General features: G+C 40.7%; 2 protein-coding genes across 2 annotated transcripts; both read right to left on the bottom strand.

Annotated features, from left to right (window-relative positions):
- Nucleotides 1-14,044: 14,044 nt before the first annotated feature.
- On the bottom strand, nt 14,045-21,142 carry LOC113830775 (leukocyte immunoglobulin-like receptor subfamily B member 3). The gene is made up of 9 exons (XM_035449171.1): nt 20,803-21,142; nt 19,884-20,180; nt 17,255-17,557; nt 15,951-16,070; nt 15,588-15,663; nt 15,472-15,509; nt 15,173-15,225; nt 14,231-14,386; nt 14,045-14,155 (listed from the first exon to the last, which is right to left on the bottom strand). Exons 1-9 carry the CDS (start codon nt 21,140-21,142, stop codon nt 14,045-14,047), a joined length of 1,494 nt encoding a protein of 497 aa, XP_035305062.1.
- Nucleotides 21,143-38,232: 17,090 nt separating this feature from the next.
- Nucleotides 38,233-41,075, bottom strand: LOC113830776 (leukocyte immunoglobulin-like receptor subfamily B member 3-like). The gene is made up of 5 exons (XM_035449170.1): nt 41,063-41,075; nt 40,594-40,875; nt 39,129-39,413; nt 38,685-38,987; nt 38,233-38,300 (listed from the first exon to the last, which is right to left on the bottom strand). The coding sequence occupies exons 1-5, from the start codon at nt 41,073-41,075 to the stop codon at nt 38,233-38,235; spliced, it is 951 nt and encodes a 316-aa protein (XP_035305061.1).
- Nucleotides 41,076-72,089: the final 31,014 nt, after the last annotated feature.

The following is a 72,089-nucleotide window of genomic DNA, read 5'->3' as shown; positions in this document are numbered from 1 at the left end:
TAATTCTGGGGCGAGCTCAGAGATTGGTGGGAATTTTTACTCAGGGATCTCATGGGTTGGTGGGATCCTGTGCTCATGGAATGGTGGGATTCTGCAGCCTGACTCTGGGGCAAGCTCTGGGATTAGTGGGATTTCAAGTCCTGGTCCTGGGATCAGGGTCAGGGTGTTTTCAAGATACAGAGAGACCTTGTCTCAAAAAAATTAGGTGAAGACTAAACAAAAGTGATATAAAATATCCTTCTCTGGCTTCCATATGTTCATACACCCCCCCCACACACACACAGAGAGAGAGAGAGAGAGAGAGAGAGAGAGATACACATGTGATAGATAGTTAGAGAGATAGATAGATAGATAGACAGATAGACAGATAGACAGATAGACAGATAGACAGACAGACAGATAGATAGGACATACAGTGTAAGGTAAGAGAATTTGTTTACTTGTTTTGTGTGACAGGGTTTCATTCTTTAGTCTTGACTGGCCTGGAACTCTCTATGTAGTCTAAGATGGCCTTGAAATGATAGAGATCTTCCTGCTTCTGCCTTCCAGGTGCTGGAATTAAATGTTAAGAGATCATGATCTAGGATTCTGTACTGTCTCTGGTCTCCAGACTTGCTGGTACATGTCAGAATGACATAAGTACAATCATGACCTAGGACTCTATCACCTTGACAACCTTCAGGCTCTTGGTAGGAATGAAAACTCTGACTGACCCAATGTGAGGTCAGATACTCACATTCCAGGATGTTTTCCGGTTTTCCATCTCCGAACTCATGCCAGCCTGTGGTGGCTATGGCTGACCACAGGTGAGACTAGAGGTCACGACATTACCTCTTTAGCCATCGCTATCTTTATGCATCATTTTTGAACTTCAAAACTGTGATATTACATTTGACATTAAGACTGTTTAGCCACAAAGATGACTCAGTGAATAAAAGAGCTACTGCCAAGCCTAATGACCCCAGATTGGTTCCAGGAAATCCATATGATAGAAAATTAACTCATACAATTTCCACAAATATACCATAGATATTCACACTCATACACATACTCTCCGCTCTCCAACCAACCCATAATAAACAAATGTTTTTAAAGGGTTGATAAAGGGAACATAGAAAGTAGTCAGGAAATAATCATCAGGATTTGTTTTTTTTTTTTAATGATGATTTCAAAACGGTGTCAAAAATGTCCCTCCAGTAAGTCTTTCTTACACTGGTATACCAATGACAATCTTTTCCATTTTAAGAGAAATTTCCTGATAAATACATGTTGGAAATGAAAATTTGGGACTTCCAGGAAGAGCTTTAGAGCATCATTCAAATTAAGCTACTTATTTTTCATTCTTGATTCTTTTCTTTGTCTTTTTTAAACAATGTCAAATTTTTGAGCACTGGTTGCTTTTCTATAGGACCTGGGTTCAATTTCCAGCATCCAGAAAGCAATTCACAACTGTCTCTAGTTCCAGTTACAGGATATCTGCTATTTACATCTGGCCTCTGTTAATACAGCATATATGCATTACACAAACACACATGCAGTCAAAACACCCACATACATACATAAATTTTAAAAATAATGGATAAAAAGCCTATACTTCATACCAACTTTCCATTTATAACTTATACATAAATATGATCCAGTGTGATTCAAAACAGTAGTAGTTTTACAACAAATTTAGAGTAAATATCCTAATTTCTCAAGAATGAATTTTTTGTAAACTTTTAAAAAAGTAACAACAATATATAAGCTTAAACAAAAAAATGCATAGTGGAAGCAAGGTGACTTACACACACACACACACACACACACACACACACACACACACACACACACACACAAAAACCCCAGACTAGACAGATCCCTGGGACACTGAAATCAACAGGTGCAGAACTCCTACCTTGAGTGTACATTGAGTATGGAGTGCAGGTGAGCCCAGGAGGAGTCATGTGGCTTGGTATCCACAGTGTGGGATGCTTCTCCTAAAGACACATGACTTCTTGGGCAACAGCCTCCCTTGAAAAAGACTCCCACCATGACCTGAGCATCCCTTGACCTGTTCTGAGAGAACTCAGTGACTACCTAGGTTTTGATGAGGGACTGCAACTCAGTCTCACAGAAATGAGAAGTAAATGTAGTCCAGACGAAGCACCTACTTTTTATTTCAAAATTCTCCCAGGCATTTCTCTTCCCATAAGAACTAGGATCTTCACTTGGTTCATGTCATTTCAGGAACTACATCTGTCTGAAGCAGCAAGTACTTCATCTTCTTCCCAAATGTAATCTGGACAGTTTTGGATATGGATGTAGTGTGTGGATAGCTCTCATGGGAAGTCTTGAAAAATTCAGTTGTAACTCGTGTCAGAACAATATTGGAGGGTTAAGTTCCCTCCAGGGGCCAGAACAGAGCCTTTCTGAGTCAGCTCAGAGGGTTTCCTGTACAGATCTGCAAAAGATAAAGAGGAAGTCCCAGTTCTTCCTCTCTTATAATTAATGTTCTCTTTTCAACCAATAAAATCTATAATTAGAAAACTTAAAACCCACCATACTCTGAAAAAAAAAACAAGTAGAAACTGCCTTCAGGCTAGCCAGGAGGGAGGGATTTCTGTCAGACAATGCAGCCTTGATATAATGGATTTTCTCTTTCATCTAACACTGACCAAGCAGAACTTTAAACATTTTGCTAGGTTCTTTATAGAAGGATTAAAGACAGCTGCTAAAAAGATTTCCCTTGTCACCCAGTGAGCCCCAGTTACTAGAAAAATAAGTTATAATAGTTACAGAGATTTATATGTATAAATAGGTCACACTGGAGGTAGCTTCACAGGTGTTTAACAGCTAAAATCCAAGATATTGAGAGTAACAACAATATACAAGCTTAAACAAAAATATTGTATCAACTGAAAACCATTGTCACCTTCTCAGATGATGAGACACAGTTAGACATACAAATACCCAGCAAAACTTCAATTTCTTACCCTCTGCCAGAAGATTATCTTTTATCTGAAAGTCCGGCCACTAATTATAAGATACAGTTGGATTATCTCTTATTGACAGCAAAGATTCCCAGGGGCATGGACATAAAACAACCACCCCCAGGACTAACCCAACACCATGATCAATACTATAATTGTTCAATCAGCCAGTTCATCTACCTCCTTCAAGATTAAACAATCCCCAGTGATGCTGGAAGCAAAAAAGGCAAATTGAAGTCCATAATGCAAGTATTAGAGACACATACATCCTGGTACCCTGACTATCACGATGGATGACACCTCTCCTGCTTGTGACCTTAAATTCTCATGAGACTGATTCTTCCAGAGAAATAGTTGTATACTTTCTTGGACTAGAGAGACACATTCTTCAGCCTCCCATTGGCAGGGCTGATTCAACCCATTTTTACTTTTAAATAGACAGACACAGAGGGAAGTTACAGTGCACAATTTACTAGTCCAGGCAGCCACAAGGTGATGGGGAAAATACTTCTGTGTATGTTCATCTTATTGATTGTTAAATAAAGTTCTGTTTGGCCAATGCGGCAGCAAGTTAGACAGGACTAGGAGTCGAAGAGGATTCTGGGAAATGTAGTAGAGAAGTGGTGATGCAGGCAGGAAGTGACATAGCAGGGAGACTCATATTTAAGGAAGGACAAACAGGAACCAGGCCTTTTCTCCTTGGCTCCTCCAGTGGCGCGATGTGATCCACCAGCAAGAGAGGACACCAATGGAAGATGTCCGATAAGATAAGTCTTATAAAATATATAGATTTATGATAATTAAGACTGAGCTAACAGATGAGAATCCTAGTCATTGGCCAAGCAGCATTTGTACATAATACAAGTTTCTGTGCATTAATTAAGGCCCTAACTTGGGTGGGTGGCTGGCGTAAAGCACACACATGGCGGTGGGGCTCGGCGGCTTTTGGTGGAAAGATTTATTGTAACAACAAGGTTTAAAAGTTCTCCCACCTTATTTGATGAGACACTAATTGTTGACCTGCTAACCTTCCCTAAGTGATTCTCAGGCCCATATTCTTACTCTATGTGAATGGCATCCTCCTTGTCTCTCAAATTACAGTTAACTGTAGAAGGGTCACCAAGGAATTGCTTCAAGTTACAGACTTATGGCTACAGCATGTTCATTAAGAAAGCTCTGCTTTGCACATCAGAAGCAAAAGCTGAGGGAGGCAAAAGAAGCCTGTCTCAGAGGAGGATTGCTGCCCTCATTCTGATTTCAATTCTGAAGGCTAAGAGAATAAGTTCAAGAGTTCCAAGGTGCAGCTGGATATTCCTGCCTCTAGATACTAGGGTATGTGGAAACAGCAAGGTCTCTATACACCAGCACAAAATGGGGCACTGAACCCATAACATAGACTGAGACAAACAAAAGGGATTTTAAGCTTTAAATACAGCTCTGATATTGGGCCCAGCCCTAGAACTTCCAGATGTCACCAAGCCTTTTCATCAGTTTGTTCATAAAACAAAAGGCATTACAAAAAGTATTTTAACCCAAACTTTGGGGTCATGGAAACACCCTATGACATACCTGTCTAAATGATTGTACTCCATAGTCATAGGATGGCCTAAATGTCTAAGAGCTGTGACAGCTACTGATAACCTAATAAAAAATTAAACAACCAAACAAACAAAAAAATTAATTCTGGATCTTATACTCACAGGACCTCAAGCAGGGTACCTCAGCTCAGAGTGAAGAATTGATTGAGCTGACCCAGGCACTCTAATGGGTAAAAGGAAAATATACAATCATATACACAGGCAGTTGCTATGTTTTTATTACCACATATGTCCATGTTATGACCTACAGAGAAAGGGGGCTTCTCACCACTGGGGGAAAGGACATTAAAAACAAAGAAAATCTTTGCACTCTGAGACCCTATTTGGCTTCCCCTATTAGTTGCTATCCTCTGCTGTTGAGTATATTAAAAAGTGATAACTCTGCTGAAGGAAAAGGTAAACAGATCGCTGACCTGGTAGTAACCTGTCTGTAATAGCCCCACATTGAGTTGCCAATCTGTAGGAACCCAACTTTAGGGGGCGGAAGTCAGATCCAGCCAACTTGCCCAGTTGGTACCTGAGAGGGGGAGTGTGGATTGAGAAAATGGCAGGTAAACACACTAAGGAAAAGACAAAGACAGAGAATAGAGTCAGGAGAGCAATCCAGTGAATAGTGAATGCCCCAAGTTTACTCTTCTACATTCTTATATATCTGAACCAAAAAGGGGAAAATGGCAAAAGACTTCTTTATCATGATATAGGGACCAAACACACTTTCTTCCTTAATTGTCCATTTAGTAAGCACACCTTAGACTAAATCTCTCATTATCTGACCCTGAGGGCTAAGAGAACCACACTTCAGAGCAAGACTCTTGTTATTTAGATAAGGCATCCATGATCAAGACCAAACATCTTATGTCTTATACCTTTAGGTCTTATAATTTTAACTTTGGAAGAGTAAGGATAGTTTTGAATTCTGACCTTAAGTCAAGATGAATGACAGCCATTGTTTTATTATTATTATTATTATCATTATTATTTATTAGTTCAAATTAGAAACAAGCTTGCCTCACATGTGAATCCCTTATCCCTCTTGCTCCCCTCACCCCCAACCCCCACTGTCTCCCCGTCTCATCCCCCCTCAGCTTCCCAGGGAGAATAAGGCCCTCCATGGAGGTTTCTCAAAGTCTGTCATATCATCCTGGGCAGGGCCTAGACAATCCCCCATGTATCCAGGCTGAGAGAGCATCCCTTCATGTGGGATGGGCTCTCAAAGTCCCTTCTTACACCAAGGATAAATACTGATCCACTACCTGGGGCCCCATAGAGTGCCGAGGCCTCCTCATTGACATCCACGTTCAGGGGTCTGGATCAGTCCTGTGCTGGACTCCCAGACATCAGTCTAGGGTCCATGCACTCCCCCTTGTTCAGGTCAGCTGTTTCTGTGGGTTTCACCAGCCCTGTCCCAACCCATTTGTTCTTCATTCCTCCCTCTCTGCAACTGGGTTCCAGAGTTCAGTTCAGTGTATATCTGTGGGTGTCTGCCTCTGCTTCCATCAGCCACTGGATGAGGGCTCTAGGATGGCATATAAGGTAGTCATTAGTTTCATTATAGGGGAAGGGCATTTAGGGTAGCCTCTTCACCATTGCCTAGATTGTCAGTTGGTATCATCCTTGTAGATCTCTGGAAATCTCCCTAGTGGAATGGCAGCCATTGTTATAGACTCTGATAACCTGGTTGCCTAACAAATGGCTGTAAGATTAGTAGTATCTACAGAAATTCTAATGGCATACCCTGACCTGGTACTATCAGAGACACCAGGGTACAGTCAGGAGGAAACAGAGATGCAAAAAATAATTAGACAGCTTGAATCCACACAGTGGTTGGAAAAGAGGGAAAGATCACTCTGCCAGAAACAATAAGCATGACTCTGGTAACTTACCTTTGACAGGCTACTCAACTGGAGTCCACAAAACTTTCTGAGTTGCTCAGATCAAGGCATGCTATATGTTGACTGGACAGCTTGTTATGGGGTGTCTCAGCCAGACAACAGGTTTTGGCTCAAGTAAATCCAAAACAGAGAGTCCTTACCTACAAAGGAGTCTGAATGAGAGTCCAATGCCTGAGAAAATTCTGGAAAACTAATTTCACTAATCCAGCCTGTCAAGGAAGGGTACTTGCTAATACTTTTTATAGATTCCCTTTTCATGTGGTTATAAGTGTTCCCCAACCAGAACTGTTCAAAGGGTAACTTAAAAACTCCTCCCGGAACTGTTCCCCTGATTTGGCCTTCCCCCAGCTGTTGATATCCTGTCATTATGCTGACCCTGCCCCCTGACAACTGGCAGGGTAAGCAAGCACACCAGCATTCAGGCAGATACTTAGACAGCTCAAAGGGCCCTGAGTTGGTGGCTACATCATGCATTACATGGCTGTGTAAGGACTCTGTACACATGTGCAAGCTTTCCCTTTTAAACAAGCACCTCCCACCTGTTCTCTCTCTTTCCATTTCTACTCCTGGTTGGCCAACACCAACCCCTTCCTTCACTCCCTTTCCCAATAAAATCTATGTGAGTTTTGTGGTTCATGTTTCATTGCCTGGAGCTGCAGTAAACAACAACACTAGCAATAAGGTCTGCTAATGTCCTAATTTTCCTAGTCAAAATCTCCCAATTAATAGCTAAAGCTTTAGACATAAATTAAAAACTTTATTATACATATAGACCTCATAATTCTGGGCAGGTAAAAAAAAAAACTAAACAGGACATAAAAATCAACCTTAACTTTCATTACAGTGCTGTGAAGGGTGAATAGAATTTTTCCTTCGTTTTATTTCAGGCCTGCTGTACTCCATATACGGAGGTATTTACCCATTATATTTGAAAATCATCCACCACTACTTCCTCAGATCAGAGACCAGCAGTTAGCAGAACTACCATTCCATTCTCAAGTCAGTAAGGTTCTCCAGTTCTCTGTAAAGGCTATCCATCGAACTATCTGAGAGACCCAGCTGATATCTGAGTCTACAATCAGTAGTGCATTGGTTGAGCCAGGTGATACTGTCTGAGTCAAGTGGCTCTCCAAGGGGGCACTGAAACCACCTTCAAAAGACTCATACACAGTGATTCTCTCCACTCCTATTGCCATGAAGGTAGCTGGTATGACATCCTAGATACACAATACCTAGAGTGTGGAAGGGTCAGGAGAGTGGAAGTCTGTTAGTGTAGTTTCTGTCCCACGTGGTCCCACAGCTGCTTTGCCCCAGACTTATTTATATTAAGTATAAAATGTTTGGCCGATGGTTCAGGCTCCTTACTGGCTATCTCTCTCTTAATTGTTAACCCATTTCTGTTGAACTGTGTACTGCTACAAGGCCGTGGCTTACACATAATAAATAAGGCATGTTACTCTTTCAGCAGCCACATGGTTTCTCTCTCACAACCTCTCTCCATCCTCTCCCCAGAATTCTCCTGGTCTTGAAGCCCACCTATACTGCTGCCTGGCTACTGGCCAAGCAGTGTTTTATTTATAAACCAATAAAAGAAACATGTATATATATGTATATGTTTATATCATCTCCCCATCATCTCCTCTTTTCAAAGAAGAAAAGGAAGGCTTTAACTTTAATATAGTAAAATTATGTATAACAAAGCAGTTATCAATCAAGAACTATAGTTAACAATATTTAGTCCATTAACATTTGGCAAAATTTAAAGAAAATATTTTATGATGTATCCTATCTTTGTGAGTCTAAAGCTTTATGGGTAACTTATCTTTTTTCACAACTAAGAAAAACCATAACCATAACTATCTGTCTTCAACTCCATCCAAGACCTCAGAAAGATAATATATAAACTCTAGAATTGACAGATAACATCTTGCTGCCTGGACAGTCACCCAAAGTTCTTCTGTTACACTAGAGCATCCATCTTCAGCCCATGGGCCATAGTGTGTCTAGTAGACTTCTCAGTGATGCAGGAAATTTTAAACTGTCCACCCGCATTGGCAGTTTGTCAGTCATTTTTCTCTGTCATGCAGAATGTCTGGCAGACTCTTTCATGAAGTAGGAACCATGCAGGACTGTCCCATCTTGTTTTAGCAAATTCATCAGTCACTTTCCTATGGATCCTGTATGTTCAGTTTATACAGCATACAGTCAAACTGTCCAGACAAGAACAGTTTCTTGCACAAATGGCTATTTCTTGGCATGTTGAAGGCAAACTCCATAACAAGTTTCTTCAATGCCCATCTTCCTCTCTGACATAATTGGTATTGACAGGAGAAGTTGTGTCTCTTTGCCACAAAAAGCCCTAATAAATCATTTTAAATGATTTAAATCATTTTAAATTCTGTAGGTCTTTGAAAGGTTTGCGAACTATCTATCCATTTGAAATATATCTCTATATATCTAGAAAATCTAACTATGAGTTTTGAATATTAAAGGTGACTACAATCTGTATTTAATTATACATTACATTGCTTAAATGAGTGGTATAAACACAATACCTAAAGAAGAGGAGAAATATACATATGACAAAATTGACCTTAAATTTTTATCAATAAACCAAAACTTATATCAATGTAAAGTATCCGTTTCTATAACAATAGGTGACTATAATCTCTATTTAATTTTACATTACATTTAAAAGAGTTGTTTAAACACAATACCTAAACAAGAGTAGAAATATACACATAACAAAGTTGACCTTTAATTTGTATCAATAAATCAAAATCCATACCAATGCAATGTATTCATTTCTATATCATACTCCGGTTTTTCTTTAGAAAGAGATTGGCTGTGATCATTAAACATTTACAGACATCCCCATTTAAATGAAAACAAACACTTATAAAATATTTGGGAGTGTGGGCATAGTTTTCTCCACACTGCTTCCTGCTGTTTGGCGGTACTGTCAATTACAAGGGGATCCTGAGAAAACCCAGAACCATGGCCAAATCCTGGCTGTAGAGTCTGTGAGACTGCATCATGCCAGCTGTCTTGGATATTGGATCACCTGGGCCACTGCTTCAGGGGGTCTTGTTTGATCAAACTATATTAGTCTGGAAGGAATCCACAGCTTTTCATCTTCTATGGAAACAAAAGCAGAACCTCTTTTCCAAAGTAACATGTCCTTAGACTTAAATTTTGAAGTGAATGTGTTTTCAAAATATATAGGTGGGATTAACCCAGCAACATTTAAAACCAAATATCTGTGATCAGCTGTTGCTTCTTCCTCAGCAATCAGCCAATTCAAAGACAACACAATAGCATACAGTATCCAGAATCTCTGTGTATTTTACATATTTATGTGGCTTTTTAATTACTCTATTTCTTTTATTTTGATTTCTTTGGTTTTTTGAGACAGGGTTCCTCTGTGTATCTTTGGCTGTCCTGTAATTCACTCTGTAAACCAGGCTGGCCTTGAAATCACAGAGACCTGCCTCCTTCAGACTGCTAGAATTAATGGCATGTGCTACCACACCCAGCTACTGTTTCTTTTTTAAGGACTTCATCCTTTTTTTTCTCTCCCAGGCCTACGTATATTTTTAAACACACTATAAACCATTTAGAGGTTTTTCTTTCTCTGAATCAGTCTTTACTGTGTATCTCTATGTTTTTCTGACCAAGAGTCTTTAATTGGCTAAACAGTGTGGCTAAAATTAAAGCAGCAGCTGGCCCCACACTATTCCTTGGCTTCCTTAGAGTAACTTCCTGGTGGAGTACTGGTGGGAGCCACGCTTATTGCCACATCTCTGTAGAGTTTCTAGGTCCATGCTATCATGAAGAAGCAAGCCACTGGTTCATCCTAAAAACATTTAATTGTTTACTGGCAGGGCCTCTTAACAGAGCCTTGCAGTTTTGCCACTAGCACTGTGTCAGGAAGCCTCTCTTTAAAGAGCCATGCCTCTGCTTGCCTCTAGGAAACCAAGCCCATGCTGCTACCAAGAAGCCACGCTTGACTTTGTTCTTATGTTTTTAGAGTCACATTTTCAGCTTTTGTCAGGTTTTACTCTGGAAATTCTTGCCAAGTATTTGGGGTGCCATTTGTCCAGCCTAGTCCCAGAGTCATTTAGTCCCAAACAAACACACAGAGGCTTATATTAATTATAAACTGTTTGGTCAATGGCTCAGGCTTCTTATTGGCTAGCTCTTTCTTAATTATTAAACCATTTCTAGTAAACTGTGTATTACCACGAGGCTATGGCTTACCCATAATGCTCCAGCATGTTACTCCTTTGATAATTACATGGAATCACCTTCTCAACTCCCTCTCTATGTTCCTCTTCCGAGCATTCCTATTCTGGTAGCCCTGCTTATGCTTCCTGCCTGGATACTGGTCAATCAGCACTTACCCACCCACCAAAAGAGAAACATATATTCACAGCATACAGAAAGACATCCCCCATCAGACAACAGAAAAAAAAACAGCAAAAACCTTAGAACAATGCCATCTTGGAAGACCAGATAAACTAAGACAAGTGGTGGCCACCTTCATTCATACCCCAAAACCAAAGGACAGTAAGCCCCTCTGCCCTAGGCACTGTCCCTACTCATCTGATCTCACCTTTGTCTCTCCAAAAGTGCAGACTTCAAAGCAGAACAAACAACTCACCAATTCTTCCGAGCTTCAGAAGTACATTGGCCAGAAATTCTTACTTTTGTTTTGCAGTCAGCACTCCCTGGGCCCTCTTTCTGAGGCCTAACCCCTCCTAACAACATTCAATTCATGTCAGACATGGTCTCAGGCTCCCCAGACTTCCAAGTAAATCAGGGCCCACCCAGGACCCATGTCCCTGAGTCTGCTCTATTCCAAGGACCTTGCTGGGTTATGGAATTCCAAAACCCTGGAATAAGAGCATAGATATAATCCAATTATAATTAAAATTTTATTGATTACTACTCTCAGGGCAATAATCTCTGGTGAAACTTGAGATTGCCTTGTTTAGGGGGTGATGAGAGAAGGTCTTGTAAAGGCAAATGTTGGGCCCTTCCCTTTGCAGGGATCTGCTGACCAGCTCGTGACTGGGAGCTTATCTAGCAAGTACTTCTTGTTTCCCTCCTGATAAGGCCTGAATGCAAGTTCCTGTTATTTTTCCATCCTGGATGTTGAACATTTCTAAGTGTTTCTTAGTCATTTGAGATTCCACTGTTTGTAATTGGATTATTTGGTTGGCTGATATCTAGTTTCTTGAGTTCTTTATATATTTTGAATATTAGCTCTCTGACAGATATGGAGTTGGTAAAAAATCTTTTGCCATTCTGTGGGCTGTCTCTATGTCCTATTGACAGTGTCTTTGCCTTGCAGAAGCTTTTAAGTTGTGGTCTAATTTGTTAATTGTCAGTCTTAGTGCTTGCAAAATTGGTGTTCTGTTCAGGGTGAGGTCTCCTGCGCCAATGTGTCTAAGGATATGCCCCACTTTCTCTTTCATCATGTTCAATGCTTCTGGATTTGTGTTAAGGTCTTTGATTCATTTGCACTTAAATTTCATGCAGGGTAAAGGTATGGATCGATTTGCCTTCTTCCACATGCCAACATCCAATTAGACCAGCAACAATTGTTGACAATGCTGTCTTCTTCAATTGTATATTTCTTGCTTCTTTATTGAAAAATCATTTGTCTCTAAGTGCTTGGATTTACCTCTGGGTCTTCAGTTTGATTCCATTGATCAATGTGCCTGTTTTTATGCCAACACCATGTAAGGTTTTTTTTTTTTTTTTTTTTTTTTTGTAATTCCTGCGTGAGATCATGGATGGTGATCCCTTTTAGAAGTTCTTTTATTTTGAGGGATTATTTTAGCTTTCCTGAGTTTTTTGTTTTTCTATATATAAGTTGAGTATTGTTCTTTCAAGATCTGTAATGAATTGCATTAAAATTTTGGTGAAGATTGTGTTGAATCTGTACATGGCTTTTGGTAGAATGGCTGCCTTTGCTAGGCTAATTCCACAGATCCAAGAGCATGGACGATCTTTCCATCTTATGAACAAACTTTTTTTCCATCGATACTTTGTATTATTCTCTTTGTTTCTATTTTATTTGTTTTGTCCCCGAGTTTGATTATTTTTTTGCCTTCTAATCCTCAGATGTGTTTGCTTTTTTTCTGTTCTAGACCTTTCAGGTACACCTTTCAGTTAGTAGTGTGAGATCGCTGCAATTTCTTTATGAAGGCACATGTTTTTATTGAATTCCAGGAATTCTTTGTTTTCTTCATGCCTTTACATAGTATCCTAGAACTGAATTTATTTTTACAAATAAATTTACAACAGGACTGCAGGAGGATCTATCTATAGCACAAGAATCAATATCAGCATGCATTTTTATCTCTCAGACTGGCATTACATTCACCGTGTAGCCCAGAAAGGTATAAAATATATTTTCCCCTGCCTCAGCCTTGTAATTGCTGGACTTACCAGCCTGTATTTTTTAACTTGTAACTTATTTGTGTATCATTTATATCCTTATTTCTAATTTGAGATATGTTGTTACTCTCTTTGCATCTTCTCAAATCTGATGATGAGGTCATGAGTTTAGAAATAATGTTTCTGTACAGGGAGTTATAAAGACTCAAGACTTTTTAAATGCCCTGATGGAAGGACAATGGTAACTTTACTTCTGTGTTCTTCTCCAAGATCAGACTTGTACGTCAGTCTGACTCTTGGGCCAATGTTTGTCAGGAGTTGAGGTTGCAACTTCTGAGGAATCTACCTCCTAGGCAATAGCTATCATCCTAAGGCATTTGAGATTTCCTAAGTTATCTTTTCAAACATGTCTGACTTGTCTCTCTGCTAATCTTAGGCATTTCCCTACTGAAAATAGAATATAAGATAGTGTGCTTTCTAATAAATTTGCTTAGTGTAAGACATTGACTTTTGCAAGACCTTCTGATTCAACTATTGCTTTCATCATCTTTGTTCCTTATCCATGGTCTTCTTGGGCATTGTTTGGGACCCTTATTCCTACTGATTCAGACTCCCTCTGAATTTTCAAGTTTCATAGTACAATATGCTATGGATATTTTATCATTCAATTTCTAGCTTTATTGAGATATAATTGACAAAAGGTATATATTCAGAAGAAAAATTTTCAAACCTTGTATATACATATTCACATGTACATGCAATAGCAATTAATGAAAAAAGAGGTCATGAATTTGGAAGAGAGTGTGTAGCGGTCTGTGTGAATGTTTGGATGGATGAAGGGAAAGGAAGAAATGCTGTAATTATAATCTCAAAAATAAAAAAATAGGAAACAAAGAAAAGCACAAAAATAGAGACTTCCTTTGTTCCCATTTTTGTTCATTTTATCCATTGTGTACTGACAAGGCATTTGCCTTATTTATAAAATGCAGGAATATTACTTATCTCCGAGTATAGAATTGGGGGGGCTCCCCAAAATTGACAGAATCTCCGTGTTATAACTGCAAAATGGCTGCCCGCATGTGGCATTTCTATTTTCTGATATCCCTGAGTCTTCCATCCCTTATAGAATATAGAGTCTGGCTCTCCGTGAACAGGTAAACACTAGAGTAGTGTCTCAAGTGGGACTTTTCTGCTTGAGAGATGTGAGGTTCAGTTGCCTCTCTCTTGGAGTCATGATGGTCAGCTGGGAATAGATCACTTCATGGGTCCCCTTGGATGCAGCCGCCTGGAGTAGGAAAGGTTAGAATAAGGTCTGTGTTCAGCACCGTGATCCTGGGGAACTGCAGAGATCAGAACCCACCTGATGGCCTCTCTCTTGGTCTTCTTTTGCCTGTCTCTCCTTTGAGTCCGGTAATTCCTTTGGCATGAGGCGAGGAGAGTTGGGCTCTGCCCTTCTGAGTCTGGAGGGCTTCACCTGGGCATACAAGTCTTTGGGGTGATCTTCCTCATGTTGGCTCTGCAGAAAAGAGAAAACAAATCACAGGGAGTGTATCCGGATACCCCAGAGGCTCTATTCCCACTCAGGTTTCCACAGGGTGGGAGAGTAATACTTTAGACATCTAATTCAAACCTTGCTATTGGTGATGGCGTCTTGTGGAGCTTCCTAAGAACTCTGAGTGCCTGGAAGTTCCTTCCTGAACTTCTGATGTATTATCTTTACAAGGTGACCTATCTCTAAGGGCTCCATTTTTTGGAAAGAGAATGTTCATTCTCATGTAACAACCGTACCTGTCATGTGCTGCCTAGATGTGCCAGCTAACCACATATTTACAGAATCCTCTCACACAGACTTCTCTTCAGAAGGCTCTTTTCAGCCCCCCTTTAAATTCACATTGATGGTCTGTGCCCCATACAACCGCAACTAATTTTCTCTAATTCATTTCCCTCAAACACTTTGCAAGGCTCACTGTATGTCTGGTCTTCATCATATTCCACCCCAAGGTTTGTGGCAGTGCATGGGGTAATTCTGTTTTCTGCTGTATCTGCCATCTCCACAGGAAACATGGCCAAGAGTGACATCCAGGAAGTGGGAAAAGGTGACAAGCAGCAGAGGGGTCAGAAAATAGAGCTCATGTGGCCAAAAGTAAACAAAGCAGGGCTGAGCTCATAGCACACAAAAGACAGGTGCATCCACAATTAAGAAGCCAGCTGTGGATGATGCCAAGGGCTGAAAAGGGGGACAGTGATTGATCCCAGGGCAAACTGGGTCATGAGTTCATAGCATTGTGAAAAAGAGTCTCACCATAATGTCCAGTTCCATGCTGTCCTTAATCTGCGTGCTTTTCACAGTAGTGTCTGTTGTAAGAGGACATACAGGTAGGTCTTCTCCTGACCACATCCCTGGGACTTCTCATTTGCCCAGTTGCCTGTCCTCTCTCAGACAGCAACAGAGAAAATGGAGCACAGGAGAAGGGTCCATAATAAAGGCAGAAAATGTGTCCATAGTGACTTGGTGCCTCAGAGAAGTGACCCAGACCCTCCACCTCCCCTCTGATGCTAAGACCTTGGATAACTCCCTCCCAGGGGCCCTCTTTGTCTTACAGAAGATTTCTTCCTGGATAGCAGGAGCTGGGCTAGAGCTGGGGAGAAAAGAGGATGTCAAATGGCAGTGAGAGGAGTCAGGCGTGTGGGGGTCTAAGTTGCTGGCATGGAGTTACCTCTTCTGGATGCTCCTGTCTGTGGTTACTGACTCTGCAGCTCCTGCAGGGTGTTGCAAGTTGGTCTTTGTCTGGTCTGCAAGAAAGAGAGGAGTCATGAGGGTGATACATCCTTACTGAGCAACGTGAAGGAAAGAAGGAACTTTGCAACTCATTTTGATTGTGTATGTATGTGTACAAATGTTCCAGGAGAAAGAATAGGTCATATGATACCCAAGGTTTCAAGATTATATTGATGATTTGTGTATCACAGATGTGTTTCTAAGCTGAGGTATCCAGGTTGGTGCACTGAGTCCCTACTTGGGTAGCCGACAAGGGGCACCCACTACCGGCTAAGACTGAGACCACCCACAGCCTACTCACCTCCATTCCTGCATTTGTTCTGGTGCCTGAGTCTGAGCAGTAGAAAGAGGGCAAGAAGGCAGAGCAGAAAAAGGATGCCCACGAAGACAGCAATCAAAGTCTTCTGGTATCCTGCCAGTCCTGGGATATAGACCACATCATGGATGAGGACTTGGATTACTGAGTGTTTGTATTCACTACCTCGTACCCTCGTGAGACTGACTCCCATCACTCCTGACAGTCTACCTGCTTGCCTGTCACCCAGGCAGAAGGCACATTGCTGAGGACTGAACACAAGAAGTCCAGCATTCAGCCTTATTTCCTACACTGGAGCTACACTGCATGAACTAGAAGGAAGGACCCTGAGTGCCCTGAACTCATTGTGTCACATACCCCTATACAATGTCACCACCACAGTGCCAGATGTGGCAAGGCAATTGCAGAAGTGGTTTCTAGAGAATTTCTCTGTATGAGAAAGACAAGATAAGGTCAGCACTGGAAGGAGCTTAACATCTAGTCCAGGGCTCTCGCATTTATACTTGCAGAAACTGAGAATCACACAGGAGAGGAGCTTGTCCATGTGAATCTCTCAGAAAAGACTGCATCTACCCCATATCTAGATGGAGTCTCTGGACCAGTCAGTGTTCTAGTTTAGATCTCTGTGGTCAGTTTTCATGGGGTGACGGACTAGTTTTCAGGGCAAGAGGGGATGGGATAGGGAGATTGTGAGAAGTTACTTCCTGCTTTCATTCATGTGCTTCTCCTAGGACAGATCTCAAATATCACTCTTTGTCAGGGTGACTCTAGTACATCTTAACATGTGAGCCCCTTTGGTTCTGGGGACCATGTTGAGCTCACTGCTTGAATTTCAGTATCCTGGTGAACATCCAAGCTGATACAGAAACAGAGACTCACAGGAGATGAGATTTTTCACACCCTGGGAGGGAACAAGCTCCCTAGAGAGGAAAATATAGCACATTTATTGGCATGAACCTTGGTGCCACAGGCAATTGTTGGTAATAGGATAATGAGAAGGAGTGTTGGGTAGAAACATGGTCTAATTATCTCAACACTTCTCAGTCTTACATGTACACTGAAGCCTCTCCAGAATCTCCCAGATCCCTACATGAAACATTCTGAATTTCACTGAAGAGGTTGGACTGGGCACTAATTGAGGAATACCACTTTGCATCTGTTTCATTGACTAGCAAACAGTTTCTGGCTACCCCTCCATAGAACAAACTCACCCCCATCACAGTCAAGAGCTTCCAAGGTCAAGTATCTACTGTTCCCCTCAGATCTCACACTTGTCAGTGTCATCTCACCTGAGACAATGATCTCCACAGGGACACTGGAGTGTGACAACAGGTAAGGAGATGAGCTTTGAGTACCAAAGCACCTATAGGTACCCCCAAAGTCCGAGGTCACAGCACTGAAGGAGAATTCTGCCTCATATTGTGGATCTTGGCGCTTTGATATTTGACGCGTGTAGGGAGGAGATGCACCCTCCTTGAACAGAAGGAAACTGTCTACTTGGGTTGAGGATTGACACAGAAGGGTCACTTTCTCTCCTGAGGACACAGTAGGGCCTGGATGTGCTGAGAGGTTGGGTGTGACAGGGGGTCTTCCTAGAGAGAAGAAGGGTGAGTGAGGGGCTGTAGTCATTTTTCTGAGATACTTTTTCATTACCTAGTTGGTGTCAGTGATCGGGATGACCCCATGCACCAAGGTTCCCAGAGAAAGAGGGAAACCTGCCTCCACAGCCCGCCCTGTCGGGCCACTGAGAGGCATCAGAGCAGCTTCCATAAGCTCACGCCGTCCCCCGCGTTTCTGGGGTTTACACTCGGCACCCAGGACAGATCCAGAGAAAGAAAAACCTCTAAAGGTTTACCCTGCGTTTAAAAATATATGTAGGCTTGTGAGAGAAAAATAACAGGAGGAAATAGAGTAGCCAGTTGTGGTGGCCAACGCCCGTAGGATTTGCTGAAGGAAGCAGAGGCAGGCAGATTTCCACAGAGAAACCCTGTCTCGGGAAAAACGAAACAAAAAAAAGTAAAAATAGAGTAAAAAAAAGCCACATAAAGATGGAAAAATACACAGAGAATCTGGATACTATGTGCCATATTGTTGTCTTTAAATTGTTTGATTGCCGAGGAAAGACTTACAGCTGCTAAAATACATTTGATTATAAATGCTGCTAAAGTAATCCAAATTATACATTTTAAAAATGCTTTGACTTCAAAATTTAAGTCTAAGGACAGGGTACTTGGAAAAAAAGTTTTTTCTTATGTTTCCACAGAAAATGAAAAGCTGTGGATTCCTTCCAGACTAATATGGTTTGATCAAGCAAGACCCCCTGAAGCTGAGACGATGCAGCCTTACAGACAACAAAAACAAGGACTTGGTCAGGTTTCTATGTTTTATCATGATATATGAACATCGCCCCCAATCAGCAGGAAGCAGTTTAGAAGGAACAACACCCAAATTCCCAAATATTGTTTATAAATGTTTGTTTTCATTTAAATGGGGTTGGTTATAAATGGTAATGATCACAATCAATCTCTTTTAAAGAAAAAAAGGGAATAGCATATAGGAATGAATACTTTGCATTGGTAAGGATTTTCATTTATTGATACAACTTTAAGGTCAATTTTGTGATATGCATATGTCTCCTCTTGTTTAGGTATTGTGTTTATACAGATCTTTTAAAATGATATGCATAATTAAATACAGGTTATATAATCACCTATGATAGTTAGAACTTATAATTAGGTTAGTTAGGTTTTCTAGATATACAGAGATATATTTAAGATGGATAGGTATCCTTCAAACCTTTCAAAGACCTACAGAAATATGGCATTTAAATGGTTTAGGGTTTTTCTTGGCAGTGAGACACAACTGCTCCTGGCACACTAATTACGTCAGAATGGAGGATGGGCATCGAAGAAACTTGTTATGGAGTTTGCTTTCAACATGGCAAGATTAGCCATTTGAGCAAGAAACTGCTCTTTCCTGGACTGTTTGTTGCTGTATAAACTGGACATGCAGGACCCACAAGAAAGTGACTGCTGAGCTTACAAAACAAGACAGTACTGAAGGGTTCCTGTTAAAATGGAAAGTGTGCCAGACACACTGTGGCCTGTGGGCTGAAGATGGATGCCCCAATGTTACAGAGGAACTTTGGGTGACTGTCCAGGTAGCGAGATGTCTCTGTCAATTCTAGAGTTTATATATTTTCCTTCTGTGGTCTTTGATAGAGTTGAAGACAGATAGTTATGGTTATAGTTTTCTTCAGTTATTATAAAAGATAAGCTATCCTTCATATTTAGACAGAAAAGAGGAGATGATGGGGAATGTACTGTGTATGTTTATCTTATTGATTGTTAAATAAAATACTGTTTGGCCAATGAGACAGCAAGTTAGGCAGGACTAGGAGTCAAAGAGGATTCTGGGAAATGTAGTGGAGAAGTGTTGATCCAGGCAGGAAGTGACATAGCAAGGAGACTCATATTTAGCAAGTAGAAACAGGAAATGGTCCCCTTTCCCCTCTGCTCTTCCTCTAGCGGCACAATGTGATCCACCGGCAAGGAGGGATGCCAATAAGGCACCCAATAAGATAAGTCTTATAAAATATATAGATTTATGATAATAAAGACTGAGCTAGCAGATGAGAATCCTAGTCATTGGCCAAGCAGCTTTGAACCTAATACAAGTTTCTGTGTATTCATTTGGGCCTAACTCGGCTGGGCGGCTGGAGTAAAGCACACACGTGGTGGTGGGGCTCAACGGCCCAACTAGTCTCTATGATTTCCCTGAATGCCATTCCTCTACCCCACCATCCACAGATCTGTTCTTCCTGAGATAAACTTCATCATCTTGACCACCAATCACTGGCCTCCCCAAAATTTAGCTTGTTCAGTGTCTGGGTGCCTGAGAGAATGCTATGTTCCTCACCTGTGATCAGGATGTCCAGAGGGTCACTGGGAGCTGACAATTCAGAAGAAGATCTGTATGAACCATGGCATCTATACCGGCCCCCAGTGGAGAAATTGACAGAAACTAAGGTGAAGTTGGCATGAGACCCTCCAGCCTGGGTATGATTGGCCAAAATAAGTGGGAGGTGACTTCCACCCTCCTTGGACAGAGCAAATCTATCATATCTTTTGTCTGAGCAACACTGCAGGGTCAGGTTATCTCTGGGGGCCAGGACAGGTCCTTGCAGAGTCAGCAGGGTGGGCTCCTTGGATAACCCTGGAAGAAGGACATGTAGAAAGTCATCCAGCTGGCTCCTGGTATACATTCCTATGATGGTTACTTTTATGTCAACTGGAAACAAGCTGGAGTCACTGGAAAAGAGGGAGCATCAACAGAGGACAAGCCTCCATAAGATTAGGCTGCACACAATCCTGTATAGTATATTGTTAGTTGGGAATTGATGGATGAGTGTGCATTCCATTGTGTGTGGTACCCTCATTTTAGATGTAGTCCTGGGTTGAATATGAATGCAGGCTGAGCAAGTCGGTAATCAGCATCCCTCCAGGGCTTCTGCACCAACAACTGACTTCAGGTTCCTGACAAGTCTGAGTTCCTGTCCTGATTTACTCTGAGGATAAATAGTGCTTTGAAAGTGTAAGACAAACATTTTCCTTTACAACTTGCTGTTTGTCATGGAATTTCATTTCAATAGTAGAATCATAAGTAGGACAATACCCCCCTCCCTCTGCTCTGAGAGTGTCATGGTCTCTCATATTCTGGGTCATAGCAGTCAAGAGCTCCCTATAGCTATCATGACTGGAACCATCCTTAGGGAAGTAGAGCTAGTGACAAAGGGATATCATGTCAAAAAACAGTTGAGTGTATGAGAGTCCCTTACCTGAGACATGTATCTCCAGAGAGTTACTGGCCTCTGACCAGATATGTGGGTTTGTTTTGTGGTATCCATAGCATGTAAAGGGCCCACTCTTGCTGGATGTCACAGGGATCTCAGGAAAATGAGCCTGGGATTGTACAGTGTTTGTGCACACTGCCTTGGGGTCGCTGGAGAAATTCGGGTCTTCCCCAGTTATGATGAAACAATCATAGGGCTTTGATGAGACACACTGGAGTGTCACATTCCCACCTGCCATCACCACAGGGCTGGGCAAGGCTGAAAGACTAGGTTTACCATGGTAGACACCTAGGAAATAGAGGATGCAGCCTGTTAAATGATACATTGTCTCCATCAACTGGGCTCTGGGTGAAAACATTTAGGAGTTGTATTTCCTGAGGGAAAATGAAGAGGGCACAATTTACTCATGCTAACAAATAATATGTGGGAAATCAGGAATGTTACTCAAGCAGGGTGTCTGCCCAATGAAGACAATTAATATCTGATTCCCACCAAGAAGTGAATGGTTTTAATAACCAGGTGACCTTTCTATCTGTAGAGCCAATTCTCACCTAAATCCCTCAGAGTATTTATTGCAGACTCTGCCTCCCTAGACTTTCATTGTTTGCTTTCAGTTAAGAAAGCCAATCCTTAGGAGAAATGTCACATGTTTCTTATACACTGCAGACACCTTTACAATCTCTCTCTCAAAGACCACAACAGACCAAAGACCCGTAAGATATGGATCTCATCTTGATGGTCACATGTATTTGAGTTACATTTTTATGTACGTATGCCTAATTTTCTCACAGGATTTTCCATTACACCAGGAATCTTTTCCTCCAAAAGTGTATATAGTGTTTAAATATACTTACTATAAAACACTTCCTGTCAGACTTATAAAATATGAACAAGTAACTGCTATGCCAGCCTGAACTGAGTTTTCCTTATCACTTCCTGTGGGTCATTTCCCTGCCATCAGCAGAGGATTCAGTGCTCTACAAAAGATAAAGGTGAAGGTTGAGACCTTTAGTGTCCACTCACCTATCACTACCAACTGCAGGGAATCACTGTGCTGAGTCCACCCTCCAGAATTATAACAGTAACAGCGATATTGCCCTGCATGATGCTCGTTCACAGAGGGTATGACAAACTTGGCCTTGTGATATGGCACAGGTGCGGTTAATCTGTCCCAGGGTGCTGTAGATCCTTCTTTATATAGGAAGTATATTTGGGTTTGCCTGGTTCCCTCACAGTAGATTGCCACAGACTTCCCTACGTCGATCACAGAGCCTGGCTCGGCCCAGATGTTGGGTTTCTGGAGGGTCCCTGCAAAGAAGTGTGTGAGAGGGATATGGGGTTTTAAATAATTGTACAGCAAATGTAAGAGTTGTAGTTGACTCTGGAATAAGAGAAGGACACATGGAGCCATCTAACGTAGAGGAAATGAGATGCATCTCTTAGGATACTTGCACATGCAAATGACACGTTAGGTGATAGGCAAAGCAGAAGGACACTTAAAGACAATATTTCCATGGACTCTTGAGTCCCACTGTTATTCTCCACCTTTGTTTCTGACCCTCAGATGCTTTTGTGTCCCACACTCTGTGATAGTAGACTCGGGATCCTGAGTTCATTAACTCAACACATATCAGGTCCTTCCCTGCAAGTAAGTCATCATTCAAAGGAAACTCTAGGCTCTCCTTACCTGAGACCAGAAGTTCTAGATGGTTACTGGGTGCTGACCACATCTGGGGGTTGTTCACATAATAGCCGTAGCATGTGAATCTCCATCTCTGGTTGGGGGTCACAGGACCCACTGTGAATAGGGCCTGGAATACACCAGAGTTTGCATTCGTTGGGGCCGAAAGCCAGGGGAATTTTTGTCCTTCCTTCATTAAAATGAACCTGTTATATCTCTCTTGTGAGGAACACTGAAGTGTGACATCACCTCCGGAGGCCACCACAGGGCTGGGCTGGGCTGACAAGGAGACTTTGCTCAGGTAGACTCCTAGATGAGAAGAGGAAGTCTGTTCAGTGTACCCATTCTGGTATGCATTTGTCCCTCTGTTGGAGTTTGAGAAATGGAACCCAAAGTAAACATATTCCTATGTTCAAGGCAGGTCCAGGGATAGGGGATGGGTCCTCTCACCTGTCACCACCAGCTCCAGGGCATCACTGCGTTCTGACCAACCGGCAGAGTTGTAACAGTAACAGCGATATTGGCCTGAATGATTGTTTTCCACTGATGTGATGGAGAACTCGACATTGTTAAGAGTCCCACGAGGAGATTGTTGGTCCAAGGGAGCTGGGGATCCTTCTTTATGCAGGAAGCATATTTGGGTTTGCATAGCACCCTTGCACCAGATAGTCACAGCATTGCCTCTGCTGACCACAGAGCCTGGATCAGCCCTCAGGATGGGCTTCTGAAGATTTCCTGCAAATAATTAAGAGAGAAGGACGTGGAAGTTTTGAATAGTGACAGTGAACATCTACCTGCAGCTAAACTTAAACTTTACTCCTGAAATGCAAAAGAGAAAAGTCAGTAACGCTATGGGAAGACCTACCACTCTCCAGACCCTCCTTACTTTCATTCTTATCATCCTCTGCCCTTGGTTCTTGTTTTGTGACACCCACAGTACACACCCTGTGCCAATGGGTTCTGGACCCCCGACTCCATACCTATCACACCTCAGTGCCTCCCTGATGAATCTGTGTAGGTTTTACATCAATCCAGAAAGAGTCTGTGTCTTATTCACCTGACACTAGGAGCTCCAATGGGTCACTCCCTTCTGACCACATTTGAGCATTGCTCTTGTAATAGCCATAGCATCGGAAGCTCTGTCTTTGACTGGAGCTAATGGGACCCACTTGGAACCTGACTGGTAACTGCCCAGTATACAAATATTGTAAATCCACAGAGAAATTCCACCTTGTAAATTATATGTGATCTGTTCTGCAACACCAGAAGGACACATGAAGACCCCATACATCCGCTGACCTTTTGGCTTTCATTGCTATTGTGCATGGCAGTTTTTGCACCACATTCCAGATGCTTACCACATTTGGTGACATTGGAATCAGGAGCAAAACCAGTTTATTAACCCACCATCTGTCAGGTCCTTCCCTGTGATCCAGTGTCAGGTCAATTTTCATTCATAGGAAATTCTAGAGCTTCCTTACCTGAGATCACCAGTTCTAGGTGGTTACTGGGTACTGACCACAGCTGGGAGCTATTCTGGTAATAGCCATAGCATGTGAATCTCCATCTCTGGTTTGGGGTCACAGGACCCACTTGGAACCAGGCCTGGAACAGACCAGCGTTTGTCTTCTGTGAAGTCATGGGATTTGAGAATTTCTCATCTTCCTTCATTAGAATGAAACTGTTATATTTTTCTTGTGAGGAGCACTGAAGGGTTACAGAACCTCCTGAGGCCATCACAGAGCTAGGCTTTGATAAAAGTGTGAGTTTGCTGGTGTAGACTCCTAGGAGAGAAGAGGAATCCTGTTCAGTTGACTTTTCTGGCTCCTATTGATCCCTCTTTTCTGGGATATGAGAAAGTCAATACACTCCTTCCCACAAAACAGCTCCTGTGGTGGGAGAATGGTCCTCTCACCTGTCACCACCAGCTCCAGGGTTTCACTGTTTTTGGATGTGCCAGCAGGGCTTTTATAGTTACACCAATATTGGCCAGCATTGCGACTTTCAATGGATGAGATAAAGAACTCCTTTTCCTCGGTGTCTTCATAAATTTTTAGAATCTGGGAATGTGGGTTCCCTTCTTTATAGAGATAGAATTTCTGGGCATCTGAGGGGCCTTCACAAATTATAGTTACCTCCTCCCCAATGGCTACCACATTGTTTGGCTGTGCTCTGATCATGGGTTTATAGAAGTCTCCTGGAAGCAAAGAAAACAAACAAAAACAGATGTTGGTGCCTGAGTACCTCTCACAGAGATCCAAGGCCTCAACCACAGGACCTTCCAGGGAACACCAGCAAGAGCCCACACCAGCTGTTCTCCATCTCTTCCCTTCAGAGGTGACCCACTGAAGATTTATAAAGGAAGACAGTTGGAAAGGCACTCACCTGCCAGCACCATGTTCCTGGGGAGCAGACTCAGTCCTGCAAGAGAGTTACACGTGAGTGCAAGCACTTCAAGCCTGAGCAGGACCTCTACTTCTAGATCCCTTCTGAGCTGCTGAGATACCCTGATGGCCCAATGCACAGCTGTGAGGTGACCTCATTCTTAAAGTAGAATTCTCTCTCCCAAACTCAATTTCTCACCAAGACCAAGCAGTACTGTGAAGGTGTGGATCATGGCATCTTCCAGTTGCCGAAACTTTGTAGATGGTTGGTTCCCTTGCCAAATGAGCAGACACAAAGTATATGGCCTTGCAGTCTGGCATCTCCTTCTTGTCATGTGTATGATAAAGGCAGGTCTTGCCAAAAGGAACTGTTCTTTCTATGCAAGTGGCTTTTGTTTGCCAGTGCTGTGAAGGGTGGGGTTGTAAAACATGTGATATCTATTTCCCTGAGGTTCTTTGGTTTTGGTTTCTGACACAAAGCCCCCTAAAACTCAGGCAGGTCTGAGTCTCCTCCCCTTTCTCAGTCAGCTGGTTGTGTGCATGGATTACAAGCCCATATCTGATTGTGGTCTCTTCTTGCAGAACATTTCCCTAATCCTCATCTACATGTCAATAGATGGCCCTCTACAACACAGATTAAGAAGAGAGAATAATCCTGCTGCCCTCATGAGCCAATGCCTACAGCTGAGGGGACCTCAGGGATAATTTTTTCTCTCAGAGCTTCTCCTTGGTTCATGACGACTATTTCTGGCAGACCACACCCATATTGCTATAGGTAACTTATGTTGCCAAGCATAACACCCTGACCTGTGTATGCTTTGAATGTTTTGTGTGAAATTTTCTTGGGGACAGATGAGCAATGAATGGCTGATTTCCCCAGAAGGCACATAAATGACAGAGACAAAGACAAGATTCTTCCCAAATCAAGCTGTCGAACCAATGATTTCTATAGATGTTACATAGAGAGGTATGAGCAGCCTTTTCAAATTTGGAAATTTTTTTGATACAGTGTGTCAGTGTTTATCACTCAGTGTTTTTGAACTCACTCTGTGGCAAAGGCTGACTGTGAACTCACGGAGATCTGAAGGAAGAATTGTCACGAGCTATAGCCTTTTTGACACTGCAGTGATAAAATTTAGCCCTGATCTGCCTTTTTTGATTGTTACCTCATCATCTCTGTACATCTGTTTTAAGTCTTATCTGAGAGGTTTCCTAGGGGATCAAATCCTATGCAAACTTAGTAACAACAATCCAAAAAAACCTCTGGTATTGGAACTAAGAATTTGCATTTGTCATTATCCCTCTAGGAGGCTTCAGTCATAGACTTTGGTATATGGAATTGACTTGTTAAGGTTTGATTTGTAAAGTAATTAAGGGATCCTTTGCTCAGCAAGGGTGGTTCAATCTGTAGTGGCCAATGTGCCCTGCATCTGGTTAAAGCTAAAATTTCATCCTTGGGGTGCCTCTGTACTTCTTTCCATGGACACATGTGAACCTCCAGGTACTTCTGACAACAAAAATAATCTATAGCTGTATTTTTCTTTCTATAAGTATCAGTTAACTTTGTTTGTATAATGTATTAGCTGACCCACTGTCATCATAAAGAAATGTGGCTAATTTAGCTGAATATTTTGGAAGATATAAGTACAACATCAGGTAATTCCCCCTACTCAGTCTCTCATGAGCATGTTGTATGCTGTGCCACAGAATGCTAGAGGAACTGAAAAGAAATGCCTAGTGACAGAAAGAAAAGGCAAAGCCCTTTGTGGCTGATGTAGCCATGAATTTATGGGGAAGAGATTTGTTACAACAGGGAGCTAAATTAACATTCTTACAATTTCAAAAACAGTAGTAAATTAATGTATAAAATGGGATATAGTCATAGAGCATTGGGAAGATTTTAATGGAAGGCCACGGTCTATGCAGGTTGTACAAAAGCAAGATAGAATTACAATTGGCTCTCCAAATTTTGAGTAGAGGCCACTGCCAGTAGTAGCCTTACTGCTCTCACTTTAAAATGACTAAATAGGAAGCCTATATGGTTAGAGCAGAGGCCCTTAACTGATGAAAAAAACAGGCACTTGAAAAACTAGTAAAAGAACAGTTAAGTGCTAACCATATAGAGAAAACTGCTAGTCCTTGTCATTCTCTTGTGTTTGTAATAGAAAAATGTCAGGATAATGGAGAATGTTGACTGACATAAGAGTGATAAATAACAGAATCCAACCTATGGGATCTTTGCAATCTTTAATTCCATTGCATTCTTTATTGCCTAAAGACTGACCTATTATAGTTGCTGATGTACAAGTCTGCTTCTTTACTATTCCTTTGCAAGAATAGTAGAGAGAAAAATTTACCTTTACACTTCCTATTATGTAATGCTCAACCAGTAAGGAGATTTCATTGGAATGTATAGCATTGTTAAATAGCCCAATGTTATGTCAGTATTTTCTAAAAAAAACTGAAAATGGTACAAAAATGATTTCCTCAATCTATTATTTATCATTATATGGATGGTACGTTATTGGCCAATTCTGAAACAGATACCTTAGGGGAAAAATGTTAAATGTGGTAGAGTAAATTTTACCCTCATGGGGTTTACAAGTTTCTGAAATAAACTTTTGTTCTGAAATAAAATCACAAAATGGGATTCTATTAGGTATTTAGGTTATAAACAGTATAAACAGGGAATCAGCTGCAAAAGGTACACAATAGGACAGAACATTTTCACACTCCTAATTATTGTAAAAAATTATTGGGTGATTTATTTGGCTGAGTCCTACTATTGGTTTGTCTTCTCAAAAATTAAGTAGTTTGTTTCAAATTTTGGAAGGTGACTCAGATTTATACAGTGCAAGACTATCAACCTCTGAGGCTTAAAGTAAATAAACTGAAGTAGAACAGAAGGTACAAAATACCTATGTGGATTGATTAGATCTCACAGACAGGTACATTTTGGCGATTTTACTTTCTACACATTCCCCTACCGAACTAATTATGAAAAGGAAAGATAATATTGTCGAATGGATATCTGTGGCTCATAGTCAGATTAAAAATTAAATACCTGTAGAGAATAAAATCTCTGAATTATTCAAAAAGGGGAGGATGAGACTCCATCTATTTCAGGAAGGGACCCAGGTGAGACTATAACACCCTGTACTAATGCTGAAATTGGGCAGGTGTGGACAATTAATGATGATTGGCAGAGGGTTTGTAGGAATTTATCAGGGAACGTTGACAATTATCCAAAAAGTAGTGACAACAAGTTATAAAAACAACTTAATGGATTGTTCCCTGCAGAGTGAAGAGTGCACCAATTCCTGGGACTCTTACATTCTACACTGATGCAAATAAATTAGTAGTGGCAGCTTATAAAGCAGTGTCTGTCAGTAAGACTGCTCAAAGCCCATGGGATTCAGTACAAAACTCAAGAGTTTTATGATATTCTGATGGTTTTATTAGATTTCAATGGATCTCTTAACAAAAGTTGTATTGCATATAGAAACTGCTGAACATATTTCTGATAATTCAGAATTAACTTTATCATTTGTACGACTACAACAAGTAGTCCAAGAAAGGTATTGCCCTCTTTGCATTACCCTCATCTTATCTAATATTGGGTTGATCAAACTGCTAGCAAACGGAAATGAGGAAATGGAAAATTACTAACAGGAAATATGTTAGCATCTTCCTAATTTCTTAAGAAACTCCATGTAAATAGCATAAGCTTGAAGAAGAAATTCCTCATTACTTGGCAATAGGCTAAGGAAAATTTAAAAAGAAAAAACAATCCTACTTGTTCTTTATATAATCAGATTCCTTCACTTGCAGGAACTAATCCTAAAGGAACACAAATGAATGAAATTTTGGAAATGGGTGTCCTTCATTTAACATTAAAATATGTTCATCACACCATGGATACATATTCCGGGTTTCAATGGTCACCTGCCTTGTGTGGTGATATATTATTATTATTTTATTAAAGCTTGTCGGTATATCCAGAAAGCAAATTCAGCTGTAGAGATAAGGAAGCATTGGTACACACCTTTAATCCCTCCACTTGAGAGGTAGAGACAGACAGATGTCTGTTAGTTTATGGGCACACTGAGCTACTGGAAATTGATCCAGACATAAAGAGAAACAGCTCACACAAAGATGACCTCAGCACCTGGGATCACACGCCTTTAATCCAAGCCCTAAAGAGGTACATACAAGACAGGAGCCCAGTGCCTCAATCTGTATTCTGAGGTGCTCTGTAGATTCTCTCCAGCCATGTTGAGGAGATGCAGGATGTGAGGCTTGATGAAGAGCTTCTGGGGGAGCCCTTTCAGGCTGAGCTATAGGTAAGAGCTAGTGGCCAGCTGCTTTGCTTTTGTGATCTTAAGCCTGAAGCTTGAACCCCAATATCAAAATCTGTGTCTATTATTTTTCGTGCTAAGCCTTAAGTTTTGAAAATGCTGATTCTATAATTACACATTTATTAGAAACATTGGCTGCAATGGGCCTACTGATACATATTAAAACTGGTAATGTTCCTGCTTAAGTTTCCAGTAAATGAAATATTTTTTGCACTTTACAACATAAAACATGTAACTGAGATACCATATATTTCTACAGGACAAGAAACTGTTGAAAGATCCAATAACACTCTAAAGGAGAAGCTTGCTAAACAAAAGAAGGATATAAGGATTCCCAAATAGAGACTGCATAATGCCTTATTGATCTTAAAGTTTCTCAATGTTAATGAAAAAGAGACAACAGCTGCTGAAAGACATTGGACCATGGAAAAGCTGCCTAATTTAATCAACCTGTGTACAATCATGATGCCAAGACTTCTTCAAGGAGAATCAGGGAGGTGTTATAATGGGGTCAGGGTTAGGCTAATGTTTCCATAGGAGAAAAAAAAATTGTCAAAATAGATAATGCCTGTGTGAAAGACCAGACACAAGTGGACTTTAAAGCAAACAAGAAATCCTCCCATCTGGGGACAACTTAAGATTTTGTGTGATGATGGGGAGATAGTGATTTTCCTTTGCTCTATGTCTAATATCCATGTATGAGTCAGTACCTACCATGTTTGTCTCTTGTCTGTGTCTTGGTCATGTCACACAGGATGGCTTCTTCTAGTTCTACCCATTTCCTGAAATTTCAACATGTGGTTGTTTTACTGCTGAGTAGAACTCTATTGTGTAAATGACCACATTTTCTTTATCTGTTTTTGGTTGAGGGGCATCTAGGTTGCTTCCAGGCTCTGGCTCTTACAAATAATGCTGATATGACCATAGTTGCACAGACGTCCTTGTGGTATGATGTGCAGCCTTTGAGTGCATGCCTCAGAGTAGAATTTCTGGGTCTTTAGCTTGATTGATTGCCATTTTCCTAAGAAACCACCATACTGATTTCCAAAGAGGCTGTACAAATTTGCATTCCCACCAGCAATGGATGAATGCTCCCCTTTCTCTATATCCTCTCCAGCATAAACTGTCATTGGTGTTTTTGATTTCAGGCATTCTACTATATATGATGGGTCTCAGAGTTGGAATTAAAATGAGTCCGTTTAGAAGCCAGATACATGGGGCAGCAGTTGTCAGCATTGGCTAGTCTTGCACAGGACCACAGTTGAATTCCCAACACCCTCATGGTGGCTCCCAGCTGTCTGTGATTCCAACTACAGGGTACCTGACACCCGCTGTTGGCTACCTTGCATAGTTTATCCACAGAGTACACAAATGCAGGCAAAACACTCATAAAAGAGAAATTAAAGTTGAAATTAACCTTAAAATATTTGAAATCTAGACACATCTATTTTTCAAAACAACATCCAGCTTTTTCACTTTGGAGAGGGAAGAAAGACTAACAGTCTCATTCAGACAAGACAAAGGAAAACAAAGGTTTATTTCATTCCCCTTTGAGGCAGAGCCTTGCTGGGAAAATCAGTCTTTGAGACTGGGTTTCACAGCACAGCCTCATTTCCTCTTCTGTCTGTGCTTCCTGACTGTGGATGATATTTGACCAGCAGCCTGCTTTTCCAGCTGTGGTGGACTCTAGTATCTCCTTCAGATGTAAACACAAATAACCTCTGCCTTAATTTTACCCATGTCACTGTGTCACAGCAGTTTCAAAAGGAATAATACAGTACTTTCATAACAAATGGAAAGACGAGAGAAACGCCTAACCCCACCTTCATGGTAGGAAAGAATTAAATATGCCCCTCTCCACTCATTCTCGTGGATGAAACACTCACATTTTTCTCTCAAAATTTCACATCTTACAAAAAGGTGTTGCATATGTTTTGAATTTGTTTAGTACCAGGTGCGATGCAGAAATCATGCCTCAGTCTTCAACATACAGAAAGCTGTTTCCCCAGCATCACCAGTTGTGTATGTAGGGATTTGTTGTGTTTCTCTTGTCCAAAGTACCTTTTAAAATCTTAGTCACAATTTTATCTGGGTATAATGGTATCAGCTCATTTCTCTGCCATTTATTCTATGCCTTGAACTCCATGTGTGTACAATGTAGGCTCTAGATTATTATTTATTTAAATTTAAAACTATCTTATTTTATATACCAATCACAGTTTTCTCTCCCTCCTCTCCCCCCGTTCTCTCCACCATCTCCCCATCTCATCTCCATTCACTCCTCAGAGAGGGTGAGACCTCCCATCGGGGATCATCAAAACCTGTCACTTTATTTAGGACCAGACCTAGGTCCTGCCCCAGTATCTAGGCTGTGAGAGTATCCCTCCATAGGGAATGGGCTCCCAAATCCAGTCCATTCTCTAGTGATAAATACTTCTTCCAATGTCATTGGCCCCATAGACTGCCCAAGGTGTCCCAATTGCTACAATCCAACAAAAGTACAAAAATTTGGCAAAGATTTGAGGGAAATAACCACTATGTGTTGTGGTGGAGATGTAAACTCATGCAGTCATTATGAAACCTCTAGGAAGGTTCCTTAGTCAATAAAAATACTATGATCCCATGACCTTGCTAAGCCAATCTAAGTTTGAATACAGTTGAGATATTTCTGCATCCATGTTTACTGTGGTACTAGTCATTATAGTCAATATACAGAATCAGCATAGATATTCAACAGTGCACAGAGAAAGGCAATTCGTTATGTGTAGTTTTATACAATAAGTAATGAAATTATGTCCTTTTAAATAGCTGTATCTAATTGGATAACAATACTTCTCTGTATTGTCTTAGTCATTACACATTAGGTCGTACTGGTGCTGTCTTGGTGACTGGAAATTAATTGTATTCAGTCACCAGAAAAATCACACACATCAACACTTTATAAAAATCATTTTATTTAAAATATTTTTAGAGAATTTTTCATACAACATATTTTGATTATGTACTCTTCAATTCTGCAGTGCTTACAGCTCATCCTCACCTCCATATCCATACAATTTCATGTCTGTTTTCTCTCTTAAAAAAGCAAGAAAAAATAAACCACAAATCACAAATTACAAAATAGGGATATATATATATATATATATATATATATGTGTGTGTGTGTGTGTGTGTGTGTGTGTGTGTGTGTGTGTGTGTGTGTAAGAAAATATACCTCTCTAAAACAAAACAAACCCCAAAGTACACAAACACACACACAAATACATATACACTTTCAGTTGGCTAAATGCTCTTGGACAGAGATAGATAGTGCTAGAGTGTTCAAGCAACTGAGCCTAGAGATATTATTGTCCCAAGGGAATAAACTCTAGCCTTAATCTGATTAAGACACAATTTTTCCCTCTGTGGGTCATGAACTAACCACTCCTTGAACAAATGATCCAAAAATTTGATCTCACAATTCATGATGTTAGGAGATTTACGGTTAAGAAGTAGCAACAAAAGTAGTCTTGTGCTTTGGAGTCACCACAACAGAGTAACAACGAATCACAACAGTAGGAAGGCTGGGAGCCAATGAGATCCAGGGATTAAAGAACAATATAAATACAATGACACTGTCAGCCCACATATCAGTGCTTAACCAAGAAAAGCTTCCTCTTGCAGGAGATGGGAAGTAACAAAGACAACGACTACTGGACCTGACACAGAATGTGAGGGATGCTTGAGGACTCAGTCTTAAGTAATTTTTGTGTAATTAATGAGAACATGGAGTTGTTTGATTGTGGAACAGGATTAGTATGGAGGAGGCCATGATGGAGAAGGATGAACATGGACGAAATAAATACATGATACAACATTCTCAAAGAACTAATGGAAATGTGAAAAATGAATCATTATTCTTATTAGTACATATGTTCCACACCACAACGCCAACATGTATGATTTTTTTTAATTTTGTTTAACAAGAAAAATATTTAATGTAAAGTAAAACACTGAAAAATTATCACTAAATTAAGGTTTCTCTTTTGGAGGCTTTTAGCTATGCGTGCTGCATTTTTACCATTTCTATTCCTCTCCTGTAATTCCTCCTATGCCCCTCTTCTCCCTTCCAGATTCATGACAATTTCTATAACTATTATTATCACAACACAACACCTACTTTCCTGAAAATGTCACAATGGAACCCATCATTTTATATTTCACCTGTATGTTCAATTCTGAGTTGATCTTTGAGAACAAAGCCTACGAAGATGAGGCATACTGACCTTCTTGGGAATTGTTCTGGGCAATGATATTGGGTGACATTGTGGAACTCCGGTTGGATGGTGGAGGTTAAAGCTTCTGTGGCTTGAGTGTACTTGGGATAATGTCTTGAAAGAGATAAGTCCATCTTCTCTCTCTCTCTCTCTCTCTCTCTCTCTCTCTCTCTATATATATATATATATATATATATATATATGATGCTTTTATCAAGCCCCATATGCTAGTGATATCTATGTGATGATTTTGGATAGACAGTGCTTTGAGGACATAAATCTATAGGTGGAATGTATTTTTTCTCAATAGGGAAGTCTAAGTTCCATATCTATATGCATGGCAGTCCGGTGGGGGTCTGAATTACCTTGTGTGAGCACAGAGATCCAGGGAAGTAACGCTACATCTATTACCAGCTTTATGTATCATTTCTGAACATCTCACGTGTTCTATTACATTGGCATTAAGAATGTGAAGCCAAAAGACATCTTTGTGGATAAAAGATGTTACTGCCAAGTCTGGTGACCTAGAATTCATTCAGGGATTTCACATGGTAGAAGGAGACATTTTACCACTCTGCCTTCCACAGGCATATCATGTCATTTGCACACACAACATCTACCATTGACTAAAGAGAACCTATAATAAATGTTTTTAAAATGAGGATAAAATAAATGTAGACAATAAGTAGAAAATACTTCATATCTTTACTTGGTTTTTAAAAGTAAAGATTCTAATTCTGTTTCAAAAGTGTCCTACCAGTGAATTTCTCCTAATATTGGTTTTTCAGAGGCAAACGTCTCCTTATTAAGAGAAATCACACAGTTGTCATAAGGTGAAAACTGCAGTGCCTTGGCTTCTGAGAAGAGGTTCAGGGCATCATTTGAATTAAGTTGCTTGTTTAAATTCTGGAGTCTTATTTCATCGGATGTTTATTGTAATTGAGCCAAGAGTTTGTTCTCAGTAAGAGAGAAATGGAAACATATAATGTAGGTGGGAACAGAGTGATTTTAAATAATAGAAAAGGTTACATGAATATAAGATAAAGCAAAATATGTACAAAGATGAGGGCCCTGCCCTGGTTGATGATACAGCAGGTTCCAGCACATAATTAGTTGAGGAGAAAGAAAAACTCCTTAGTAATTGTCCCCAGAAAGTCCTATAGGAATAACTGCAATTGCTGTAGAAAGTGTTCTCCACCCCAACAGCCTGACTTTTCCCTTGCACACAGTTCGAATGGATCCCTAGTATGTTATCTACAGCAGTTCTCCAAGATGAGCACTGTATTTTCCTATGAAACCACGCAGAATCCTCCGATTTATTGTCCAGTCCATGACACTACATAGGATGCATTGCTGTGTCTCCCTCTCCCATTCCATTTGCGTGTTGAACCTGTCTACAGCCACGGCAAGAGTCAAACACCAGTATTCCAAGGACTACAAGTACCAAGCCGGCCATCCCCATCCTGAGGAGATTCTCCACTGTGTGATCACTCTGGGTCTCTGGGCCTGGGGCTGTGGACAAAGAAGGCAGGGAAGAACAAAATCCCATGAGCCACCGTATTAATGATAGTGCTACTTACTCACCTGCCTTCGGTTGGGACATGTTTTGTGATGCAATGATCTCAGCAGATCCTAAGAACAGTTGCACATTTAATGCAATCTATAGAAGAGTACAGTGTCTACACTGAGGTCAATGTTCATGTTTCCTGAAAATTTCTTTTCCTATATATCTATATCTATATCTATATCTATATCTATAGTCTAATATATATATATATATTAGACTAATCACTTAACTTGATAGGGAACCATATAAGCCCTTTTCTTGTTGTACCATGATTCCTTTGGTCTTCTTATTGGATTTTTCAAACATATCAAACTGTTTGAGTTCATAATTGGGCTAGGATACTTGAGCATGAAATTCTCATCAGCATGGAGAAATAAGGATTGATGAAGAAAATCACCTCCCATTTCTAATTATTATCTAAGGAAACCAAAGTATGCTTTCTGCTTGGGCATAGTTGTATTCACTACCTATTTCCTACAAAGCCATGCAATGTGAGACTGACTCTCATCACTAATAGGCATTTTATCTGCTGGCAGTGCACCGGCAACCTACACTGCAGAATGTGAAACCCAGGAAATCCAACCTCCAGTTTTGATGGTTTATGCTGGAGCTTAACTGCATGAACTCCAAGGAAGAAGCCTGAATATCTTGCCCTGGCCCTGTTCAATACCCCCACACAAAGTTACCATCACAATGTCAGAAAGAGCAGGGCAATTGCAGAAGTGGTTTCTGGAAACATTCTCTGTATGAGAAAAACACAGATAAGATCAGAACTAAAGGGAACTTAACATCTGGGCCAAGGCTCTCTGATTAATACCTGTAGAAATTGAGAATCATAAATGAGAGGGGCTTTTATATGTGTTACATTCAGAAGAGACTCCATATGTTCCCTATATAGATTGAATTTCTGATCCAATCCTGCAACAGAATTCTAGTTTAGATCTTAGTCATCAGACTCCATGGGATCAAGGGAGAGTGTAGCCCATTGTGGGTAGTACCATCCCTGGGATGTTGTTTCTGTGTTCTACATGAGAGAAGGCTGAGAAAGCATGATAAGAATCCAGTTAGTGTACACCCACAAATAATCACCAAACTGAACTGAAACCCAGATTCAGAGAAGGACGAGTGAAGACCACAGGCATCAAGACCAGACTGGTGAAACCCATTGAAACAGCTGACCTGAACATCGGGGAACTCTTGCTCCCCAGACTGATAGCTGGGATACCAGCATGGGACTGATCCAGACACCAGGAACACTGGTTTTTGTGAGGAAACCTCAGAAATCTATGGGACCTCCTGTAGAAGTTCAGTTCTTATCCCTAGCATAGGTGTGGACTTTGGAAGCCCATTCCATATAGAGGAATACTCCCTGAGCCAACACACACATGGGGTTGGGCCTAGGCCCTATCCCAAAGGATAATATAGACTCTGATGACACCTTATGGTGCTACACACAATCCTGTATAGTATATTGTTAATTAGGAATTGATGGATGAGTGTGCATTCCATTGTGTGTGGTACCCTCATTTTAGATGTATTCCTGGGTTGAATATGAATGCAGGCTGAGCAAGTCGGGAATCAGCACCCCTCCAGGGCTTCTGCACCAACACCGGCCTCTAGGTCCTTGACATCTTTGAGTTCCTGTCCTGATTTACTCTGAGGATAAATAGTGCTTTGAAAGTGTAAGACAAACATTTTCCTTTACAACTTGCTGTTTTCATGGAATTTCATTTCAATAGTAGAATCATAACTAGGACAATATCTCCTCCCTCTGCTCTGAGAGTGTCATGGTCTCTCATATTCTGGGTCATAGCACTCAAGAGCTCCCTATAGCTATCGTGACTGTAACCATCCTCAGGGAAGTAGAGCTAGTGACAAAGGGATATCATGCCAAAAAAAAGTTGAGTGTATGAGAGTTCCTTACCTGAGGAATGTATCTCCAGAGAGTTACTGGCCTCTGACCAGATATGTGGGTTTGTTTTGTGGTATCCATAGCATGTAAAGGGCCCACTCTTGCTGGATGTCACAAGGATCTCAGGAAACTGAGCCTGGGATTGTACAGAGTTTGTGCACACTGCCTTGGGGTCGCTGGAGAAATTCGGGTCTTCCCCAGTTACGATGAAACAATCATAGGGCTTTGATGAGTCACACTGGAGTGTCACATTCCCACCTGCCATCAACACAGGGCTGGGCAAGACTGACAGACTAAGTTTACCATGGTAGACACCTAGGAAATAGAGGATTTAGCCTGTTAAATGATACTTTGTCTCCATCAACTGGGCTCTGGGTGAAAACATTTAGGAGTTGTATTTCCTGAGGGAAAATGAAGAGTGCACTATTTACTCATGCTAACAAATAAATATGTGAGAAATCAGGATTGTTACTCAAGCAGGGTGTCTGCCCAATGAAGACAATTAATATCTGTTTCCCACCAAGAAGTGAATGGTTTTAATAACCAGGTGACCTTTCTATCTGTAGAGCCAGTTCTCACCTAAATCCCTCAGGGTATTTATTGCAGACTCTGCCTGCCTAGACTTTCATTGTTTGCTTTCAGTTAAGAAAGCCAATCCTGAGGAGAAATGTCACCTGTTTTTTATATACTGCAGACACCTTTACAATCTCTCTCTCAAAGACCACAACAGACCAAAGACCCGAAAGATATGGATCTCATCTTGATGGTCACATGTATTTGAGTTACATTTTTATGTACGTATGCCTAATTTTCTCACAGGATTTTCCATTCCTCCAGGAATCTTTTCCCCCAAAAGTGTATATAGTGTTTAAATATACTTACTATAAAACACTTCCTGTCAGACTTATAAAATATGAACAAGTGACTGCTATGCCAGCCTGAACTGAGTTTTCCTTATCACTTCCTGTGGGTCATTTCCCTGCCATCAGCAGAGTGTTAAGTGCTCTACAAAAGATAAAGGTGAAGGTTGAGACCTTTAGTGTCCACTCACCTATCACTACCAACTGCAGGGAATCACTGCGCTGAGTCCACCCTCCAGAATTATAACAGTAACAGCGATATTGCCCTGCACGATCCTCGTTCACGGAGGGTATGACAAACTTGGCCTTGTGATATGGCACAGGTACAGTTAATCCGTCCCAGGGTCCTGTAGATCCTTCTTTATATAGGAAGTATATTTGGGTTTGCCTGGTTCCCTCACAGTAGATTGTCACAGGCGATCACAGAGCCTGGCTCGGCCCAGATGTTGGGTTTCTGGAGGGTCCCTGCAAAGAAGTGTGTGAGAGGGATATGGGGTTTTAAATAATTGTACAGCAAATGTAAGAGTTGTAGTTGACTCTGGAATAAGAGAAGGACACATGGAGCCATCTAAACTAGAGGAAATGAGATGCATCTCTTAGGATACTTGCACATGCAAATGACACTTTAGGTGATAGGCAAAGACAGAAGGACACTTAAAGACAATATTTCCATGGACTCTTGAGTTCCACTGTTGTTCTGCACCCTTGTTTCTGAACCTCAGATGCTGTTGTGCCCCACACTCTGTGATAGTGGACTCGGGGATTGTGAGTTCATTAACTCACCACATATCAGGTCCTTCCCTGCAAGTAAGTCATCATCATTCAAAGGAAACTCTAGGCTCTCCTTACCTGAGACCAGAAGTTCTAGATGGTCGCTGGGTGCTGACCACATCTGGGGGTTGTACACATAATAGCCATAGCATGTGAATCTCCATCTCTGGTTGGGGGTCACAGGACCCACTCTGAATAGGGCCTGGAATACACCAGTGTTTGCATTCCATGAGGCCCAAAGCCAGGGGGACTTTTGTCCTTCCTTCATTAAAATGAACTTGTTATATCTCTCTTGTGAGGAACACTGAAGTGTGACATCACCTCCTGAGGCCACCACAGGGCTGGGCTGGGCTGACAAGGAGACTTTGCTCTGGTAGACTCCTAGATGAGAAGAGAAAGTATGTTGAGTGTACCCATTCTGGTATGCATTTGTCCCTCTGTTGGAGTTTGAGAAATGGAACCCAAAGTAAACATATTCCTATGTTCAAGGCAGGTCCAGGGTTAGGGGATGAGTCCTCTCACCTGTCACCACCAGCTCCAGGGCATCACTGCCTTCTGACCAACCGGCAGAGTTGTAACAGTAACAGCGATATTGGCCTGCATGATTCTTCTCCACTGATGTGATGGAGAACTGGGCATTGTTAAGAGTCCCACGAGGAGATTGTTGGTCCAAGGGAGCTGGGGATCCTTCTTTATGCAGGAAGCATATTTGGGTTTGCATAGCACCCTTGCACCAGATAATCACAGCATTGCCTCTGCTGACCACAGAGCCTGGATCAGCCCTCAGGATGGGCTTCGGAAGTTTTCCTGCAAATAATTAAGAGAGAAGGACGTGGAAGTTTTGAATAGTGACAGTGAACGTCTACCTGCAGCTAAACTTAAACTTTACTCCTGAAATGCAAAACAGAAAAGTCAGTAACGCTATGGGAAGACCTACCACTCTCCAGACCCTCCTTACTTTCATTCTTATCATCCCCTGCCCTTGGTTCTTGTTTTGTGGCACCCACAGTACACACCCTGTGCCAATGGGTTCTGGACCCCCGACTCCTATACCTATCACACCTCAGTGCCTCCCTGATGAATCTGTCAGGTATTACATCAATCCAGAAAGAGTCTGTGTCTTATTCACCTGATACTAGGAGCTCCAATGGGTCACTCCCTTCTGACCACATGTGAGCATTGCTCTTGTAATAGCCATAGCATCGGAAGCTCTGTCTTTGACTGGACCTAATGGGACCCACTTGGAACCTGACTGGTAACTGCCCAGTATACAAATATTGTAAGTCCACAGAGAAATTCCACCTTGTAAATTATATGTGATCTGTTCTGCAACACCAGAAGGACACATGAAGACCCCATACTTCCCCTGACCTTTTGGCTTTCATTGCCATTGTGCATGGCAGTTTTTGCACCACATTCCAAATGCTTACCACATTTGGTGACATTGGAATCAGGAGCAAAATGAGTTTATTAACCCACCATCTGTCAGGTCCTTCCCTGTGATCCAGTGTCAGGTCAATTATCATTCATAGGAAAGTCTAGAGCTTCCTTACCTGAGATCACCAATTCTTGGTGGTTACTGGGTACTGACCACAGCTGGGAGCTATTCTGGTAATAGCCATAGCATGTGAATCTCCATCTCTGGTTTGGGGTCACAGGACCCACTTGGAACCAGGCCTGGAACAGACCAGCGTTTGTCTTCTGTGAAGTCATGGGATTTGAGAATTTCTCAACTTCCTTCATTAGAATGAAACTGTTATATTTTTCTTGTGAGGAGCACTGAAGAGTTACAGAACCTCCTGAGGCCACCACAGAGCTGGGCTTTGATGAAAGTGTGAGTTTGCTGGTGTAGACTCCTAGGAGAGAAGAGGAATCCTGTTCAGTTGACTTTTCTGGCTCCTATTGATCCCTCTTTTCAGGGATATGAGAAAGTCAATACATTCCTTCCCACAAAACAGCTCCTGTGGTGGGAGAATGGTCCTCTCACCTGTCACCACCAGCTCCAGGGTGTCACTGTTTTTGGATATGCCAGCAGGGCTTTTATAGTTACACCAATATTGGCCAGCATTGTGACTTTCAATGGATGAGATAAAGAACTCCTTTTCCTCGGTGTCTTCATAAATTTTTAGAATCTTGGAACGTGGGTTCCCTTCTTTAAAGAGATAGAATTTCTGGGCATCTGAGGGGCCTTCACAAATTATAGTTACCTCCTCCCCAATGGCTACCACATTGTTTGGCTGTGCTCTGATCATGGGTTTATAGAAGTCTCCTGGAAGCAAAGAAAATAAACAAAACAGCTGTTGGTCCATGAGTACCTCTCACAGAGATCCAAGGCCTCAACCACAGGACCTTCCAGGGATCACCAGCAGGAGCCCACACCAGCTGTTCTCCATCTCTTCCCTTCAGAGGTGACCCACTGAAGATTTATAAAGGAAGACAGTTGGAAAGGCACTCACCTGCCAGCACCATGTTCCTGGGGAGCAGACTCAGTCCTGCAAGAGAGTTACATGTGAGTGCATGCACTTCAAGCCTGAGCAGGACCTCTACTTCTAGATCCCTTCTGAGCTGCTGAGATACCCTGATGGCCAATGCACAGCTGTGAGGTGACCTCATTCTTAAAGTAGAATTCTCTCTCCCAAACTCAGTTTCTCACCAAGACCAAGCAGTACTGTGAAGGTGTGGATCATGGCATCTTCCACTTGCCAAAACTTTGTAGATGGTTGGTTCCCTTGCCAAATGAGCCGACACAACGTATATGGCCTTGCAGTCTGGCGTCTCCTTCTTGTGATGTGTATGATAAAGTCAGGTCTTGCCAAAAGGACCTGTTCTTTCTATGCAAGTGGCTTTTGTTTGCCAGTGCTGTGAAGGGTGGGGTTGTAAAACATGTGATATCTATTTCCGTGAGGTTCTTTGGTTTTGGTTTCTGACACAAAGCCCTTAAAACACAGGCAGTTCTGAGTCTCCTCCCCTTTCTCAGTCAGCTGGTTGTGTGCATGGATTACAAGCCCATATCTGATTGTGGTCTCTTCTTGCAGAACATTTCCCTAATCCTCATCTACATGTCAACAGATGGCCCTCTACAACACAGACTAAGAAGTGAGAATAATCCTGCTGCCCGCGTGAGCCAATGCCTACAGCTTAGGCGACCTCAGGGATAATTTTTTCTCTCAGAGCTTCTCCTTGGTTCATGACGACTATTTCTGTCAGACCACACCCATATTGCTATAGGTAACTTATGTTGGCAAGCATAACACCCTGACCTGTGTATGCTTTGAGTTTTGTGTGAAATTTTCTTGGGGACAGATGAGCAATGAATGGCTGGTTTCCCCAGAAGGCACAAAAATGACAGAGACAAAGACAAGATTCTTCCCAAATCAACCTGTCCAACCAATGATTTCTATAGGTGTTACAGAGAGAGGTATGAGCAACCTTTTTATATTTGGTTTTTTTTTATACAGTGTCTCAGTGTTTATCACTTAGTGTTTTTGAACTCACTCTGTGGAAAAGGCTGACTGTGAACTCACGGAGATCTGAAGGAAGAATTGCCACGAGCTACAGCCTGTTGGACACTGGAGTGATAACGTTTAGCCTTTATGTGCCTTTTTTGATTGGTTCCTCATCCTCTCTGTACATCTGTTTTAAGTCTTATCTGAGAGGTTTCCTAGGGGATCAAATCCTATGCAAACTTAGTAACAACAATCCAAAAAACCCTCAGGCATTGGTACTAAGAATTTGCATTGTCATTATCCCTCTAGGAGGCTTCAGTCATAGACTTTGGTATATGGAATTGACTTGTTAAGGTTTGATTTGTAAAGTAATTAAGGGATCCTTTGCTCAGCAATGGTGGTTCAGTCTATAGTGGCCAATTCGCCCTGCATCTGGCTAAAGCTAAAATTTCATCCATTGGGTGCAGCTGTACTTCTTTCCAGGGACCCATGTGAACCTACAGGTATTTCTGACAACAAAAATATCAATCCATAGCTGTATTTTTCTTTCTATAAGTATCAGTAAACTTTGTTTGTAAGACTTATTAGCTGACCCATTGTCATCATAAAGAAATGTGGCTAATTTAGCTGACAATTTTGGAAGATATAAGCACAACATCAGGTAATTCCCCCTACTCAGTCTCTCATGAGGATGTTGTATGCTGTGCCACAGAATGCTAGAGGAACTGAAAAAAAATGCCTAGTGACAGAAAGAAAAGGCAAAGCCCTTTGTGGCTGATGTAGCCATGAATTTATGGGGAAGAGATTTGTTACAACAGGGAGCTAAATTAACATTCCTACAATTTCAAAAACAGTAGTAAATTAATGTATAAAATGGGATATATTCATAGAAAGAGCATTGGGAAGATTTTAATGGAAGACCACGGGCTATGCAGGTTGTACAAAAGCAAGATAGAACTACAATTGGCTTTCCAAATTTTGAGTAGTCGCCACTGCTAGTAGCCTAACTGCTCTCACTTAAAAAGGCTAAGTAAGAAGCCTATATGGTTAGAGCAGAGGCCCTTAACTGAAGAAAAAGAGGCACTTGAAAATCTAGTAAGAGTACAGTTAAGTGCTAAGCATATAGAGAAAACTACTAGTCCTTTTCATTTTCTTGAGTTTGGAATAGAAAAGAAATCAGGAAAATGGAGAATGTTGACTGACATAAGTGTGATAAATAACATAGTCCAACCTATGGGATCTTTGCAATTCCATTATTTTCTTTATTGCTTAAAGACTGACCTATTATAGTTATTGACGTACAAGTTTGCTTCTTTACTATTCCTTTGCAAGAATAGTAGAGAGAAAAATTTACCTTCACACTTCCTATTATGCAATGCTCAACCAGTAAAGGGATTTCATTGGAATGTATAGCATTGTTAAATAGCCCAATGTTATGTCAATATTTTCTAAAAAAATACTGAAAGTGGTACAAAAATGATTTCTTCAATCTATTATTTATCCATTATATGGATGGTACTTTATTGTCAGATTCTGAAAGAGATACCTTAGGGGAAAAATGTTAAATGTGGTAAAGTAAATTTTACCCTCATCGGGATGACAAATTTATTCTGAAATAAAATCACAAAGAAGGGCTTCTCTTAGCTATTTAGGTTATAAACAGAATAAACAGGGAATCAGCTGCAAAAGGTACACAATAGGACAGAACAGTTTCACACTCCTAATGATTGTAAAAAAATTATTGGGTAATTTTAGTTGGCTGAGTCATACTATTGATTTGTGTTCTCAAGAATTAAGTACTTTTTTCAAATTTTGAAAAATGTCTCAGATTTGTACAGTCCAAGACTATAACATCTTATAGGAAATAAAGTGAAGTATAACAAAAGGTACAAAATACCTATGTGGATTGACTAGCTCTCACAAACAGGTATATTTTGGCAATTTTAGTTTCCACACATTGCCCGACTGAACTAATTATGTAATGGGAAGATAATATTTTAGGATGGATAACTGTAGCTCATAATATTCAAAAATTAAATACCTGTATAGAATAAAATCTCTGAATTATTCAAAAAGGGGAGAATAAGACTTCATCTATTTCAGGAATGGATCCAGGTGAGACTGTAACACCTGTAATGCTAAAATTGGGCAGGTGTCAGCACTTAATAATGATTGGCAGAGATTTTGTAGTAATCTATTAGGGAACATTAACAATTATCCAAAAAGTAGTTACTACAAGTTATAAAACCAACTTAATGGATTGTTCCCTGCAGAGAAAAGAGAGCACCAATTCTTGGGACTCTTATATTCTACACTGATGCAAATAAATTAGCAATGGCTAATGGAGGGACCATCAGTAAGATGTCTCAAAGCCCATGTGATTCAGTTCAAAACTCAGAGTTTTATGATATTCTGATTTTTTTAGACTTTAATGAATCTCTTAATATAATTACTGGTTCTCAAAGGTTGTATTGCATGTAGAAACTGGTAAACTTATTTCTGGTAATTCAGAATTAACTTTATCATTTGTGAAACTACAGCTGGCAATCCAAGAAAGGTATTGACCTGTTTGCATTACCCTTATCTTATCTCATAGTCAGTTGACCAGACTGTTAGCAAAAGGAAATGAGGAAACCATTGACAGGAAATGGGGTGGTATCTTCCAAATTTCATAAGAAACTCCGTGTAAATCATATATGCTTGAAGAAGAAATTTCTCATTACTTGTTAATAGGCTAAGGGAAATGTAAAAAAACTGTCCTACTTGATTTTTATAATCATGTTACTTCACCTGCAAGAACTAATCCTAAAGGTACACAAAGGAATGAAATTTTGGAATTGAGGATACTTCATTTAGTAGAAATTGGAAAATTTAAATATGTTCAATATATATATTGGGTTTCAATGGGCATCTGCCATATGTGGTAATATATTATAAATGATTTATTAAGGCTTGTCTGAATTTTCAGAAAACAAATTCAGCTATCGAGATAAGGAGGTGGTGGTACACACCTTTAAGCCCACCAAATGAAAGGTAGAGGTAGACAGACATCTGTTAGTTTATGGACACACGGAACTACTCAAAATTGATGCAGATTTAAAGAGAAACCGCTCGCACAAAGATGACCTCAGCAACTGGGATCACATGCCTTTAATCCAAGCCATAGAGAGGAGCCCAGTGTCTCAATCTGCATTCTGAGGTACTCTGTAGATTCTCTCCAGCCAGGTTGCAGAATTGCAGGATCTGAGGCTTAGTGAAGAGCTTGTGGACCAGCCCTTTCAGCCTAAGCTACAGGTAAGAGCTATTGGCCAGCTGCTTTGCATTTTTGATCTTCAGCCGGAATCTTGAACCCCAATATCAGAATCTGCGTCTCTTATTTTTCATGCTACAGCCTTAAGTTTTGAAAATGCTGATTCTATAATTATACATTTATTAGAAACATTGGCTACAATGGACCTACTGATACATATTAAAACTGGTAACACCCCAGCTTAAGTTTCCATTGAGATGAAATACTTTTTGTGCATTATAGCATAAAACACATAACAGAGATGCCATATATTTCTACAGGACAAGAAACTGTTGAAAGATCCAATGGCATTCTCAAGGAGATGCTCACTTAACAAAAGGAAAGATAGACTGCATAATGCCTTATTGATCTTAAAGTTTCTCAATGTTAATGAAACAGAGACAAAAGCTGCTGAAAGACATTGGACCAGGGGAAAACTGCACATTTAATCGACCTGTGTACTACAAGGATGCCATAACTTCTTCAGGGAGAATGGGGGAGGTGTTACATTGGAGTTGCGGTTATGCTTATGTTTCCACAGGAGAAAAAATTGTGGTTGCTATCAAAATAGATAAAAATCCAGCGTGACCAAGAGACATCTCCCAGATGCTACAGCTGCGGAAATGTCTCTGTGAAAGACCAGACAAAGAGACCTTTGAAACAAACAACAAATCCTCCCATCTGGTGACAACTTACAAACTTTTGTGACAAAGGGGAAATAATAAATAACCTTTGCTCTATGTTAATATCCACTTATGAGTGAGTACCTGCCATGTTTGTCTTTCTGGGTCTTGGCTACCTCACTCAGGAAGGCATATTCTAGTTCTACCCACTTCTTGAAAATTTCAAGATGTTATTGTTTTAACTGCTGAGTAGCACTCCATTGTGTAAATGTACCACATTTTCTTTATCTGTTCTTTGGTTGAGGTGAATCTAGGTTGCTTCCAGATTATTCTGGCTATTACAAATAATGCTGCTTTAGACACAAATGAACAGATGTCCTTGTGGCATGAGTGTGCAGCCTTTGGTTATATGCCTAAGAGTAGAATTTCTGGGTCTTGAGGTCGATTGATTCCCATTTTCCTGAGAAGCCACCATGCTGATTGCCAAAGCAGCTGTACAGCTATACAAATTTTGCATATCCACCAACAATGAAGAAGTGTTTACCTTTCTCCATATCCTCTCCAGCACAAACTGTCATTGGTGTTTTTGATTTTAGCCATTTTAACCTGTAGGATGGGATCTCAGAGTTGTCTTGATTTGCATTTCCCTGATCGTAAGGATATTGAGCAGTTCCTTAAGTGATTTAGGCCATTTGAGATTTCTTTGTTGAGAATTCTCTATTTAGATCTATAGCCCATTTTTAATTGAATTATTTGCTGTTGAAGTGATTAGCTTCTTGATTTATTTCTATATTTTGGAGATCTGCCATCTGACACATGTAGGGTTGTTGAATATCTTTTCCCAATCTGTAAGCTGTCATTTTATCTTGTTGACTGTGTCCTTAGCCTTACAGAATCGGCTTAGTTTCAGGAAGTCCAATTTACTAATCACCAATCTCAGTGTCTGTGATACTTGTCATATGTTTAGGAAATAGTCTCTTGTGCCAATGTTTTCAAGGGTACTTCCCATTTTGCATTCCAATAGGGTCAGAGTGGATGGATTTATGTTGATGTCTTTGATCCATAAATGGATATTAGACATAGAGCAAAGGATTACCACCCTACAATCCACAACCCCAGAGAAACTAGCAAACAAGGAGGTCCCTAAGAGAGACATTTGTGGACACCCCGAGAAGGGGAAAGAAAAAGATCTCCTAAGCAAATTGGGAGCATGGGGTGGAGGGAGAGGGATGTAGGAGAAAGAGTAGAGGAGAATGGGAGTCAGGAAGAGAGGGATCAGGAAGGTCAAGTTGAGGCAAGAATAGAGGAGAGCGAGAGAAGAGACACCTTAATAGAGGGAGCCATTATGGGCATAACATGTAACTTGGCACTAGGGAAATCTCCAGGGTTGCACAAGGATGACCCAAACTAAGAAACTACGCAAAATTGGAGAGTCTACTTGGAATGCCCTTCCCCCACAATGAGATTAATGAGTACCTTAAATGCTATCATAGAGCCTTCATCCTGTAGCTGATGAAAACAGAAGCAGAGATTCACAGCTGAGCATGAATGGAACTCTGGAATCCAGCTGTAGAGAGTGAGGGGTGATGAGCAAAGGGGTCAAGACCAGACAGGGGAAACTCAAAGAAACACTTGATCTCAGCCATTAGGAGATCATTGATGGCAGAGTGACACCTGGGGATCCTGAGTAAGACCAAATCAGGCACCCTCATGTTGGGGTCTATTGATGGATTTGGGCAATATATGGGGCTGCTGGCAGTAGAACCAAAATTTATCTGTAGTGTATGATTGGTCTTTGGTAGCCCATTTCCTATGAAGTGATACTTCCTCAGCCTATATGCATGGGGGAGGGCCTTGGTTCTTCCCCAAATGATGTGACAGAATTTCAGTGATCACCCATGGGTGGCCGCAATCTCCCTTAGGAGTGGATGCGGCGTGGGATAGGCAGATGTTGGGGGGATGGCAGGATGGGAGGGAGAGGGAACTGGGATTGGTATGTAAAATGAGACTGTTTTAATTTAAATAAAAATGAATACAAACATAAAAGGGGAGATAATGATAATTCACATGTCTCACAAATCTCTAAGTGCTACAAATTTATTTTTTGCCATGCTTTCAGGTGTGACTGTGGGAGTAAAGGGGCTGGACCAAAATTATTGGGCCTTCATCCTTAACTATCCAATTAAATTAGAAATAAGGTGGGGAGATATAAATATAAAATTAATCTTCTTGGTCACCAGATCAATAGACAACAGAGGTCTTTCCCAGCCAGTAGAAAAGGGTAGAGTGATTAACACTTACATTGTGGGAGTCCAAGGAATTCCTATTTGTATGGGAAATGGAGTTCTGTGTCTAGAAATAACCTTTCAAGTATGGCTATCCATGATCAATACTACCCAAAATTATCTTATTAAGTTTTATATGCTTCATGCACCTGGATTAAAAGGACGGGGGATTAGAGATACCAGTGCCATAAATCTAATGTTCTGTTAGATCAAAGTTACCAGGAAGGGATCTGATTTCATGCAATGGCAACAATGTAAGAGTGAGAATCCTCAGATGCAAATTTATATCTTCAAGGAGACATCACAGATTTGAGTGCTTATGGCTTCCCTCAAGGGAAATATTCTCACTGAGAATTAAGATAGAAGCGTTGTAATTTGAATGGAACTTAGACATTAGTGCTACTATTAATGAACTTATCCAATTGAATGGAGTTGGCATGTCAAGTAACCCCCTGAAATTTGGCAATTCAACTCCAATAACTTGTAGAAATCAGCAGGTACCTTCCACCCTCTTAAAATGTTGGACGGGAAGTTAAGCATTAATGATGATTAATATAATTGTCTGTTAGACTAAATCAAAGCCGTCCTTTTATGGCATGTGTACCATTAACCCACTTGTTACTAAAGGGACCTGTGCAATGCCACCTTAATAATTATTGGATGACTTGAGATCACTTTACCCTTCATACCTGTGTTAATTCTAATACATCTTTAAACATAACATCTGAAAGTTTTATATTCTTACATCAAGGCCAGCAATCTGGATACTAGCAAGATTGTCACAGCCATGGCAAGACTCTTCTGTGATGATACTGGAACAGAATCTCACTGCAAGAATATTAAAAAGAACATGTTAGATAGTAGGACTGAGTATTGCGTTTATTATGGGAATGATTGTATTGATAACTATGGCAGCAACAGCTGGATGGCACTTATTAAATTAATATCAATTGCTGTACTAGTTGGAGACTGCCATAAACATGCTAACAAAAGTTTGGACTAAGCAAAATAGCATAAATAGTGAACTAGTGAATTTGCTGATTGAAGGCAAACTTTTATGCTATAAGGAGATCGGTCAGTAATACTGAAGGAGCAGATAAAACAAAAATGTGATTGGAATACTTAACTTTACTGTTTCATACATTTAAAGTTTAATGAAAATATGTATGATTGGGGAAATGTTAGGGGCATTTGATGGCTCACCCTAGTTCTCAAATTATTTATGATTGACAACAAGAAATTAAGGAAACTTTTACAAAAACAGTTGTTTAATATGTGACAGGCACGGATGATATGGAAAGCCTTGCAGATACTTGTAGCCTCAGTAACACCTGTGAAACCCTTTAATAGATTTTTTTGGCATGTGCTACTATTTCAGTAGACAAAGTAACCTTATCAGCTTTAAAATAATGTGTTTCAACATACTTAAATAATTTACTAAACAGAAAGATAGAGAAAAGGCTGTATTTGCAGTAAAGCTACATAATCTACAAAATAACTAATTGTTGTACATAGAAAGAGGGAAATGAAGAAGACTCCCCACAAGCTTTAGCTGGTTTGACAATGGAGTGTTTGTACCTAGTCTTGATCTGCCTTTTGTGATTGTTAAATCGATGTACCTTCTGTTTGAAGACTTATCTAAGAGATTTCCCAGGGGATCAAAGCCTATGTAAACCTAGTAGGAACAAACCAGAAAACTGTGATAATTTACATTTGGCATTATCACTCTGGGGAGCTTAGGTCAAAGAAATTGGTATATGGAATTGACTTGCTGAAGTGTGATTTGTTAAACAATAAAAGGATCATTTGATCAGTGAGGGGGTCAGTTCATAGAGGCGAATGCACCCTGCATCTGGAAAAGTCTCAAAGTTCATCCGTGAGGTGACTCTGGTCTTCTTTCCAAGGACCTGCATGAACCTACTCCCACACCAAATATACAGCAGAGAACAAGCAACATAAATATTCTTCTCAATTGGTGGGATGTTAGAGTGCCTCATTATGCCTTCTAAGGGGGCAACATGCCAATGTTTATATCACTGCAAAAGGGGTTTTCTCTGCGACTTTTAACTGTATACAGTTACACTGGGTGCTGAGTGGTCAAGGGCCTCCAAACCTTGATGGCAGCATTCTTATACAATCCACCTGCGTGCAATCACTGCTATTGAGACTTCAAAAGGAACACGTCATGCTCTGCCTGGAAAGCAGTGATCTAAAGGTAGATGCAGATTGTTGATGCTGGACAGACTTAGATCAGAGTAGACACACTGATGACAAGATCCTTCAGCTGACCTGGATGGACACAGAGGATTTCTCTCAGTGTTTTCACAAAATCAAAAGGTTTTATAGATCGATACTGAATTTGTTAAGAAAGAAGAAAAGAAAAATTGTATGCAAACTTTAAAACAATCAAAATTGTCTCAGAAGAAGGAATATCTCTTGATCGTAATTCCCAGATTACATAGATAGGGAAATTGAGTTTTCAATTTTGATGTGAATGTAGGTGTAAATAAAATGTCTGGAGATTCTGGCCTATACAGAAAACCAACAGAGACATTCAGCCACATTGAATGCAGAAATGCTATAGTGTTAGAATGGCAATTTCTTGAGTAAATGAAATTTACTCAAGATTTACTATAACAACTACCTTCTCTAGTGTTCAACTGCGTAATATAGTTCCCTTAGGTAGGTTTGTAACGTGTGTGTGTGTGTGTGTGTGTGTGTGTGTGTGTGTGTGTGTGTCTGTGTGTGTGTACATATATTTTCATTCTATCTGTTCTGTTCCTCTGTGTTGTGTGTTCTGTTCCTCTAGAGAATCAGGTTAAATGCAACATGAAATTGGAAACCCACCCCCTGAAGGAATGGTGGAATAGTAGGAGAGTGTGGAGAAAAAAGAGTGAATGTAAATCTGGTGAACACAAGATTTCCACCTGGCCATATAACTATACACCTTTTGGGCTGACTCTGGGTCTGTGTCATGCCTTTGAAGTACTTTCCTCCCATGAGGTTGTATAGCTCAGCCTTAGGGTGAGGAGGTGTGTTGTTCTGCTGCTGTTTGCTGGACCATGACTGGCTGTTGTACATGGAAAGACTGTACTTTCCTGGGGAAATAACAAATGTAGTGGAAGGGGGTGTGAGTCTGAGGAAGGTCTCGGGGGATTCAGGGCGCCTGTGATTGGGCTGTAAGGAAATTAAATATTTATTGGTTAAAAAAAATAAAAGAAAACTCTTAAACCAATATTTTTGCTTTATAAGGAATCATATCAATATGAACTTTGAAAAAATAACATATAGAAAACAAAAGCATTCTTGTCTTTCTTTAATTAACAGCATGTACAACACATATTAATAAAGGAGGGTACAGTATTCATAAAAGTTCCCAAACTATGCATGCTTACATGAAAAATTCACATAAAATGAGCCCATCAGTGATCAAGTTGTATAATTTTATTGACACAAGACTTTAGGGCTGGTCTCTAAGTACCCAGGTCCCTGTTGTCTCTGACTCAGCCCTTCCCAACCCATGACTGTTTCAAACTCTCTCCCTTCCCAAAATTGCCACCCTTTCCTCCCGGGTCCCCTTTTAATGGAATTCCTGGGTGGGGTCTATGCTGAGTGTTTAGAAAGCTGACATGTAGTGGTATCTCCTAACATGTGATCAAGATGTCTACCTGATGACGGAGCACAGAGAACTCAGAGAAGTACCTCCATGTGCCTTGACATCTGTACCAGCTACCAAGGAGAACTTCTTGGATGGCCACTGGAAAGGTTGGATCAAGAGATCCCAGCATGGAGCTTTTTGTCTCAAGGGTGGTTCAGTGTTTTCTTCTAGGTTGTGCAGAGTGAATATCCCATGGCTGACATCAAGGAAACAATGGGGACATGAAAGAGCCATTGTGAGTCACTGGTGATGGCTTCTTGGAAAGTCCTATTAGGAAGATGGCCTCAAAACCTGGAATCATTCTCCAGTTCTCTTAATCAGGTCCTTATACTTCACACCACATGATTTGCCTCATGAGACCCTAGCTCCATGGAATCACCTTCTGTCTGTGGCCCTCTTATGTCAAGGCTCACAGCAAGACACCCAGATCTCAGAATAATCGAGTCCAGGCTGGGTCTCCCTCATCGGAAACTAGTGGATGAGATGGGCATTGCACACACCTGTGGATTGGCCTTATTATGAGTATAACATCTGCATGTTGCAGGGCAGGTCAGAATTGTTGGGCACAGGAAGAATATAGCTTATGTCAAGTGGAGCTCATGTGAGAATTTCCATTCCTCTCTGTTGGCCAGAAATAAGATTTGGAGTCAACATTCTGTGTGTGCTCTTCTGTGTGTGCTGAAACAAAACCGGGGCTCTACTGCCAGGGAAAGAATAAATATGTCAGCAAGAATGAGAGCAATTAAGCAAAAGAGATGCCATTTGTATCTGTGTTATGAAAAACGTACAGAAGGTGGCAGTAGAATGTCAGTCTCTATGAAAATCAGTTAATTATGCTGAAAGTTAGACAAGTGAAAATAAAATGTCTCAAGGAAAGAAAGCAATCACTGAGTCACTGACCAACTCTGTTCTAGGCAAAGGCCAAAGTACATGGTGAATGGGTCTCCAGAGGCACAGTCACTGGCAATTCAGGGAGGGTGATCTTGGTGAGAGGCAAGATGTGTCTGTATTCTGACTGACTGCATTCGCAGGCTCACTAACTGCACAGATGCCCCCCTGATAGCAAAGAGAGAGTAGGAGAGAGAAGTGGCATATGATCCTTGTCATCTCATTCTGTGGGACTCAGAGGAGGGGTAGGAAGGATGGTGATGAAAACTAAAGAGTCAGGGTCTGCAGGATTCCCATCAGTCATCAAAGCCAGTGTGGGAGAATATGAGGAAATTCAGGGAAGGATGGATGTGACATTTATAGTAGAAACATGGTGTATTTGGACTTAAATTGCTGCACCCACTGGAAGAAGAGATGGGAAGAAGAAAGAATAAGAACACAGTCAACATCAGAAAGACCAATATGACACCACCAGAATCTAGGGACTCCACACTAGCAAGATCTGAAAAGCCCAACACAGAGGAAGAAGAAGAGATGGACTTCAAAACTTATCTTAGGAAGATTATAGAGACCTTTAAAGAGGAAACAAGAAAATCCCTTAAAGAAATACAAGAAAAAACAAGCAAAAATTACATGAATTGGAGGAAAATACAAACCAAAAAACTCAAGAAAAAACAAATCTCTTAAAGAATCTAAAGAAAGCCCTGCCCCCAATTTAATGGAGATTGAGGAGGTATAGAAGGCAGGGATAGATTGGCAGGGGGCAACCAGAGGAGGAAAGGGTAACTGAATTCTTATATAAAATAACAGATAAAATATTATTTAAAGGAAATCAAATAATCAAAGAAACATTTAAAAGACTCAGTAGAAATGAAAGCAAACTGATTCTTTGGGGGTGCAGGTTTAAAAAGCAAAAAGGAAGCTTTGAAGCCTAGCACAGGGACAGACTTACGTGGGGTTATTTACACAGCAGGGTAGAGTATTAGATGTTCTGAGAAGTGAAACTCCACCTGGGGCCCCATTTCTCAGTGTTTATGTTGCAATGAATATATTCTGGGATGCCATCTTGATATTGGTTGGAAGTCCTTAAGATAAGTGATGGATGAGCTAGCTGCTCTTGTGAGAAGACCAGTAATAAATAGGAAACAAACATTAAGGATCATATTCAACCATCCATCTTGTCCCTGTTATAATGGCTACCATAAAAAAGCCCACAGTACAAAATACAGGCAAGGATTTGTGGGGAATGAACCCTATGTACTGTAGTGGGAATGAAAATGGATGCACCCATTACAAAAACCCTATGAAGCTTCCTCCGTAGATCCAAAAGTCTGTGACCACATAATCTAGCTATACCATTCTAAGTTGGCATACAGTTGAGATATTCACATAAGTGTATTTCCTTTGGTACTTTTTACAATAGTGAATATATGAAATCAGCCTAAATGATCATCAGAGACAGTCAGTTTGTTATAAAGGATTTTATGCAGCTCTAAGGAATGAAATTATGTTCTTGGGAATAACTGCATTTAACTGGAGATAATCACTTTCCTGTGTTATCACATTGATACTGTCATGTTGGCTGTGAAGGAATTGTAGTCAGTAGCCAGAAAATGGAACAGTTCAACCTTTTAAGAAATTGTTTTCTTCCCACAGAAACAGCTGACCTGAACAGGGGGACCTCACAGACCCCAGACTAATAGCTGGGAAACCAGCATAGGACCAACCCAGAAACCCTGAACGTGGATGTCAATTTGGAAGTCTGGCAATCTATGGGCCCTCTAGCAGTGTATCAGTATTTATCCCTAGTACATGAATGGATTTTGGGAGCCCATTCCACATAGAAGGATACTCTCTCAGTCCAGACACACGGGGGAGGGTTTAGGCCCTGCTCCAAATGATGTGACAGACTTTGAAGATTCCCCCATGGAAGGTCTCACCGTCTCTGAGGAGCAGGAAGGGGATGGGATAGGGTGTCAGTGGGGGCATGGGAAGAGGGGAGGGAGAAGGAACTGGGATTGACATGTAAAACAGGTTTGATTCTAATTTAAATAAAAAAATACATACACAAAAAATTGGTTTTCTTTAAATATTTTAATTAACTTTTCCTACAATAAATATATTTTGAAGGTGTACCTTTCCATCCACCAATGCTTCTACCTCTTGCTCACCTCCTTCTTACCCATACAATTTCCTGTGTATTCTCTTTCTTAAAAAGAGAAAAACAACTAAAAACAAATAATAAGATAAATGAACTTAAACTATGGAAAAATACATGAGAAGGAATGAAAATATATCCTCACAAAAGTGCACACACACACACATACACACACACACACACACACACACACACACACACACACACACACACACACACATAGAAGAGAGCAAGATTAGAGAAAATATACTAGAGGGAAACATTATAGGTTTAAAGAAAAATCAGGCACTTAGGGAAATGTCTGGAGAGCTACAAAGATGACACCAGATAACAATCTAAGCAACAGAAGAGAGGCTACCTTAAATGGCCTCCCCTGATAATGAGATTGATGACTAATTCATATGCCATAGTATAGCCTTCATCCAGCAGCTGGTGGAAGCAGACACCCACAGCTAAACCTTGAACTTAACTGAAATCCAGTTGCAGAAGAAGAGGACTGATGAGCAAAAGGGTCCAGACCAGGCTGGTGAAACCCACAGCAACAGCTGACCTGAACAAGGGAGAGCTCTTGGTCCCCGGACTGATAGCTGGGAAACCAGCATGGGACTGATCCAGACCCCACGAATGTGGGTGTCAGTGAGGAAACCTTGAAAATCTATGGGACCTCCTGTAGTAGATCACTACTTATCCCTAGCATAGGAATGGACTTTGGGAGCCCATCCCACATGGAGGGATACTCAATGAGCCTAGACAAAAGGGGGTTGGCCTAGGCCCTATCCCAAAGAATATGACAGACTTTGAAGACCCCTATGGAAGGCCTCACCCCCCTGGGGAGTAGAAAGGGTGTGGGATAGGTAGGGTCTTAGTTGAGAGGGGCAGGGAAAAAGGGGAGGGAGAGGGACCTGGGATTGACATGTAAAATAATTTTCTTTCTAATAAAAAGAAAAACAAAAGCCTGAACACCACATTGTTCTGGCCAGCTACTCCTAGGCAGTAGACAACTCTGCACTGTACTGCTAAAGCCTCAAGAATCTGAGACTAGAGATATCATTGGCCCATGGGTATAGTTACTACTGTTATTCAGATAAAGCAGATTTTCTCCTTGTGTGGGTCTTGAGACCTTTAACAAACCCCTCTTTTAGCAAATATTTCAAAAATATTTACATCATGATTCATAACAGATGTTGGTGGAGTTTTTCTTTCCCCTCTGGTCCCACAGCCATGTCAGCCCCACATAAACACACAGATGCTATATTAGTTATAAAAGTGTTGGCCAATGACTAGGGCTTCTTATTGGCCAGCTCTCTCTTAATTATTAACCAATTACTACTAATCTATCTATCTATCTACTAATCTATGTATTCATACATGGTATTAACTTGTCAAAGAATGCCTGGCTCATCTTGTCTCTACATGGCATCTCCTTGTGGCTCTGTCTGTCTACCTTTACCAGAATTCTCATCTCATAGTCCCGTCTATCTTCCTGCCTCTATTGGCCATACAGTGCTTTATTCATCAACCAATAAAAGAAATATACATATTTCTCCACTGTCTTTCCCCATAATCTCCTCTTTTCTGTCTAAATAAAAAGAAGGGTTTTAACTTTAACATAGTAAAATTATATATAACAAAACAACTATCAAGCAAGAACTCCTCTTAACAATATTTAGTCCTTAATACAGGGAGCCATTATGCCCTTAATGAGAAATCTGGTGAAATCTAGGGAAATCTCCAGGAATCCACAAAAATGACCCCAACTAAGAATCTAAGCAATAGTGGAGAGACTGCCTTAAATGCCCTTCCCCTATAATGAGATTGATGACTACCTTAAATGCCATCATAGAGCCTTCACCCAGTAGCTGATGGAAGCAGAAATAGAGATCCACAGCTAAACACTGAGCTGATATCCTGGAATCCAGTTGTAGAGAGGGAGGAGTGATGAGCAAAGGGGTCAAGTCCATGCTGGGGAAACCCTCACAAAAAGCTGAGCTGAGCAAGTGTGAGCTCATGGAATCCTCGCCAGTCAGCTAGGGAACCAGTATTGGTCCAAACCAGGCCCCCTGAATGAGGGTGTTAGTAGGGAGACTAGGGCAGTCGATGGGGCCTCTGGCAGTGGAACCAATATTTATCCCTAGTACACAGACTTCAGAAGCCCATTTCCTATGGAGGAATACTCTCCTAGCCTAGATACACAGAGGAGGGCCTAGGCTCTGCCCCAAAATATATGATAGGCTTCGATGATTCACCCATGGGAGGCCTCACATAGCCTGGGGAGTGGATCTACCGTGGCATGGGAGGTTGCTGTGGGGCAGGGTAGGATGAGAGGGAGAGGTAACTAGGACCAATATGGAAAATAAGATTGTTTTTTATTTAAATTGAAAAATTTGAAAATAAAGCAATATGCAGACCTTTAACATTTGGCAAAATTTATAGAAAATATTCTACCATCTATCTTTGTGAGTCTACAGTTTTATAAGTAACTTCTCTTTTTTATTTAAATTCTTTAATTACTACTCATATTTACATATCCATCCCCCCATTCCCTCACCCTCCCATCCTCCCATGTTCCCCACCAACGCCCTGTAACCCATTCCACAACTCCTCCCCAGGGATAGTGAGGCCCTCCATGGGGGACCTTTACAATCTCTCCTATCGTTTGAGGGAGGGCCTAGACCCTCCTTGCTGTATCTGGGATTCTGATTTCCAAAGTGGTTGTACAAGTTTGCACTCCTACCAGCAATGGAAGAGTGTTCCTTTTTCTCCACATCCTCCCCAGCATAGACTGTCATTGGTGTTATTGATTTTAGTCATTCTGAAAGGAATAAGCTGGTATCTCAGAGTTGTTTTGAGCTGCCTTTACCTGATGGCTAAGGATGCTAAGCACTTTCTCAAGTGTCTTTCTGACATTTTAGATTCTTTTGCTGAGGAGAATTTAGTTCTGCACTCCACTTTTTAATTGCATTGTTTGGTGTTTTGGAGGCTAGCTACTTGTGTTCATTGCATATTTTGGTGATCAGCCATCTGTCAGATGTGGGGTTGGTGAATTTATTTTTCCATTCTGCGGTCTGGCATTTTGTCTTGCTAACTGTGTCCTTTTCCTTACAGAAGCTTCTCAGTTTCAGGAGGTCCCATTTATTAATTGCAGATCTCAATGTTTGTGCTACTGGTTTTATGTTCAGAAAGCTGTCTCCAGTACTAATTTGCTTGAGGGTACCACTTACCTTCTGTTGTAGGAGGTTCAGTGTGGCTGAATTTATGTTGAGGTCTTTGATTCATTGGGATTTAAGTTTTGTTCATTGCAATAGATATGGATCTAAAAGCAATGCTTCTACATGTCCAAATCCAGTTATGCCAATACCATTTGTTGAAGATGCTTTCTTTTTTCCATTGTGTAATTTTAGCTTCTTTGTCAAAAATCAGGTGTGATTAGGTGTGTGGGTTAATATCAGGGGTTTCAATTCACTTGCATTGGTCAACATGTCTACTTTTGTGCCAATACCAGGCTGTTTTAAAGACTATGGCTCTATAATAGAGCTTGAAGTCATGGATGGCGATGCCTCTGCAAGTTCCTTTATTGTAAGGTTGTTTTGGCTATCCTGAGTTTTTTGTTTTTTCACATGAAGTTGAGTACTGTTCTTTCAAGGTCTGTGAAGAATTGTGTTGGGATTTTGGTGGGGATTACATTGAAACTGTAGATTGCTTTTCGAAAGATTGCCATTTTTACTATGTTGATCCTACATATCCAAGAGCATGGGAAATCTTTCCATTTTCTGCTATATTCTTTAATTTCTTTCTTTAAAGACTCAAAGTTCTTACTATACAGGTCTTTCACCTGTTTGGTTAGAGTTACCCAAGATATTTTATGTTGTTTGTGGCTATTGTAAAGGGTGATGTTTCTCTGAATTCTTTCTCAGTGCATTTATCATCTGTATATACTAGGACTACTGAATTTTTCGAGTTAATCTTGTATCCTGCCACTTTGCTGAAAGTGTTTATCAGCTGCAGGAGTTCCCTGGTAGAGTTTTTCGGGTCATTTATGTAAACTATCATATCATCTGCAAATAGTGAAAGTTTGACTTCTTCCTTTCCAATTTGTATCCCCTTGATTTCCTTTGGTTGTCTTATTGCTCTAGCTAGAATTTCAAGTACAATATTAAAGAGATATGGAGAGAGTGGACAGCCTTTTCTTGTTCCTGATTTTAGAGGAGTCACTTTGAGTTTCTCTCCATTTAGTTTAATGTTGTCTGTTGGTTTGCTGTATATTGCTTTTATCATGTTTAGGTATGTTCCTGTTATTCCTGATCTCTCCAAGACCTTTATTATGAAGGGATGTTGGATTTTGTCAAAGACTTTTTCAACATCTAGCAAGATGATCATGTGGTTTTTCTTTTTTAGTTTTTGATATGGTGGATTACATTGATGGATTTTCATATGTTAAACCATCCCTGCATTCCTGAGATAAAGCCAACTTGATCATGGTGGATGATTTCTCTGATGTCTTTTTGGATTCAATTTTCCAGTATGTTGTTGGATATTTTTGCATCAATGTTCATGAGAAATATTGGTCTATAATTTGCTTTTTCCATTGTGTCTTTGTGTGGCTTGGGTATCAAGGTAATTGTAGCCTCAAAGAAAGAGATTGTCAATGTCTCTTCTGCTGCTATTGTGTGGAATAAATTGAGGAGTACTGGTATTAGCACTTCTTTGAATTTCTGGTAGAATTCTGCACTTAAACCATCTGGCCCTGGGCTTTTTTTGGTTGGTAGGCTTTTGATGACTGCTTCTATTTCATTAGGGGTTATAGGTCTGTTTAAATTGCTTATCTGTTCTTGATTCAATTTTGGTAAGTGATAACTGTCCAGAAAGTTGTTGATTTCCTTTAGCTTTTCAAATTTTGTGGAGTACAGGTTTTCAAAGTATGATCTGATGATTTTCTGGATTTCCTCAGTGTCCATTGTTATGCCACCTTTTCATTTCTTATTTGGTTAATTAGCATGCTCTCTCTCTGCCTTTTGGTTAGTTTGGGAAAAGGTTTGTCTATCTTGTTGACTTTCTCGAAGAACCAACTCATTCTTTCATTGAGTCTTAGTAATGTTTTCCCAGTTTCTACTTTATTGATTTCAGCCCTCAGTTTGATTATTTCCTGGCATCTGCTCCTCCAAGGATAGTTTGCTTCCTTTTGTTCTAGAGCTTTCAGTTGTGCTGTTAATTCTCTAGTGTGACTATTCTCCAGTTTCTTCATGTGGGCACTTAGTGCTATGAACTTTCCTCTTAGCACTGCTTTCAAAGTGTCCCATAGGTTTGGGTATGTTGTGTCTTCATTCTCATTAAATTCTAAGAAGTCATTAATTTGTTGTTTTTTATTTCTTCCTTGACCCAGGAATGGTACAATTGTAACTTATCTATTTATCACAACTAAGGAAAACCATAAACAAAGTTATCTGTCTTCAACTCTATCAAAGAACTCAGAAAAATAATATATTGACAGATATTTCACTGCCTGGACAGTCACCCAACATTTTTCCGTAAGGTTGGGGCATCCATCTTCAGCCTACAGGCCTAGAGCATCTGGCAGACTTCTCAGTGAAGCAGGAAATTTGAAACTGTCCCACCTGTGTGGGCAGTTTGTCGGTCATTTTTCTCTGTATTCTCAGAATATCTGGCAGATTCTTCCATGAAGTAGAAACCCTGCAGGACTGTCCCATCTTGTTTAGACAAATTCAGCAGTCACTATTCTTTGAGTCCTCCATGTCCAGTTTATACAGCATACAATCAAACAGTCCAGGCAAAAGCAGTTTCTTGCAGAAATGGCTAGCCTTGCCATGCTGAAGGTAAACTCCATAATGGGTATTTTGATGCCGTCTTCCTCTTTGAAGTAATTGGTGTTGCCAAGAGTAGTTGTGTCTCATTGCCATGAAAAACCCCAAACCATTTTAAATGTCATATTGTGTAGGTCTTTTAAAAGTTTGAAGAATATCTACCCATTTGAAATATATCTCTATTTATCTAGAAATCCTAACTAACATAACTATGTTTTTACTATTATAGGTGACTATATATAATCTGTATTTAATTATACAATTCATTTTTAAATGATCTGTATAAACACAATACCTAAGCAAGAGAAATATACATATAATAAAATTGACCTTAAATTTGTATCAATAAGCCAAAATCCATACCAATACAAATAATTCATTTCTATATCGTATTTACTCTTTTTTTTCTTTAGAAAGAGATTGGCTGTGTTAATTAACCATTGTAACCAACCCCATTTAAATGAAAACTAAAATTTATAAGCAATATTTTTCTCTGTATTCTCAGAATATCTGGCAGATTCCAAATTTGGGAATTTGGGTGTCGTTCTCTCCAAACTGCTTCCTGCTGTTTGTGGGTGCTGTTAACACCATGGGAATCCTTAGAAAACCCAGAAACCTAGCCAAATCCTAGCTGAAGTAATCTGAGGCTGCATAGTCTCAGCTGTTTTGGATGTTGGGTCACCTGGGCCACTGCTTCAGGGCATCTTGCTTTATCAAACCTTGTTAGTCTGGAAGGAATCCACAACTTTTCATCTTTGGAAACAAAAAAGTACCTCATTTTCAAAGTAACCTGTCCTTAGACTTCAATTTTGAAGTCAAAACATTTTCAAAATATATAAATTGGCTTAAACCAGTAGAATTTATAATGAAATGTCTTTTAGCAGCTGTTGCTTTCCTCAGCAACCGAACAATTCAAAGACAACACAGTAATATATAGTACCCAGACACTCTGTGTATTTTCCACCATTACTTGGCTTTCTTATTGCTCTATTTCTTTTACTTTTATTTTTTGCTACTTTGAGACATGGTTTCTCTGTGTACTTTTGCCTGTCCTGGAATTCACTCTGTAGACCAGGCTGGCCTTGAAATCACAGAGATCTGATTGTCTCTGCCTCCAGAGTGCTGGGATTAAAGGTGAGTGCCACCATACCCAGCTACTCTATTTCTTCTTAAACCACTTTATCATTTTTCTTTTCTCTTCCAAGTCTACTGTATTTTTAAACACCCTGTAAATCCTTTAGAGGCTTCTCTTCATATGAATCTGCCTTTCCTGTCTTTCTATCTTTTTCTGGCCACAAGTCTTTTATCTGCTAAATAGCATCGCTAAAATTAAAGCAGATGTTTTAGCTGCTGGCTTTCCAACTTGGTAGGGGTACATTTGCTGTCAGCACTGGGAGCTGTGCTAACTTCCTCAACTCTTAAACCTTTTTGGTCTGTATGAATAAAAGCTAAATCTGTCATGTAGCATGCTGTGTGGCTTGGAGATGTGGTCACTGCTGTCACCAGCTGCTCATGTACACCATTTCCCCATTTGGTAGCAGGGCCTTTTAAAAGACTCCTGAAGGTTTTTGTCACCAACCCTGAAGCAGGAAACCTCTCTTAAAGGAACTGCAAGCCTCTGCTTGTCTCTAGAAAACAGAACCTACCTGAGAAAATGCTGTACCAAGAAGCCACGCTTGACTTTGTCCTTTTGTTTTTAGAATCCCTCTTTAGGCTTTTGTCAGGGTTCACATGGAAATTTGTGCTTTAGGTACCATTTTTCTTGTGGGAAAATCATAGTTATGAAGTATCACTAAAAATTAAACTTATGGTTGGGGGTCACAACATGAGCAACAAAGGTTCACAGTGTTAGGAAGGTTGAGAACCACTGCAGTAGAGGAATTAAAGAATAATTAAATATAATGAAATAAATGTAATGATATTGAAATACCCATAGGCCAGTGCATCACTCAGCCATCACCAGAGAAGCTTCGTTTTGCAGTAGATAGGAGGTAACCAAAAGACCCACTACTGGAGAAAACACAGAATGTGAGAGGTTTTGTAGCACGAGGTGTTAAATGCTTTTCCTGCATAATTAGAACACGTAGTTGGATGATTATGGCATGGGAATTGGATCTGGGAAGGCATGAGGGAGAAAGGTAAACATGATAAAGTAAATTTACATAATTCTCAAAGAACTAATAGAAAAGTGAAAAAAATTATTATATAATAATATATATGTACATTACACACCAAAAGGATAACTGGTATAAATCTGTAAGTTTGGTTTAACAAAAAAAATACATAATGTAAAGTAAAGGTCTGAACACAATAATACTTTTTATTGTTTGTACAATTTCATAGATGAGTACTGTATTTACCTAATTTCTACTCCTCCCTCTCCCCTCCAACTCCTCCTGTGCTTCTCCCAGTCCCTTCCAAATGCATGACGTGTTCAATAAATATTATTGTCACATACACACAACCTATTTTCTTGAAAATGTCATAATAAAATTTTTCATTTCATATTTCACATTTATGTTCACTTCTGGGGTGAAGTGTAGGAATAAAGACCATGAAGGTCAGGTATACTGACCTTCATGGCAATTGTCAGTGGGCAGTAATATTGGGTGGCATTGCTGGTGTGTGGTTAATGGATGTTAAAGCTTCTGTGGCTTGAGTGTACTTAGGATTGTGTCTTGAAAGCAGTTCTTGAGTAGATCCATCTTCTCAGCATAAGGACATAAATTTGGTATTTTTACCAACCCTCTGTGCCGCTGAGATCTAAGTGATGATTCCTAGTAGGCAGAGTTTTGACGACATAAATCTAGGGTTAGAATGATTTTTTTTTATCGATGGGGAAGTCTAAGGTCCATCTCCAATGGTGTGTTAGTCCAGCGGAAGCTCTCAATAATTCAGTGTGTGATCAGAGATCCATGATACTACCTCTACTTCTGAAAGTCATTCATTGGCATTAGAAACATTTAGTCAAAAAGACATCTTTGTGTATAAAAAAGCTTATTGCCAAGCCTAATGACCTAGGATTGATTCAGAGCTCTTTCATGATGGAAGAAGAGATTTGATGCCTCTGACTTCCAAAGACATATGATGGCATGTTTATACACATATGCAGACACTCCACTCCCCCTACCCAAAATAATTAAATGTATTTAAAATGATAATAAAGGGAATATATAAAATAATCATAAAACACTTCACATCAGGACTTTGCTTTTAAAAGTAATGATTTCACAGCCATGTTAATTGTGTCCTACCAGTGAGTTTCTTCTAACAGTTGTATATAAGTGGTAATCTTTTCCCTGTTAAGAGAAATCATAAATGAGCATATGGTGAAAACTGAATGTCCAAAGCCTACAAGTTGAATTTCAGAGCATCATTTGAGTTATGCTACATATTTTTCATTCTGGGGGATGTTTATTTCTGCTGACATTTATTGTAATTGTGCCCAGTATTTTGGTCTCAATAGAAAGGAATTGGAAATTCATAATGTATGTAGGAACATAGCAATATAAAAGTAATAGCAAACGTTACAAGAAAGCAAAACAAGGCAGAATATGTACAAAAATGAGGGACCAACCCTGCCTTATCCACAACGTTACCCCATGTCATTAGATGAGGATAAAGAAGGCACTGGCCAGCAAAATTCCATGGAAAAAATGTAAGAGAATAAATTTAATTGGTGGGGAAAGAACCCTCCAACCCAACAGCCAGACCTTTTTCTTGCATTCAGTTCACACTCGTGCATGATATGCTTTGTGACAGCAGTTCTTCAATTTGATCACTGTATTTTCTTACTAAACCAACCTGAATCCTCTTATTTATTGTCCAGTCCTTCACACTGCAAACGATGCAATTCTGTATCCCCGGTTGACATTCCATTTGTGTGCTGAATCTGTCTACAGCTGTGACAGGCTTTGAACACCAGTACTCCAAGGAATACAAGGACAAAGCTGGAGATCCCCATCCTGATGGCATTCTCCACTGTGTGATATGCCTGTGACTCTGAAGCTTGGTTTTGGACAAAGACAGCAGGGAAGAACAAATTTACCTTTGGATGATCAGATATCAAAACCCATGGACTGATTCTATGAGTAAGAATTCTTACCTGTCTTTGGTTTGGACATGTTTTGCGATGCAGTGATGTTCTCAGAAGTTGCTAGGAAGACGAGAACGTATACAGTTGATAACATACTTAAGAGAGTTGAGTGTTTTTGTCTGAGTTAAACATTCACATTCCCTGTGTTTTTCATGTCCTGTAATTGCATATCAGGCTAATCACATAATGTCAAATGATTCAGTATAAGTCATTTCCCTGATTTCCAGGATTCCATCTAGAATTCTTATTGGATTCAACACACAGATCGAACTGTTTTACTTCATACTTTGGCCTAAGAAACTTGAATATGAAGTTTACAATGCCTTCATCCAGCAGCTGGTGGAAATAAAAGCAGACACCCATAACTAATCACCAAGCTGAACTGGAACCCAGATGCAGAGAAGGACCAGTGAAGAGCACAGAGCTCCAGACCAGGTTGGTTAAATACACAGAAACAGCTGACCTGAACATCCGGGAACTCTTGCTCCCCAGTCTGATAGCTGGAATACCAGCATGGGACTGATCCAGACCCCAGGAACATGGGTTTCTCTGAGGAAACCTCAGAAATCTATGGTACCTCCTGTAGAAGCCCAGTATTTATCCCTAGCATAGGTGTGGACTTTGGGAGCCCATTCCATATAGAGGATTACTCCCTGAGCCAAGACACACGGGGGTGGGCCTAGGCCCCATCCCAAAGGATATGAAAGACTCTGATGACACCCTATGGAAAGCCTCACCATCCAGGGGGAGCAGAAAAGATATGTGACAGATAAGGTTTTAGTTGGGGGGTAGGGGAGGACGGGTGGGAGAAGGGAACTGGGATTGTCATGTAAAACAATCCTGTTTCTAATTCAAATAAAAAAGTTGAAAAAAAAAGAACTAAGGATTGGTGAAGAAAATCCCATATCCAGTTCAGAAGCCCTCCTATGCTATTTGCATGGGTAATTCATGAATAAGGAATTGTGTGTGAGGCCCATACTGAGTATCTTTTTTTAGTACCTCTTATGCTCATAGCCAGGCAATGTAAACATGACTCTCACCACTGCCAGGTATTTTACCTGCTGCTCACACAGCAGGGAGGCATATTGATGAGAATTAAACCCAAGTAACCAGATTTTAGCCTTATTCCATATAGTCAACTAAACTACATGAACTTGAAGGAAGGAACCTGTTCCTGCCACATCCCCCTTCTCAATATCATCATCTCAGTTTCAGATGGGGAAAGACAATTGCAGAAGTGGTTTCTAGAAAACTTCTCTGTATGAGAAAGACAGAGAAAGGTCAGAACTAAAGTCAACTTCATAGCTAGTCCTCGGCTCTCCCATCTACGCTTGTAGAAACTGGAAATCACACAGAAGAGGGCCTTGTCCTCTAAGAAAGGACTGCATCCACTTCATATGTTGATTGAGTCCATGGGCCAATCATGCAGCAGAGTTCTAGTTTAGATCTCTATGGTCAGCCTCCATGGGGTGAGAAATGGTTTTCAGAGCATGATTGATGGGAAGATTCCATCTCTCATTTATATGCTTCTCCTCAGATAGATCTCAAATATTACTTTGTCATGATGACTCTATTGCATCTGAGGCTGTGAGACTCATTTGTTCTGTGGGACATGTTGGCATTACTGCATGAATTCCAGATCGTGGTCAACATCCAAGGTGATACGGAAATGAAGACTTACAGGGGGTAAGAGTTTTCATGCCCTGTGATGGAACTAACGCCCTAGAGAGAAAACCCTAACAATAATATTGCATGAGTCTTGGGACTCCAAGAAATTGTTGGTATTAGGACAAGGAGAAGTGATTAATAGAAGCATGATCTAATTATCTCATCTCTTCTCAGTCTTAAATCCACACTGGAGCCTCTCCACAACCTTCCAGGTGCCTACCCGGAACATTCAGAATAATGTGGAAAAAGGTGGACTGGCATTAATCCAGGAATCCAAATTTGCCTCTGTATCATTGAATAGCGAACCCTTTCTGATTACCATTCCTTAGGATAAACTTGCTCCCATCCCAGTCAGTAGCTTCCAAGGTTAATTAACCATTGTTACCCTCTGAACTCATATGTATCAATATCATCTCACCTGAGAGTGTGCTCTCCATGGGGACACTGGAGGGTGACAACATGTACGGGGATAAGCTTTGAGAAACAAAGCACCTATAGGTATTCCCAAGGGCAGAGTTCATAGCATTCATGGATAATTCTACCTGTTATCTTAAATCTTGGGGCTTTGATGTTTGATGAATATAGGAATGGGATATGCCTTCTTTAAAAGAAGGAAACTGTGCACTGGATTGATAATTGATACAGCAGGGTCACTTTCTCTACTGAGGACACAGTAGTGCCTGGATGCACTGAGAGGTTGGGTGTAACAAGGAGTTGTCACAGATTGAAAAATGCTGAGTGAGGGGCTGTAGTCATTGTTCTGAGATCCTTTTTCATTATCTAGTCTCTATATTTTCCCTGAATGCCATTCATCTACTCCACTACCCACAGATATGTTCATCCTGAGATAGAATTCTTCATCTTGACCATCAATCACTGGCCTCTCCAAAGATTAGCTTGTTCAGAGTCTGGGTGCCTAAGACAATGCACTATGTTCCTCACCTGTGATCAGGATGTCCAGAGGATCACTGGGTGCTGACCACCCAGCAGAGAAGTTGTGTGAACCAAAGCATCTATACCTGCCACCGGTGGAGAAATTCACAGAAACTAAAGTGAAGTTGGCATGAGACTCTCCAATCGTGGTATGATGGGCATACATCTGTGAGAGGTAACTTTCACCCTCCTTAGACAGAGCGAATCTGTCATAACTCATGTCTGAGCAACACTGTAGGGTCAGGTTCTCTCCAGGGGCCAGGACAGGTCCTTGCTGGGTCAGCAGGGAGGGCTTCTTAGATAACCCTGGAAGAAGGACATGTAGAAAGTCATCCAGCTGGCCTTTGGTAAACAGTCTAATGCATGGTAGTTTTAAGTCAACTAAACAAAAACCAGAGTCACTATGTAAGAATGAGCATCAACTGAGGAGAAGCCTTCATAAGATTAGGCTGCACACAATCCTGTATGGTATTTTATTAGGGATTGATAGGGGAGGGCCAATCCTATTGTGGGTGATACCATCCCTGAGGGTGTGGTCCTATGTTCTATATGAAAGCAGCCTGATTATGCCAGGAAGAGCGAATACTACTCCAAGACTTCGGCACTAACTCCTGTCTTCAGGTTCGTGCTCTGTTTGAATTCCTCTCCTAATTTTCTTTAAGGATAAACAGTTTTGTGAAAGTTTAAGCCAAATAACATTTTCTGCCACAACTTCCTTTTTGGTCATGCTATATAATTTCAACACTAGAAAACCTAACTAAGACAAATCTCCCTCCTGTCCTGCTCTGACAGTGTCATGGTCTTTCATAATATGGGTCAAGAGCTCCCTTCAGGCATCATGACTAGAACCATTCTCCGGGCAGCCGAGCTAACGATAAAGGGTTCTCAGGTCAAAACACAGTTGAGTGAATGAGACTTCCTCACCTGAGGCATATATCTCCAGAGGCTCACTGGCCTCTGACCATATATATGGTCTTCTTTTGTAGTATCCATAACATCTAAAAGGCCCATGCTTTCTGGATGTCACAGAGATCTCAGGAAACAGAGCCTGGGACTGTCCACTATGTATGTATTGTGCCTCGAGGGATCTGGAGAAGTTCTTGTCTTCGGTAATCACAATAAAGCAATCATATTCTTTTGATGAGACACACTGGAGTGTCACATTCACACCTGATGATACCATAGGACTTGGCAAAGCTGACAGAATAGGTTTACCATGGTGGACACCTAGAAGAAGAGGATGCAGCCTGTTAAATGACACATTATCTCTAGCAGCTGGGTTGTGGGTGAAAACATTTGGGAAATGTATTTACTGAGAGAAAATGTAAAAGACATGATGCACTCATGCTCACAGATAACAAGGGGGGAACCAGGAATGTTATTTATGCAGGGTGTCTGCTCAAAGAAGGAAATAAATACCTATTTTTCACCAAGAAAGCTAGGAGTGGATGTTGTTAATAACCAGGTGACCTTTCTATCTGTAGGTCCAAATCTCACCTAAATCCCCCAGAATATTTATCCCAGACTCTCCCTCCCAGACCTTCATCATAAGCTTTTAGATAATAAAGCCAATACTTATGTAAGATGTCATATATACTTCATACCCTGCTGACATATTTACTGTTAGAGACCACACCAGATAAAAGGACCTTAAGATATAGAATCCATCTTCATGGTAACATGCATTTGAGTTGAGTTTTAATGTAATTATGCCTAGCTGTTCCCTGGAGTGCCTATTACACCATGAATCTTTTTTTCCCAAAATTTTACTGTATTTAAGTATGCTTACAATGAACCACACGGTGTCAGAGTTTCCAGAAGTTTGAAGCAGCAACTACTATGTCAGCCTGAACTGAGTTTTCCCTCTTACTTCATGTGGGTCTTTTTGCTATCAGGAGGAGAGCTTCAGTTGCCCCACAGAGGAAAATATAAAGATTATGTCCGTTTGATGGGGCAAGTCTTTCTGTGTATATGTTTGTCTTATTGGTTGATAAATAAAACACTGTTGGCCAATAGGGAAGCAAGACAGGTGTGACCAGGAGAGAAGGAGGATTCTGGGAAATATAGTAGGAGAGTCACCATGTAATCATGTAAAGAGAGGATGCGTACCGCTGGTGTCCTCCATAAGATAATTCTTTATAAAATATATAGATTAATGGGTATGGTTGATACTTAGGACAGAGCTAGAAAATGAGAAATCCTAGTCATTTGGTCAGCAGCATTGTAAAGAATATTAATCTCTGTGTGTTATTTGGGGGCCCCAAAGTCGCAGAGGAACTCAGAAGGCTGGCAGAAAGAGTTATTGTTACATCCCTTAGTGTTCACTCACCTGTCACCACCAATTCCAGGGAGTCACTGTGATGAGTCCACCCATCCAAGGTATAGCAGTAACAGCAATATCGCCCTGCATGATACTGTGTTATGGATGAGATGAAAAAATTGGCCTTGTAATATTGCCCTGGTTCAACCAATTTGTGCCGGATTATTGGGCTTCCTTCTTTATGCAGGAAATATATTTGACTTTTTGTGGTTCCCTCACACCAGATAGTCACAGTACTATTTGTTGTGATGACAGATCCTGGCTCAGCCTTGATGGTGGGTTTCTGAAGGGTCCCTACAAAGAAGTATACAAGGGGGATGTGAGACATAAATGGTTTTACAGTCAATGTGAAACTCAGACTTGAATAACAGACGGATACATGGGGGCATATGACAATCCATCACTCTCCTGACCCATCGAGGTTCTATTCTCATGATACCGTCACTGTTTTCTGTATCTTGACTCCCACAGTCTGCATCTGTATCAGTGGGATAATGGTCCTGTCCTTTCTAGTACTCATCACATGTTAGGATCTCCTAACTGAAAACTTTTTCAGTCTCAGTATAATTCTCTACAGAGGCTGCAGCTTCCTCACCTGAAACTAGAAGCTCCAGGATGTCACTCCCTTCTGACAATACATGAGGCCTCTTTGAGTAATAGCCATAGCAAATGAACCTCCATCTTTCACTGATGGTGAGGGGACCCACTTGGAATACGGCTGGAGACATCCCAGTATATACATATTCTAAGTCCATGGAGCTGGAGAATTGCTTGTCCTTAATTAAAATGAAACTGTTATATCTCTGATTTGAGATACACGAGAGGTTCACAGATCCTCCTAAGGTTACAGTAGGCTTCTGCAGTGCAGACAGGGTGGGTTTGTTGTAGATACCTAGGAGAGATACATGTAAAATATTAAATGAGTTCACACAGTCTGGATTTTCTGCCAGACCTGAGTAATGAGTGGGAACACATTCAGAGCAGAATTCTCTAAAGAGTCTCTCTTCTGGGGATCCATATGATTCCTAAATATCCACTCAGCTGTTGCCACCAGCTCTAGGTTGTCACTGCCTTCTGACTACCAAGAAGAGTTGTGGTCGTTACAGTGATATTTCCCTGTATGCAATGTTGTCACAGATGGGGTAGTAAATTTTGCCTCATTGTTGAGATACTTTATGGTCTTTCTGTGCCAGGGTTCTGGGCTTCCCTCTTTATTTAGCACATACATTTTGGTTTCTTGGGTCCCCTCATGCTTGATGGGGACAGGACTCTCTGACATGATCAGAGTGGCTGACTCAGCCCAGATGGTGGCTTTGTGTAAGGTCACTGTGAATTAGAAGAAAATGAGATGCACCTCTTTGGACACACGTGCAAAGGTTACACTTGCAAATGACACTTAAGCTGCTGGCTAAGGCGAAAGGACAAATAATGACTCAAAGGATTTCCAAGGATTCTTGAGTTCTGCTGTTATTGTCTACCCTTGTTTCTGCACCTCGAATCCTGCTGTCTCCCACATTCTGTAAAATTGGACTCAGGAGCATGAGTTCATTAACCCACCACATATCAGGTCCTTCCCTGTGTCTCTGTGTCAGGCCAATGATCATTCAAAGGAAAATCTACTGTTTGCTTACCTGAGACCAGGAGTTCTAGGTGGTTACTGGGTACTGACCACAGCTGGGAGCTGTTCTGGTAATAGCCATAGCATGTGAAAACCCATCTCTGAATGTGGGTCACAGGACCCACTGGGAACTGGGCGTAGAATAGACCAGTGTTTGTGTTCTGTGAGGCCATGGCACTGGAGAATTTCTCATCTTCCTTCATTAGAATGAAACTGTTATATTTCTCTTGTGAGGAGCACTGAAGGATCCTATAACTTCTGGAAGGCACCACAGGACTGGGCAGAGATGACAGAATGACTTTGATGGAGTATACTCCTAGAAGAGATGATGCGTCCATCGAAGTGGATTTGTATGGCTAATATTGTCCCCCCTCTTCCAGAATTTGAGAAAGTGACCCCACAATGAATGGATTTGTTTCCTCAAGTCAGATCCCAGTGCTGGAGAAGGGTCCTCTCACCTGTCACAACCAGTTCCAGGATGTCACTCTGTTCTGATGTGCCAGCAGGGTTTTTGTAGTAACATGAATATTGGCCTGCGTTGTGACTTTCAATCGATGAGATAAAAAACTTGCCTTTTTCCTCAGTGACTTGATGAGTTGGTGGTATCTGGGAATCTGGCTTCCCGTCTTTATGGAGATGGTATTCCTTGGCATCTAAGGGGCCTTCACAAATTATAGTTACC

Source organism: Cricetulus griseus, chromosome 9, assembly GCF_003668045.3.
Source record: "Cricetulus griseus strain 17A/GY chromosome 9, alternate assembly CriGri-PICRH-1.0, whole genome shotgun sequence".
NCBI classification, from domain to species: Eukaryota; Metazoa; Chordata; class Mammalia; order Rodentia; family Cricetidae; genus Cricetulus; species Cricetulus griseus.
This window is presented reverse-complemented; position numbering and strand designations above follow the sequence as displayed.

Excerpts from the sequence above, each read along its gene's own strand:
- LOC113830775 (XM_035449171.1), bottom strand. The coding sequence starts at position 21,142 with ATGTATCATTTAACAGGCTGCATCCTCTATTTCCTAGGTGTCTACCAT. Across the intron at positions 17,558-19,883 it reads TCTGGACATCCTGATCACAG|GAAGACCCCCTGTCACACCC; the intron begins GTGAGGAACATA and ends TCTTCTCTCTAG. Across the intron at positions 15,510-15,587 it reads GACAGGAGCATCCAGAAGAG|CTCTAGCCCAGCTCCTGCTA; the intron begins GTAACTCCATGC and ends TTTTCTCCCCAG.
- LOC113830776 (XM_035449170.1), bottom strand. Across the intron at positions 39,414-40,593 it reads CCTGGAGCTGGTGGTGACAG|GAAAACTTCCGAAGCCCATC; the intron begins GTGAGAGGACCA and ends AATTATTTGCAG. Across the intron at positions 38,988-39,128 it reads CCTGGAGCTGGTGGTGACAG|GAGTCTACCAGAGCAAAGTC; the intron begins GTGAGAGGACTC and ends CTTCTCATCTAG.